This window comes from Scyliorhinus torazame, chromosome 12 (genome assembly GCF_047496885.1).
Source record: "Scyliorhinus torazame isolate Kashiwa2021f chromosome 12, sScyTor2.1, whole genome shotgun sequence".
Lineage (NCBI taxonomy): Eukaryota > Metazoa > Chordata > Chondrichthyes > Carcharhiniformes > Scyliorhinidae > Scyliorhinus > Scyliorhinus torazame.
Genome location: NC_092718.1, coordinates 91,021,435 through 91,093,318, shown reverse-complemented (window position 1 = coordinate 91,093,318; position 71,884 = coordinate 91,021,435). Strand labels below are relative to the sequence as shown.

Below are 71,884 nucleotides of genomic sequence, written 5' to 3'. Positions count from 1 at the left end.
TCTGACATGGTCAATCAGATTGCGCAGTATCGAGTCTTCTTCACAGTTGACTTGAAGTCCGCCTACCACCAGCTTCCCATCCGCCCGGAGGACCGCCAATACTCTGCGTTCGAAGCAGATGGCCGCCTCTATCACTTCCTTAGAGTTCCCTTCGGCGTCACCAATGGGGTCTTGGTCTTCCAGCAAGAGATGGACCGAATGGTTGACTGGTACGGCCTTGGGCCACTTTCCCGTACCTAGATAACGTCACCATCTGTGGCCACGATCAGCAGGACCACGACGTTAACCTCCAAAAATTCCTCCATACCGTCAAACTCCTTAATCTCACATACAATAAGGAGAAATGCGTGTTCCGCACCAACCGCTTAGCCATCCTTGGCTACGTAGTGGAAAATGGAGTCCTAGGGCCTGACCCCCACCGCATGTGCCCCCTCCTGGAACTCCCCCTCCCCCACTGCCCCAAGGACCTGAAACGATGCCTGGGGTTTTTCTCCTACTATGCCCAGTGGGTCCCTAACTATGCAGACAAGGCTCGCCCACTCATTCAGTCCACAGTTTTTCCCCTGACGGCTGAGGCTCACCAGGCCTTCAACCGCATCAAGGCAGACATCGCCAAGGCCACGATGCACGTAGTCGATGTGTCCCTCCCTTTTCAGGTGGAGAGCGATGCATCGGACGTAGCTCTGGCTGCCACCCTCAACCAGGCGGGCAGACCCGTGGCCTTCTTTTCCCGCACCCTCCATGCCACCGAAATTCGGCACTCCTCTGTCGAAAAGGAGGCCAAGCCATTGTGGAAGCTGTGCGACATTGGAGGCATTACCTGGCCGGCAGGAGATTCACTCTCCTCACTGACCAACGGTCGGTTGCCTTCATGTTTAATAATACGCAGCGGGGCAAGATCAAGAATGACAAGATCTTCAGGTGGAGGATCGAGCTCTCCACCTATAACTATGAGATCTTGTATCGCCCGGGGAAGCTCAATGAACCCCCTGATGCCCTATCCCGCGGTACATGTGCCAGCGCACAAGTGGACTGACTCCGGGCTCTCCACTATGACCTCTGATGTGTTGGGTCTTCTGGATCACATACAGGTCACCAACACTTGAAGTAGTACAACACTATTTTATTAAAAGGTTAACTATTTAAACATACTTGAACTGTGGGTAAATACGATACTAGCTTTAACTAAAGACCCTTTGCCTTGTCCTAACCACTTGATGCACTCAGCACATGGTGAATGTCTGTGTTGCAGGCTGTGGGCTCTGTGCTCCTAGCTAGCTGCTACTCGAATGAGCGGGAACTCTGATGCCCCCTGTCTTTATAGTGCGTGTGCTCTCACTGGTGATTGGCTGCCGTGTTGTGTATGTTGATTGGTCCCACTGTGTGTCCATCAGTGTGTGGCTGCACCATGATATACTGGTGTATATTATGACAACCTCTGCCACTCGGGGGTCACCCGGTTCTTCCATTTTGTCAAGGCCTGCAACCTGCCCTACTCCATTGAGGAGGTCAGGACAGTAACCAGAGACTGCCAAGTCTGCGCAGAATGCAAGCTGCACTTCTACCGGCCAGATAGAGCGCACCTGGTGAAGGCCTCCCACCCCTTTAAGCGCCTCAGCATGGACTTCAAAGGGCCCCTCCCCTCCACCGACCGCAACGTGTACTTCCTCAACGTAATTGATGAGTACTCCCGGTTCCCTTTTGCCATCCCATGTCCCAACATGACTTCTGCCACGGTCATCAAAGCCCTGCACAGCATCTTCATTCTGTTCCGTTTCCCGACCTACATCCACAGCGACCGGGGATCCTTCTTCATGAGTGATGAGCTGCGTCAGTTCCAGCTCAGCAAGGGCATCGCCTCGAGCAGGATGACCAGCTACAACCCCCGGGGAAACGGGCAGGTGGAGAGGGAGAACGGGACGGTCTGGAAGGCCGCCCTGCTGGCCCTTCGGTCTAGAAATCTCATGGTCTCCCGCTGGCAGGAGGTCCTCCCCGACGGGTTCCACTCCATCTGGTCGCTCCTGTGCACCGCTACTAATGAAACCCCTCACAAGCGTGTGTTTGCCTTCCCTAGGAAGTCCACCTCCGGGGTCTCGCTTCCAACATGGCTGACAGTTCCTGGACCTGTCCTCCTCCGGAAGCATGTGCAGAGCCATAAATCGGACCCCTTGGTTGAGAAAGTCCACCTCCTCCATGCAAACCCGCAGTACGCCTACATGGCACACCCTGACGGGCAACAGGACACAGTCTCCCTCTGGGACCTGGCACCCGCTGGGTCCCCACCCACAACCCCCGACCTGATACCGCTCCTTCCCCCCCCCCCCGGTTGCCTCATTCACCCCTGCGCCACCCACCCTCCCACCAGCGAACCTCACCGCAGCCCCCACCCCAGCAGGATCCGTCCCCTCACTGGATCCACTAAGGGGTGATGAAGAAGAGGACAACACACTCCGGGAGTCGCAGGTGACCACGCCAGTGCCCACATCACCACCAGGACTGAGGAGATCGCAGCGGATGGTCAGAGCCCCCGACAGACTCAATCTGTAATGTTTTTGTTCACCTCCGCTTGAATCTTTTTTAAACAGGGGGTGAATGTGGTAAACACCACTAGTAACACATTGCATGTATTACGGTACTGCCACTGTATTACAGGTACCACAGTAAATCCCAGCCTGCTGGCTCCTTCCAGCAGGCGGCGAATAAAAGTGTATGCTCTCCTGTGCTGCTCCCATTCTGGTTCCAGCTGCAGGAGGCACAACATTTTGTGCAATAAAGCCTCGATTGTTTCACCATTCTCGTCTCATGGTAATTGACGGTATATCACCGGCACCTGTTCGGGTGCACAACGGGAGAATTCAGAATGTCCAAATTACCTAACATCACTTCTTACGGGATTTGTGGGAGGAAACCGGAACACCCGGAGGAAACCCTCGCAGACACAGGCAGAACATGCAGAGTCCGCACAGACAGTGATCCAAGCTGGGAATCAAACCCGTGGCGCTGTGAAGCCACAGTGTGAACCACTCTGCTACTGTGCTGCCCATAAAAGAATACAGGCTGAGATTCCCCAATACAGGCCAAGTCTCCCCAGTACAGGCCCAGTTTCCCCAATACAGACCCATTTACCCAATACAGGCCCAGTTTCCTCAATACAGGCCCAGTTTCCCCAATACAGATCCATTTCCCCAATACAGGCCTAGTTTCCCCAATACAGATCCATTTCCCCTATACAGGCCCATTTCCTTAATACAGGCCCAGTTTCCCCATTACAGACCCATTTCCCCAATACAGGCCCAGTTTCCCCAATACAGACCCATTTCCCCAATACAGGCCCAGTTTCTCCAATATAGGCCCAGCTTCCCCAATACAGGCCCAGTTTTCCCAATACAGACCCATATCCCCAATACAGGCCCAGTTTTCCCCAATACAAATCCATTTCCCCTATACAGGCCCATTTCCCTAATACAGGCCCAGTTTCCCCAATACAGATCCATTTCCCCAATACAGGCCCAGTTTCCCCAATACAGACCTATTTCCCCTATACAGGCTCATTTCCCCAATACAGGCCCCTTTCCCCAATACAGGCCCATTTCACCAATACAGACCCAATTTCCAATGAAGACCATGACCTGGATTCTCCGCCTTGCAATGCCGGGATTGTGAATTGCAATTGGACTTCCGGCCGAAATCGAGGTTCGTGCAGGGGCTGAGGTAACCACTAGGCTCTGCCCTCCCGCTGGCGGCTGTATCGGGGTTTGCCCCCACGCGCCAATTTTCATTCACTTAGCGGCCGAGGACCATAATCTATAGGCCCCCATGATTCGCTGGTCATCTGGACCGAATACACGTGGATGGGGATTACTACAGATATTGCCAAACATGAACCTGGCATGGTGGACCTTGTGGTGGGCCAAGCTAGTAACTGCTGAAGGGAGTTGCCCCCAAAGTCCACCCGAAAGCTACCCTAGGGCTACCCACAATGCACAATCTCCCCACCCCTCCCCTACCAGATTCCCCCACAATGCTCTGTCCGGGACCCCCTCAAATAGGAGATCCCACCCCCCCCCTCAGTCAACCCCTAACTAGGGAAACCAACCCCAGGGATGCCCTAACTAATGGGATGCTCCCAGAGACCCCCTAACTAGAGGGTACCCCTACAGAGACCCTGCAGAAAAGAGAGCCCTGTCTGGAAGCAAGAGCGCAGGCCAGACAGGAGCTGTGACAGAAGTTACAGTTTGTAACACTCACCTGCAAGCACCTCATATTCATTCCTGGAAAGAGAACAGCTGTGTCCTGTGTTTAAACCCCTCAGACCCATTAGCTGCAAGCCATTCATTCATTTCTCCCAGTAGATTGACAGCTCCCAGAGTTAAGTGCTTCAATTTTCAGCTCAGCACTTCAAAATCACTCAAGAATGAATGGGTGTAATTGGAATGTACTTAACTCTCTTTGAAGTGGTTAATGTTTGTAAACATTGTGGTTTCAGCACTTAGACTGAATCATCCAGGAAGAAGTTAAATGAAGCAAGGCTGACAGCTGGTTTGTGGAAGTTGTCAATAACAGCCTGTTTCCCCAATATATGCCCAGTTTCCATAATACGGGCTCAGTTTCTCCAACATAGACCAGTATCCAAGTGAACGCCCTCAGTTTCCCCAATACAGGTTGTTTCCCCAGTGCAGGTCCAGTTTCCCCAACACAGGCCCATTTTCATCAATACAGACCCAGTATTCCCAGTGCATGCCCACTTTGCCCATTTTCCCCTACAGAGGCTCAGTTTCCCCAGACAGGCGTTGTTTCCTTCATGCAGGCATAGCTTCCCCAATAGAGTCCCAGTTTCACAATAATGGTCACATTTCCCCAACACAGGCCCAGTTTTCCCAATAGAGGCCCATTTCCCCCATTACAGGCCCAGTTTTCCCAACAGAGGCCCATTTCCCCCATTACTGGCCCAGTTTCCCCAACAGAGGCCCATTTCCGCCAACACAGGCCCAGTTTCCCCAATACAGGCCTTGGTTACCCAATACAGGTGAAGCTTACCCAATAGAGGCCCTGTTTTGCCATTACAGGTCCAATTTCTCCAACACAAGCTCAGTTATCACAATACAGGCCCAGATTTCCCGTGGGTAGGCTGGTTAGATGGCTTGGTTATAGAAGGTAAAGACTGGCGGTGGAAGGGTGTTTTTCAGAATGGAGATCTGAAGTTAGTGGCATTCCGCATGGGTCAGTGCTGGGACCTCTGTTGTTTGTAGTATTTATAAATGGAGAAAAGTGCGGGTGGTCTGATTAGTAAGTTTGCAGATGACGCGAAGATTGGCGGAGTTGCTGATTGTGCTGAGGATTGTCAGAGGATACAATAGGATATGGATAGATTGGAGACTTGGTCACAGAAATTGCAGATGGAGTTTAGTCTGAACAAATGTGAGGTGATGCATTTTGGAGCATCAAACCTAGGTATGAATCATACTGTAAATGGCATAACCCTTAGTAACATTAGCATCCAGAGGGATCTGGGCGTGCAGGTCCACAGTTCCCTAAAGGTGGCAACACAGGTGGCCAAGGTGATTAAGAAGTCATATGGCATGCTTGCCTTCATCAGCTGGGGAATTGAGTACAGGGGCTGGGAAATCATTTGCAGCGGTATAAAAGCTTGGTGAGGCCACATTTGGAGTATTGTGTGCAGTTCTGGTCACCACGTTATCAGAAGGATGTGGGAGCTTGGAGAGGGTGCAAAGAAGTTTCACCAGGATGTTGCCTGGTCTCGAGAAGTTGGCTATGAGGACAGGTTGAATAAACTCGGATTGTTTTCACTGGAAAGACCGAGGCGGAGGGGAGATATAGAGTTCTACAAAATTATGAGAGGCATAGACCAGGCTTTTTTGAAGGGTGGAAGTGTCAATTACAAGGGGGACACAGGTTCAAGGTGAGAGGGCGAAAGTTTGAGGGAGATGTACTGGGTAAGTTTTTCCACACAGAGTGGTGGGTGCCTGGAATGCATTGCCAGAGGGTATGGTGGAAGCTCGCACATTAGCAACATTTAAGAGGCATCTGGATGGGTACATGAATAGGAAGAAAATAGAGGGTTATGGACCGATTAAGGGCAGAAGGTTTTTTTTTAGTCAGGGCATCACGATCAGCACAAGATTGGAGGACCAAACGGCCTGTTCCTGTGCTGTACTTTTCTTTGTTCTGTTTTTAATACAGCCCCACTTTCCCCAATGCAGACACAATTTCCCCAAACAGGCCCATTTCCCCAGTTCTGCCAGTGCAGGTCCAGTTTACCCAATACAGGTCAATTTTCCCAATGCAGGCCCAGTTTATCAATTCAAGCTCATTTCCTCAATATACAGGCCCAATTTCCCCAATATAGGTTCATTTTCTCCAATACAGGCCTACTTTCCCCAACACAAGCTCAGTTTCCCAATAAAGGGTACCAGTATCCCCACTGCAGGCCCTGTTTTCCCAATAGAGGCACAGTTTCCCCAATATAGGTGCAGCTTCCTTAATAAGGGCCCAGTTCCCCAATATAGGCCTAGCTCCCCGATACAAGTCCATTTTCTCCGATACAAGCCCAGGTTTGCCAATATTTCTTTTTTATTTGTTCATGGGATGTGGGCGTCGCTGCCCGGACCAGCATTTATTGTCCATCCCTGAGGGCATTTAAGATTCAACCACATCGCTGTGGATCTGGAGTCACACGTAGGCCAGACCAGGTAAGGACGGCAGATTTCCTTCCCTACAGGACGTTAGTGAACCAGATGGGTTTTTACAACAATCGACAATGGTTTCATGGTCATCATTCGCTTTTTAAATCCAACTTTTTATTCAATTCAAAATATGGAGGTCACACAGATAGGGAGGGTTGGAAGGGCTGAAGGAGGTTCCAGAAATTAGGATGCTGATGACATTCTGAAACACGAAGTGCAGATTGGGAATTTTGGAAAGTTCAATAAAGCAGAAATTCTGAGTTACAGAAGGAAGTGGAAATTCTGGCAATGCTAAAAAGGAAGTGAATAAGTCATGAAGATTTTGAGAACCGAGGTAAAGTTTAGCTGGAAAGTGACAGGAACAGAAACAATTGTGGCTTTGTTAACTTGAATTATTCAGCTGATTGTTAACTAAAGAGGGCAGCATGGTAGCATGGTGGTTAGCACAATTGCTTCACAGCTCCAGGGTCCCAGGTTCGATTCCGGCTTGGGTCACTGTCTGTGCGGAGTCTGCACGTCCTCCCCATGTCTGCGTGGGTTTCCTCCGGGTGCTCCGGTTTCCTCCCACAGTCCAAAGATGTGCAGGTTAGGTGGATTGGCCATGATAAATTGCCCTTAGTGTCCAAAATTGCCCTTAGTGTTGGGCGGGGTTTCTGGGTTATGGGGATAGGGTGGAGGTGTTGACCTTGGGTAGGGTGCTCTTTCCAAGAGCCGGTGCAGACTCGATGGGCCTAATGGCCTCCTTCTGCACTGTAAATTCTATGAAAAAAAACACCAAAAAGAAGAAAGAATCTGAGCATTAACATTTACATTGTGAAGTAGTAATAGAACTTGAACCACTGCCGGAAATTAAGGTTATTGGTCAATTGCAATATCAATTCAGCGATTCGATGCTCTGCAGGGTTTGCCAGTTTTGAACAGACTTCAATGGAGGAAAGTTTTGCTCACCTCCATGGATAGAAAATACTGCATACTTGACCAGAGATTTGAATGCAGACTTTTGGCAACTATCTAATTGTAAATAATCAATGGTACACAAAATTAAAATCTACGCAAGTTTAGCATGAATTCCCAAACACACACACCGCACAATTTCTAAACCAAGGTAAGAAAGTCAACTGGGGCGGCATCTAAATTAATGTTGCACACTGCAGAACTTTCTGACCAATCTGAATTCTCACTGTGCAACTTACGCAAGTCAATCAGTTTGGTTAGTCACATGACCTCCTCAGTGACACACATTTTGCCTTCCCCACCACAACCCAAGAGCACCAAAAAACAAGAATGGAAATGCAAGCGTCAAATATTTCTGGAAGGACAAGATACGAACACCCAGGTGAAGTTTATGCAAATACATCCACAACGGATAATCGAGTTATAAAATAAGTTGGCTCTTTTACAGTGTGCTGGCATGCCTTTACAGCTGTTTCCATTGCAATATTCCAGTCAGTTGACAGAATTCCATTTTGCACCCAATCTGGCATGGGCACAGTGGTGTTGCTCAGCATCCCTTCACACATCTGTTAACCAGACACTGTACTGCAGAAACAAGATACATTTGAAATCAAAGTATTCCCACCTTTGATGGACTCTGAACCTAAAGAACTAAACAAAACGATCCAACTACTTTTTGAAGAAAGCTTAATTTCAATACCCGATTAACTTGATGATTATTCCATGAATTTATCTATTACTGCGCAATATAATTTCATTAATAAACCATTGCAGCTATTACTCAGGTCAAATTCTTTGAACTAAGGATGCAATTGCATAAAGTACCAACACAAAATTTTTAAAAAGACATTCGTGAAAATGCACCGTGTCTCAGACTGAACATTTGAAGCAAGATAGGAACAAAATTAAGACAATAATTTAGTGTTGGGTTGCTCCAACAAAGAGCAGACACAGACACAATGGGCTACATATCCGCTATCTGAGCATCCATAGTTCTATTCCTATATTGCCAGTTCTTACTCAGTATAAATCTGCAACATTGTTCATGGTTGGAGCTATTGTATATTCAAAAGTGCATGGAAACTTTTTACCTTATTTATGTGGAGTACAATACACCCTCCAAAGGACATAGGATCAGATGCACAAAACCTAAGAGAGTAGATTGTGTGACAAGCATGACAGCAAGCATACAACAATCTCCAGAGAGCCCACTGGGAAACTCGATAACCAGGTTCCACAACAATAAGGACTGCATAGACTTCTGGTAGTTTAGAGAGTTCAAATTTTATTCAAATTTGTCATTATTAGAATTCCATCAATGAAAGCAATCATTCAGTTAACTTGGATACAGATACACTATAAAAGTTCAAAGGAGCTGTGCTGCATTATAGAAAAATATCTGCCGAACAAACCAAAATAATTGTCGTACAATTTTTGCAGAACCAGGGAATAGATATTTGCAATGGACCATCAACAGGGACAGTTTTCAAAGTTACTTCGTTGCATATTTCCAAAACATAGCGAGGAACAAAATTACAATAGTTTGAAATTTTTCAATGTTCTTGTCACAAGCCTGACATTACCATACTGACTTGGAAATATATATCCCTTCATCTCACCTGTGTCAAAATCCCAGAACTTGCTTCCAAACAGCACCGTAGCTGTACTTACACCTCACAAACTGCAGTCTATTGTAGTTAGGGTTATGCAATAAATGTTGGCCTTGGCAGCAACACCCAAAACTCATGAACAAATAATTTTTAAAAATCACTTCACCTCCCCTGCGGCACGTTGACAATGGTTAGCACTGCTGCCTCACAGCATCATGGACCTGTGTTCAATTCCGGCCATGGGTGACTGTGTGGAGTTTGCACATTTTCCCGGGGCTGCATGGGTTTTCTCCGGCTAGTCCGGTTTCCTCCCACAGTCCAAAGATGTGCTGGTGAGGTAGATTGATTGATTTGATTTATTGTCACATGTACCGAAGTACAGTGAAAAGCTGCCAGACACGTTGGGAGCGAAACCCTGGAGGTGGACTTCCTGGGGAAGGCAAAGAGACGTTTATGGGGGGTTTTGTTAGTCGCGGTGCACAGGAGCGACTGAATGGAGTGAAGTGCGTCGTGGAGGACCTTCTGCCAGCGGGAGGCCGGGAGATTTCTGGACCTTAGGGCCAGCTGGACGGCCCTCCAGACCGTCCCATTCTCCTGCTCCACCTGCCCGTTTCCCCTGGTGTTGTAGCTGGTCGTCCTGCTCGAGGCAATGCCCCTGTTGAGCAGGTACTGGCGCAGCTCATCACTCATGAATGAGGATCCCCGGTCGCTGTGGACGTAGGCGGGGAAACCGAACAGAGCGAAGATGGTGTTGAGGGCTTTGATGATGGTGGCAGACGTCACATCGGGACATGGGACGGCAAAGGGGAATCGGGAATATTCGTCTACCACACTGAGGAAGTACGTGTTGCGGTCGGTGGAGGGGAGGGGCCCTTTGAAATCCACGCTGAGGCGTTCAAAGGGGTGGGAGGCCTTCACCAGGCGCGCACGGTCTGGCCGGTCGAATTACGGTTTGCACTCCGCGCAGACTTGGCAGTCTCTGGTGATAGCCCTGACTTCCTCGATGCAGTAGGGCAGATTGCGGGCCTTAATGAAGTGGTAAAAACGGGTGACTCCTGGGTGACAGAGATTGTCGTGCAGGGTCCGTAGTCGGTCCACTTGTGCGCTGGCACATGTGCCTCAGGATAGGGCACCGGCGGCTCGTTGAGCTTACCGGGGCGATACAAAATCTCGTAGTTGTAGGTGGAGAGCTCGATCCTCCACCTCAAGATTTTATCGTTTTTGATCTTGCCCCGCTGTGTGTTATTAAACACGAAGGCAACCGACCGTTGGTCAGTGAGGAGAGTGAATCTACTGCCGGCCAGGTAATGCCTCCAATGCCGCACATCTCCAACGATCGCTTGGGCCTCCTTTTCGACAGAGGCGTGCCGAATTTCAGAGGCGTGGAGGGTGCAGGAAAAGAATGCCACGGGTCTGCCTGCCTGGTTAAGGGTGGCGGCCAGAGCGACGTCTGATGCATCGCTCTCGACTAGGAAGGGAAGCGTCTCGTTGACCGCGTGCATCGCGGCCTTGGCGATGTCGGCCTTGATACGGTTGAAGGCCTGGTGTGCCTCGGCCATTAGTGGGAAACCAGTGGAGTGGATGAGTGGGCGGGCCTTGTCCGCATAGTTAGGGACCCACTGGGTGTAATACAAAAAGAACCCCAGGCATCGTTTGCGGGCCTTGGGGCAGTGGGGGAGGGGGAGCTCCATGACCGAGCGATCGGGTTCGGGCCCCAGAACTCCGTTCTGGACCACATAGCCGAGGTTAGCTAAGCGGTTCGTGCTGAACGCGCACTTCTCTTTGTTATACGTGAGGTTGAGGAGAGTGGCAGTGTGGAGAAATTTGGAAAGGTTAGCGTCGTGGTCCTGCTGGTCGTGGCCGCAGATGGTGATGTTATCTAGGTACGGGAAGGTGGCCCGCAGTCCGTACCGGTCAACCATTCGGTCCATCTCCCGTTGTTAGACTGAGACCCCGTTAGTGACGCCGAAGGGAACCCTAAGGAAGTGGTAAAGGCGGCCGTCTGCTTCGAACGCGGTGCATAGGCGGTCCGCCTTGCGAATGGGGAGCTGGTGGTAGGCAGATTTCAGATCCACTATCGAGAAGACCCGGTATTGTGCAATCTGATTGACCATATCAGATATGCGTGGGAGGGGGTACGCGTCGAGCTGCGTGTATCGGTTGATGGTCTGACTGTAGTCAACGGCCATCCTGTTTTTCTCCCGAGTTTTCACCACTACCACTTGGGCTCTCCAGGGGCTGTTGCTGGCCTCGATGATACCTTCCCGCAGCAGCCGCTGCACCTCAGACCTGATGAATGTCCTGTCCTGGGCGCTGTACCGTCTGCTCCTGGTGGCGACGGGTTTGCAATCCAGGGTTAGGTTTGCAAAAAGGGAAGGCGGGTCGACCTTAAGGGTGGGAGATTCTCTGGTTAGTGGGGTGTACCGCGAAGGAGCAGCGCCTTACCGTATCGGGGTGGATGAAGCTCTCAGTGCTCCCGGATTCCAGAAGGCAGGAGATCTCATGCCCGTCGACCTTCACCTTTGTCGAAGCGGTCGCGAGGTTGTGCGGTCGAGACTGGTCAATCGTGACCGAGGCTAGACGCGGCTGGTCGTCGGCGGTTGCAGGCGATGAGCGGCTTGATGAGGTGCCTGGCGGGCAGGGGTCCTGAGGCAGGTAAGATGGCGGTGCCCACGGGCCGCATGTGTCCTGGGGGAGGCAAGATGGTGGTGCCCACGGGCCGCACATGTTGTGAGTAGAGCAGGATGGCGGCGCCCACGGGCCGCACGTGGTCCTAGGAGGGGAAGATGGCAGCGCCCACTGGCCGCACGTGGGGGGTGCCAGGACAATAGCGGTGATTGAGCGGGCCTGGCACACTGCAGCGAAATGTCTCTTCTTGCCACAGATCTTGCAGAGGGCGCTCTGAGCCGGGCAGGTCGGGGTCGGGCCCTAGGACTCCGTGTTCCACAACGTAGCCGAGGATGGCTCGGCGGGTTCTGCGGAAAACGCCTTTTTCCTTATTGTAGGTGAGGTTCCGGAGTTTAGCGGTGTGGAGGAAGTGCCGGAGGTTTTCGTCATGGTCCTGCTGGTCATGGCCGCAGATGGTGACATTATCTAAGTACGGGAACGTGGTCTGCAGCCCGTATTGGTCAACCATTCGGTTCATTTCTCTTTGGAAGATCGAGACCTCATTGGTGACGCCGAAGGGGACCCTCAGGAAGTGGTAGAGGCGGCCGTCTGCCTCGAAGGCAGTGTATTGGCGGTGCTCCGGGCGGATGGGGAGCTGGTGGTTCGCGGACTTCAAGTCAACTGTGGAGAAGACTCGATACTGCGCAATCTGGTTGACCATGTCAGATATGCGGGGGAGGGGGTACGCATCGAGCTGCGTGTACCGGTTGATGGTCTGACTGTAGTCAATGACCATCCGGTGCTTCTCCCCAGTCTTGACGACCACCACTTGGGCTCTCCAGGGGCTGGTACTAGCCTCAATGGCCCCCTCTCGTAGGAGTCGCAGGACCTCCGACCTGATAAAGGCCCTGTCCCGGGCACTGTATCGTCTGCTCCAAGTAGCGACGGGCTTCCAGTCCGGGGTGAGATTTGCGAAGAGCGAGGGTGGGGCGACCTTAAGGTTTGCGAGGTTACAGACGGTGAGGGGGGGCAGGGGTCCACGGAACTTTAAAGTAAGGCTTTGGAGGTGACACTGGAAGTCGAGCCCCAGTAATAGAGCAGCACAGAGATGGGGAAGGACGTAGAGTTTGAGTTTAGCGCACTCTACGCCTTGTACAGTGAGGGTTGCGACACAATACCCCCGGATTTCTACTGCGTGGGATCCGGAAGCCAGGGAGATTTTCTGGATCGAGGGCAGGATTGGCAGGGAGCAGCGCCTTCCCGTAGCTGGGTGTATGAGGCTGTCTGTGCTCCCGGAGTTGGAAAGACAGCCCGTTGATCTGGACGTTCATCGTAGACTTCGTGAGGTGATGAGGCCGGGACCGGTCAAGCGTGATGGAGGCGAGCCTCGGAAGGCAGTTGGTAGGCCGGTCGGAGGTAGCAGCGGCCAGCGTACGGTCGGGTGAGCCGGGCTCCCAGGAGGCTGCGGAGAGATCCCAAGATGGCGGCCCCCATGGGTCGTGCGTGCGGGTGGCATCAGCGATGGCGTTCAAGATGGCGGCCCCCGTGGGTCACGCGTGGCGGGTGGAGAACAAAATTGCGTTAAAGATGGCAGCCCCCATGGGTCGAACGTGGCGGCCGAAATTGAAGATGGCGGCGATGATGGCGACGCCCAAGGGTCGCACATGGCAGCTGGGGGCGGCCCCGACAGGCAGCAGCCGCACTGCTGGGCCTAGAAGCTTTAGGGAGAGATCGGGCCTGGCAGGCTTTTGCAAAGTGGCCCTTCCTCCCACACCCGTTGCAAGTCGTGTTCCATGCAGGGCAGCATTGTCTGGGGTGATTACCTTGGCCACAAAAGTAGCACCTCGGGCTTCCGGCATTTGGCGGGCCGCTGCGCGGCACAGGCTTGCGTCGCACCCGGGTCGGATGATGACGGCACCCACGAGGTCCACGAGGGTGCCGCATGGACGGAGGTGTAGGCCCCCATGTTCTGGGAGGCCACCTCCATTGAGTTGGAGAGTTGCACTGTCTCTGGGAGGCCGAGTGTACCCCCTTCTAGCAATCGCTGGCGGATATAGTTTGATTTCATGCCTGCGACATAAGCGTCCCTGATCAGCAGCTCCGCGTGCTGGGTAGCCGATATCGCTCGGCAATCACAGTTCCGACAGAGTACACGCAAAGCACGCAGGAATTCTGCAAGTGATTCCCCAGGGCATTGTCATCTCGTGGCAAGAAGGTGCCTAGCATATACCTCGTTAACGGCTTCACATATTGTCCCTTCAGCAGCATTATCGCCTCGTATACGAGGGGGCGTCCCTGATGAGAAGAAAGACTCGTGGGCTCACCAGTGTGTGGAGGATCTGTTTCTTTAGGAGGTCTGCAAAGTCTTCGGTGAAGGATGCGAGGTACGCTTCGAAGCAGCTCAGCCAGTGCTCGAATGTTGCCGTGGCATCGGCTGCCTGTGGGTCCAGCTCCAGGCGATCTGGCTTGAGTGATGAGTTCATCTTAGCCCTTTAGTGTATTAAATTGATTTGCCATCAATAAACACAGGACGAGTGATGAACGTAACTGAGGCTTTAATACACTAAACAGCAAGCCCCCTGGCCTCTGATCCCAAACTGGATCGGAGGTGCAGACTAGCCACCTTTATACATGAGCCCGATGGGAGAAGCCACAGGCAGAGCCAGCTGGGCTAAGCCCAGGCATGTAACAACACAATACAATGCAATATAGTGGTTTACAACAGTGTGGGTGTGGGTGGGTGTGAGACTGTGTGTGTGTGTGAGTGTGTGTAAGAGAGTGTGTGTGTGTGAGACTGTGTGTGTGTGTGATTTAGAATTGATTTTTGGCTGGGTTAGGCCGTACATGTAAACCAATGTGTCCCCACTCTCCCCCATTCCCCAGCACTCCATGGTGAGAATGGTGGGATACTGTGAATTGCTCTGGTTTAGGGTCTGATTTACACCACTGGAACATTTATTTGTGTCTTTTTCATATCCAAAACATTGTGGGCAGGTTTCTACATGTTGGTCTGAGAGAATGGGGGTGCCAATGTCCCATGGCAGTGATTGTCCCCTTTATTGGCCAATGGGTGGGCAGAATCAGGCTGTCCATGTGATGAAGAGCGCTGGGTGGGTTCCTGAGGGGCTGAGAGGAGGGTCCCTCCAGCACCATAGGAGCTGCAGCCTGGCCACCCAGAGAACCCCCTCCACCCCCCCATCGATCTGTTCCTGGGAAATCGGCCCTGTTTCTGATGCTATGGTGTAGGCCTAAATCACAAAATACTTTGTTCAAAAATGCTTATGTCTGACTCTCAGTGATGTGGAGAAAATGGCTCCAAACTAACCGTTGTTCAATAGAAAATAGAATTAAACAAATTAACTTATCTTCTCACGGCATTTGATCATGGAGGATTTTCTCATGGTTGATTATGTCACCCTGAACCCTAACACAAACAGTGTCATTTGGAGGGAGTTCTCCCTCGGGTGCGATACAGAGGGAGTGCCATTCCCCACCCTCTGGATGAGATCGGTGTGGTGGGGGGGCGGGGGCTCTCGTTTCTCTGCCCAAGTGGGTGTCAAAGGTCCTGCGGTCACTATTCCGATCTGGTGCCCCGGTCTAAAGTTTACCTCAGGGTCAAAGTTGCTGGAAAATGACTGTCCACTGATTTATCATGTTGCTGTTTGGACGGAGGCTGATGTGCGCTAATTGGCCGCAACAGTATCACAGCAGCGACCGAAAGGGCTTTCCGAACCGTGCAGTGCTTACACTGGGACTTTCCTGAGCTGGTGGTGAAAGGCAAGAGAGAAATATATTTAGAGAGAGAGAGAGAGAGGACAGTACCTCAAATCAAATCAAGGCAATATCTCCCCCACCACAGTCATTTGTTTTTCTGACAGTTCATTCATCACCCACTGTGAAACTGAGCTACTGAATGAGTGCTGTTTCCTGCTCTCTCACTTAGATATTGATCGTCTGAAAAAGTAGCAGCAATTTTGAACAGGAGGAAAATATCAATAAACGACACCGATGGACACCCAAGATATTGAGTTTGAAATAGTAAGTGGCAACTTTCTTGCTTGACTCTAATTTGCGTAATTTTCGTAACACGAAGGGTTATGTTAAAAAAAATTAAATAATTTCACTTTGCGTAGCCTCTCTCAATGCCATTGGATTTTATTTGGTAACAGCTCTTCTGAATTTTGGATTTTGTTTATTGTCATGTGTACCGAGGTACAGTGAAAAGGAATTTTCTGCGAGCAGCTCAACAGATCATTAAGTACATGAAAAGAAAAGGAAATAAAAGAAAATACATAATAGGGCAACACAAGGTACACAATGTAACTAGATAACACCGGCATCGGATGAAGCATACAGGGGTGCAGTGTTCATTTTAATTGCCCAGTTTACAAATGTCCTTGTTGAATGGAAAATAAACCAAATTAAACATCTATATTACGGAGTCAAAGAGCGAAGCAGATTTTTTAAAATGAAAAGTACAAATATTCTGAAAGTATGAGTCTTTCGACAGTTTTCAATTTCTTGTTAGCTGCATTTTCGTTCAATTCATCCAGTAATATTTTATCAACACCTCCAACGAGTTTGGTCGTGTTTTTGCAGTGTTGCGATTTGATGTTCCACAGTCACATCCCTGGGCACTGGGATATATGATGATCGACCTTCAGTTTGTATTAACGGCTGTTAATCTGATGTCAGAGATTGACTGACCATTATAGGCAATCACCAAATTGAGGAACAGGAGCTGGCTGTGAGGGATTGGCAAATTGATGCGGTCAGAATTTTGTCGGGTCACGGGTTTGAAGCTTCATACCACAAGGTCTACAGTTACTCCAAGTCGACCAAGAATGTCAAAGCCTTTCTGATAGATCAGAACAATCTACCCACCTTTTCCCCATATGCCTCAATCCCCGCCTACCCACTTACTCCCCACAATGCTGAATCCCCATCTACCCACCTTCTCCTCACATCCCTCAATCCCACATTCTCCCCAAATTCCTCAATTCCATCTCTGTCCATATCTCTCAGGAGTTCCTCTGTCTCTCTTTCTTTCTCTCCGGAACCATTCCACCTGCCCCTTGTGGTAGTCACCACTGTTGTATTGTATGTACCGCATACGAGGGGTATTACGGTAAGGCCCCTGTACTACAGGTACGGGGGTAGATCCCTACCTGCTGGCTCCGCCCAGTAGGTGGAGTATAAATGTGTGGGCTCTCCGAGCTGGTGGATGTAGGCCGACCCTATGCCCGTAATGAACGCGTCTCTCATTAGCAGGTTAGAATGTTCAGCGGCCGAAATGGCCTGGCAATCACAGTCTCTCACCAGGGCGAGCAGGGCAAGCCAGAAATCTGCTACAGACTCACCGGGAAGTTGGTGCCGCATGGACAGGAGGTGCCTGGCGTAGATCTTGTTGGTCTGCTGAGTGTAGTTCTCCTTCAGTAGCACCATGGCCTCTGCGTAGGTAGGTGCGTCCTGGATGAGGGGAAAGACCTCGGAGCTCAGCCGCATGTACAGAATCTGGGGCTTCTGTGCTTCTGGGATTGGGTCTGTTGCAGATCCGATGTGCGCTTCAAAGCAAGCTAGCCAATGTGCGAAGTCCTTTTTGGCGTTGTCTGCTTGACGATGCAGCTGCAGGCGATCCGGCTTGATGCGGAGATTCATCATTGTAAAATCTCTGTGTAAATTGGCAGCAGCTGTAGGAGGCCACACATCTCTGTGTAATAAATTGATGCACTATCAATTACGACGAGACGAGTGTAGAGAGTAATCGAGGCTTTATTACACAGAGATGTGTGGCCTCCTACATCTGCTGCCGAAATGGCTGCAGTTCGGAGAGCACACACATTTATACTCTGCCGACTAGGCGGAGCCAGCAGGCAGGGATCTACTCCCGTACCTGTAGTCAGGGGCCTTACCTTAATACCCTTGTATGCAGTGCAGTATATACAATATAAAACAACAGTGGTGACTACCACAGCTGTGATGATGGTCCAAGTCTGATACATCTTCCAAGAGAGAATCCTGGCGAGATGATCAAAGTATTCAGCAAATAGGAGTGTGTGTGACTCACAGCCTCGCTGTAAACACAAACAACCTGTTTGAACACACATCAAACACAAAGGAATGAGCGGACAGGAAGTAACGGCTGACTGACTGCCTCACAGTGCAATTGGGCAATGACTCCTCAGACAGGGGACCTCACGGGTATTGGGCAGACTCTGCACTTGGTTGCTGATCTTCACTGAGAATACTTTGGAGATTTATTTTGGAGCGGGGGAGAATTGTTTGAGGAAGTGTTCTGACCTCCGGACTGAACTGAAATCTGCCCAGGTCTCAGTTCCGGTGTTGAATCTAGTCCTGGACACTGCACAGGCCGAGGCCTGGGAGAGGGTGCAGAGGAGGTTCAGAAAGAAGTTTACATTGGTACAGTGCCTTTCACAATGTCTCAAAGTGCTTTATCCCCAATGAGGTACTATTGTGTTGTCGGAAACAAACAGCGAATTGGCTCAAAGCAGCATCCCACCGATTCCCATCGCTCCACCATTGTTGTGCCTTCAGCTGCCATGGGCCCCAAGTTGTGAATTCCCTCCCTAAGCCTCCCACCTCGCTCTCTCTCTCTCTAACTATCCATCTGTCTCACTCTCTCTCATTCTCTCCCTTCCTGTCTCTCTCTTTCTTCCTGTCTCTATTACATTCCATCTCTCTTTGTTTCTCTCTCTCTCAATCGCTCTCTCCCTCTCTCTCTGTCTCCCTCTCTCTGTGTGTCTCTCTCTCATTCTGTCTCTTTGTCTCTCTCTGTCTCTCTTTTTGTCTCTCTCTGTCTCCCTCTCTCTGTCTCTCTTTTTGTCTCTCTCTGTCTCCCTCTCTCTGTCTCCCACTCTCTGTCTCTCTCTCATTCTGTTTCTCTGTGTCTCTCTCGCCGTCTCTCTTTTTTGAGCTCTCTCTCTCTTGGTCTCTGTCTCCCTCTCTTTGTCTTTCCGTCTCTCTCTCTCTTTCTCTGTCTCTCTCTTTCTGTCTCTCTCTCTCGTCTCTTTCTCTTTCTGTCTCTCTTTCTGTCTCTCTTGTCTCTTTCTGTCTCTCTTTCTGTCTCTCTCGCTCTTCTCTCTCTCTTTCTGTTTCTCTCCCTTGCCTACTTTAAGACGCTCCTTAAAACCTCCATATTTAACCAAGTTTTAGGTAATCTGTCCCCAATATGTGGCTTGGTTCTAACGCATTAAAGATGTGGATCTGTACCCCAAAGTGTTTCACAGCCGATGAAGTACTTTGTTTGAAGTAAGGTCACTGAGGTAATGTCGGAAACACTGCAACCAGTTTGTGCACAGCAAGACCCCACAAATAGCAATGTGATAACGACCCATATCATGTTTTATTTTCAGTCATGTTGGTTGAGGAATAAATATTGGCTCCAAGACACTGGGGACAACTCCACCCCTCACCCCCTCTCCCCCACCCCACCTCCCAGTCTCTCACACATCTTCCAAATCATGACCGTGGCATCTTTTACACCCACCTGAGAGGGCAGCCCGAGATTCTTGGTTGAATGCCTCACCTGAAGGTGGCATCTCTGACAGCGCAGCACTCCCTCGTTGCTTCCCTGGACTGTCAGCCTGGATTGTTGCGCTCGGTACTGGGAGAGGGACCTGACTCAGAGATGGGAGTGCAATCAACTGATGTTTGCAAGCGAGACCAGGGATGACGGACTTCAGCTAATACGGAGAGACCGGGAGAAGCTGGGATTGTTCTCCTTGGAGCAGGGAAGGTTAAGGGGGAGATTGAAGCGAGGCTTTCAGAATCATGAGGGGGGTTTGCAGAGAGTAACGAAGGAGAACGTGTTTCCAGTGGCAGGAGGGTGGGTAACCAGAGGGACTCAGATTGAAGAGAATCAGGAAAAGACCAGATGGGGGGAGATGAGGAGAATTTTTATTTACACAGCGAGTTGTCGTGATCTGGAAGGTGCTGCCTGAAAGGCCGGTGGAAGCAGATTCAACAGGAACTTTCAAAAGGGGGGACTGGATAAATACTGGAAGGGAAAGAATTGCAGAAATAGAGAGGAACAGAGCAGGTGAGCAGGAGTGGGGACCAACTGGAGTTAGTCTGGACTTTCCTGATGGGCTGAATGGCCAACTCTCTTCCACCTTCTTCCGTCAGGAAAAAGATACCAAAGTTTGAGGTCACGTACCAACCGACTCAAGAACAGTTTCTCCCCTACTGCCATCAGGCTTTTGAATGGACCTACCTCGTATTAAGTTGATCTTTTCTCTACACCTTGCTATAACGGTCACATTATATTCTTCAGTCTCTCCTTCCTTCCCTCTGTACGGTATGCATTGTTTGTACAGCATGCAAGAAACAATACTTTTCACTGTAAGCTAATATATGTGACAATAATGAATCAAACAAATCAAATCCTGTGCTGGAATATTTGTCTGATCATTTCACACCTCAACTTGGGCAGTCCCCAGTCACATTTCCAGAGCTGTGCCAGGGGCGTAGACTCTGAACAGCACAGGGCGAGGCCATTCAGCCCATTTGTGTGTGCAATGAGTGTCGGGAGAAGAGAGAGAGACGCAGGACCTTCTGTCACTGCAATGAGCGATGAAAAGGTGCCGTGGTGCTGTGTAAAAAGAAACTGCTTTTCCGGTAAATGGAGCTGTGGGTTAACTGTTATAGGAAGGTGATACGCAGCAACGAGAGGTGTGAAAACCACGGTCTTATGAAGGGGTCAGATATGAGTCTGCTCATCATTAAGAAACTGAGACTGCAACCTTCAACAGCATCAGTATAGAGGGAGCTTTACGCTGTATCTAACCCCGTGCTGTATCTGTCCTGGGAGTGTTTGATGGGGACAGTGTAGAGGGAGCTTTACTCTGTATCTAACCCTGTACCTGTCCTGGGAGTGTTTGATGGGGACAGTGTAGAGGGAGCTTTACTCTGTATCTAACCCCATGTTGTACCTGTCCTGGGAGTGTTTGATGGGGACAGTGTAGAGGGAGCTTTACTCTGTATCTAACCCTGTGCTGTACCTGTCCTGGGAGAGTTTGATGGGGACAGTGTAGAGGGAGCTTTACTCTGTATCTAACCCCATGCTGTACCTGTCCTGGGAGTGTTTCATGCGGACAGTGTTGAGGGAGCTTTACTCGGTATCTAACCCCGTGCTGTACCTGTCCTGGGAGTGTTTCATGCGGACAGTGTTGAGGGAGCTTTACTCTGTATCTAACCCCGTGCTGTACCTGTCCTGGGAGTGTTTGATGGGGACAGTGTAGAGGGAGCTTTACTCTGTATCTAACCCCATGCTGTACCTGTCCTGGGAGTGTTTCATGCGGACAGTGTTGAGGGAGCTTTACTCGGTATCGAACCCCGTGCTGTACCTGTCCTGGGAGTGTTTGATGAAATGAAATGAATGAAAATCGCTTATTGTCACAAGTAGGCTTCAAATGAAGTTACTGTGAAAAGCCCCTAGTCGCCACATTCCGGCACCTGTTCGGGGAGACTGGTACGGGAATTGAACCGTGCTGCTGGCCTGCCTTGGTCTGATTTCAAAGCCAGCAATATAGAGGGAGCTTTATTCTGTTTCTAACCCTGTGCTGTATGTGCTAATCACCACTGTTGTACATATCAGAAGATGTGTGGTACGGGGGTAGTCCCTGCCTGCTGGCTCCGCCCAGTAGGAGGAGTATACAAAGAACAAAGAAAATTACAGCACAGGAACAGGCCCTTCGGCCCTCCCAGCCTGCGCCGATCCAGATCCTTTATCTAAACCTGTCACCTATTTTCCAAGGATCTACTTCCCTCTGTTCCCCGTCCGTTCATATATCCGTCTAGATGCATCTTAAATGATGCTATTGTTCCCGCCTCTACCACCTCCGCTGGCAAAGCGTTCCAGGCACCCACCACCCTCTGCGTAAAAAACTTTCCACGCACATCTCCCTTAAACTTTCCCCCTTTCACCTTGACATCATGACCCCTTGTAATTGACACCCCCACTCTTGGAAAACACTTGTAGCTATCCATTCTGTCCATACCTCTCATAATTTTGTAGACCTCAATCAGATCCCCCCTCAACCTCCATCTATCCAATGAAAACAATCCTAATCTACTCAACCTTTCTTCATAGCTAGCACCCTCCATACCAGGCAACATCCTGGTGAACCTCCTCTGCACCCTCTCTAAAGCATCCACATCTTTCTGGTAATGTGGCGACCAGAACTGCACGCAGTATTCCAAATGTGGCCTAACCAAAGTCCTACACAACTGTAACATGACCTGCCGTCTCTCGTACTCAATACTTTATCCGATGAAGGCAAGCATGCTGTATGCCTTCTTGACCACTCTATCGACCTGCGTTGCCACCTTCAGGGTACAATGGACCTGAACTCCCAGATCTCTCTCTACATCAATTTTCCCCAGGACTCTTCCATTCACCGTATAGTCCGCTCTTGAATTAGATCTTCCAAAATGCATCACCTCGCATTTGCCTGGATTGAACTCCATCTGCCATTTCTCTGCCCAACTCTCCAATCTATTTATATTTTGCTGTATTCTCTGACAGTCCTCCTCGCTATCTGCAACTCCTGGACAGCAGCCATTTCGCCAGCTGCTGCAGGAGGCCACACATCTTAGAGTAATAAAGCCTCAGTTGTATTCAACTCTCGTCTCTGTGCAATTGATCGTGCATCAATTTATTACTGTAAGATGTTCAGAAGATGGACCTCGGCATCAAGCCGGATCGCCTGCAGCTGGAGCCGCAATCAAGCGACGCCAAAAAGGACTTTCAACACTGGCTAGCTCGTTTCGAAGCTTACATCAGATCTGCACCAGACCCAATCCCGGAAGCTCAGAAGATCCATATACTCTACTCGCGGCTGAGCTCCAATGTCTTTCCTCTTATCCAGGACACGCCGAATTACGACGAAGCCATGGCGCCACTGAAAGAGAATTACGCCCAGCAGACAAACACGCTCTTCGCCAGACACGTACTCTCTACTCGCAGTCAACTCCCTGGTGAGTCCGTAGAAGATGTCTGCCGTCCTTTAATTCCCCTGGTCAGAGACTGTGACTGTCAGGCCGTCACGGCCACGGAACAGTCGAGTCTCCTCATGCGGGACGCCTTCGTTACGGGGATAGGGTCAGACCTCATACGCCAGCGACTTTTAGAGGAGGCCATGCTCGACCTCGCAACAACAAAAAAACTGGCGCTATCGATGTTGGTCGCCTCGCGCAATATTCAGGCCTACACCCCCAGCCACGAGGCCCACCCCTCCTACGCATCGTGGATGCCGCAGATGGCCGCCCCCCCCCAGGAGCCTCATCCAGCCAATACGCCTGTGCCACGCGCCAGCGAGCCAACCCCGGGGGCCCCCGATGTTACTTCTGCGGGCAACAGAAACACCCCCGCCAACGCTGCCTGGCCCACACCGCCCTTTGCAAGGCCTGCGGCAAGAAGGGGAACTTTGCTGCGGTGTGCCAGGCCCGCTCAGTCGCCGCTATCGCCCCGACCCCCCTCACGTACGGACAATGGGCGCCGCCATCTTCGCCTCCCCGGACCACGCGCGGCCAGTGGGCGCCGCCATCTTCTCCCACTCAGACAATGCGCGGCCAGTGGGCTCAGTCATCTTCCCCTCCGCGGAACACTTGCGGCCCATGGGTGCCACTATCTTTTTAAACCCCCGCCACGTGTGGCCCGTGGACGCCACCATCTTGTCCACTCCAAGATCATCAGGCGCCGCCATCTTGTCTTCCCCACGGCACATGGGCACCACCATTGTTCCAGGACCCGTTCCCCCCGGGTACCCCATTGTTCGACACCAGCGACGACCAGTCACGACTCGCCTCAGTCACGATCGACCAATCTCGCCTGCACCGAAAGGTTCATCCATCCAGATACGGTAAGGCGCTGCTCCCTTGCGGTACACCCCGCCAACCAAAGAATCTCCCTGGCCTCCGGATCCCACTCCGTGGCGATCCGGGGGTACTGTATAGTCACACTCACGGTCCAGGGCGTAGAATTCAGCGGCTTCCGCCTCTACCCCCTCCCCAACCTCAGCACTGCCCTGCTACTCAGCCTGGACTTCCAGTGTAACCTCCAGAGCCTAACCTTGAAATCGGCACAGCACCCAGGACAGGACCTTCATCAGGTCCGAGGTCCAGCGGCTGCTTTGGGAAGGCATCATCGAGGCCAGCACCAGCCCCTGGAGAGCCCAAGTGGTAGTGATGAAAACTGGGGAGAAACACAGAATGGTCGTGGACTACAGCCAGACCATCAATCAGTACACACAGCTCGACGCATACCCCCTCCCACGCATATCTGATATGGTCAATCAGATTGCACAGTACCGGGTCTTCTCAACTGTAGACCTCAAATCCGCCTACCACCAGCTCCCCATCCGTGAGACGGACCATCCATTCACTGCCTACGAGGCAGATGGTCGCCTCTACCACTTTCTCAGGGTTCCCTTCAGCGTCACCAACGGGGTCTCGGTCTTCCAAAGGGAGATGGACCAAATGGTCGACCGGTACGGGTTGCGGGTCACCTTCCCGTACCTAGACAATGTCACCATCTGCGGCCACAATCAGCAGGATCACGATGCCAACCTTGCCAAATTTCTCCACACTGCCACTCTCCTAAACCTCACCTATAACAAGGAGAAGTGCGTATTCAGCACAAACCGCTGAGCCATCCTCGGCTACATGGTCCAGAACGGAGTTCTGCGGCCCGATCCTGACCTCATGCGCCCCCTCATGGAGCTCCCCCTTCCCCACTGCCCCAAGGCCCTCAAACGCTGCCTAGGATTCTTTTCATAATATGTCCAGTGGGTCCCAAACTATGCGGACAAGGCCCGCCCACTTATCCAGTCCACCCTTTTCCCCCTGACGGCCGAGGCTCAACATGCCTTCAACTGTATTAGAGTCGATTTCGCCAAGGCCACGATGCACGCAGTCGACGAGACGCTGCCCTTTCAAGTGGAGAGCGACGCATCAGACGTCGCCCTAGCTGCCACCCTCAACCAGGCAGACAGACCCGTGACATTCTTTTCCCGCATCCTTCATGCCTCCGAAATTCAGCACGCTTCCATCGAAAAAGAGGCCCAAGCTATCGTTGAAGCTGTGCGGCATTGGAGGCATTACCTAGCCGGCAGGAGATTCACTCTCCTCACTGACCAACGGTCGGTAGCTTTCATGTTCAATAACACACAGCAGGGTAAGATCAAAAATGATAAAATCTTGAGGTGGAGGATCGAGCTCTCCACCTACAACTATCGTCCGGGCAAGCTCAACGAGCCCCCAGATGCCCTATCCCGAGGTACATGTGCCAGCGCACAAGTAGGCCGACTCCAGACCCTGCACGACAACCTTTGTCACCCGGGAGTCACACGGTTGTACCATTTCATAAAGGCCCGCAATCTATCCTATTTCGTCAAGGAAGTCAGGGCTATCACCAGGGACTGCCAGGTCTGTGCGGAGTGAAATCCGCACTTCTACCAGCCGGACCGCGCGCGCCTGGTGAAGGCCTCCCGCCCCTTTGAACGCCTCACCGTGGATTTCAAAGGGCCCCTCCCCTCCACCGACCGTAACACGTATTTCCTCGATGAATACTCCAGATTCCCCTTCGCCATCCCATGCCCCGACATGACGCCTGCCACCGTCATCAAAGTCCTCAACACAATCTTCGCTCTGTTCAGCTTCCCCGCCTACATCCACAGTGACAGGTGTTATGGGCAAGGTGTTTTCAGAACCCCAAAATGTATCATGGAGTTCAACCAACCTCTCCCTTTAATGGACTTGTTGCTTTTCCTAGCACATGGCTTTTTCCCTAGGTGTGGGATTACAATTATGGACAAGTGGGTTTTTAAACACAAAACACTGTTTAGTCCATGAACTCAACTTAACATCTTAAATAAACATTGGATCTCTTAACACCCCTTACTTCAAAGATAACTCAGAAAATATTGCAACAGTAAATAACTCCTTAAAATGTTCCTTCAAACTTCCAAGAGACTTAACACCTTTAAACAGTATCACATCAGGTTAAAGGATATATATTTTTTCTGTAGAATGGCAGAGATATATTAGCTTGGTTGATTTCAGCTCCAGCACTTTGCTTTCTTCCTCGAAACACACAGACACATACAAACTGCTTTTTCCAACTGGCTTTCTCCCTTCAAGCAACTCACAGCAACCCAGAACTTCTCAAGCTGCTGTCTCAAATTGGCTTTCTCCTTTTAATCAGCTCACAGCAAAACAGGCAGGCACTTTGAAGCTGCTCTCAGCAAAACCAGCCAGGCACTTTTCAAACTGCAAAACCCAACTGCAAAATGGCTGACCTGAGCTCAGCCCCACCCACTCTCTGACATCACTATTTTCTTAAAGGTACATTGCTTAAACATCCATGTCTTAAAGGTACCCTCACATGACGCCTCCCCCCAAGAAAAAAAAACCCATCAACTTCAAGATGGTTTCATTTTTCACTTTTGCACCATCCACTAAGAAATGTACACAGTAAATATACCTTTACGTTTTTTAAAAAAAAACAACACATGCAAACTGGTATAATGGTATAGTCCATTTTTCTTTGTTCTTCTTCCTCCAATCGAAATCCTTCTCGATTGACAGTCTCTTTGAACAAAGTCTCTGCACGATCCATCCATTCCTCTACTTCTCGGCATTTCTCTTCAGAATCAGATACTTTAGTTCAATCTGACCACAGAGTCCCTTGCAATTCTCCAATACAGGAGCATTGGTGATCACAGCTTTCAGGCAGTCAAATGCCTGTTGAAAGTCCGCTGTCTATTGAAGTGTTTTTGGTTTCTTCAGCAAGTCCATCAGTGGAGTAATCACGCCACAAAACTTTTGCACAAAGGTTCGATCAAATCCACTCATGCTAAGAAATCGCATTATTTCCCTTCGTCTTGAGGTAATCGGAAACTCCGCAAGGAAAGTGATTCGGGCTTCTCCAAATTCACTTTCGGCTAGGTTCATCACCAAACCAGCCTCCTGAAGTCGATCGAAGAACTCCATACGATGCTTTAAATGTTCTTTCCATGTCTGGAAGTCGGAAATAAAAGCAGATTGTCCCAATTTCTCAATGCAATCCCTCAAATGTGGGATAGGGTAAGAGTCCGTTCTTGTAACAGCATTCACCTTTCTGTGGTCCACACACAACTGTTGGGTACCATCTGGTTTAGGTACCATCACTATGGGTGAGGTCCATTGGCTGCAACCCACTTCAATTATGACATTCTTCAGCATACTCTGAATCTATCTGTTAACCTGTGCCAATTTTAAAGGATGAAGTCTATATGGATGTTGTTTGAGAGGAACAGCATTTCCCACATCTACATCAGATATAGCCATTTTAGTACTTCCCAATTTACCTCTACAAACTTGCCCATGTGATATCAATAACTCTTTCAGGTCAGTTCGTTTTTCCCCTGGAAGGTAACATACGAATGGAATTCCTTTATCCCAATCCTCTGGATAATCTTGACAATACGCCCTCAACATTGTCTTTAATGTCTGATGCCACCTTTCTAACGCTCTCTGCGATTCTGGATGGTACGCAGTTGATTTAAATTGTTTTATTCCAAAGCTATCCATAACTTCTTTGAATAACTTTGAAGTAGAATTCGTTCCTTGATCCGATTGAATTTCTGTGGGTAGTCCATATCTAGTAAAGAATTTAAGTAACTCCTCCACAATCCTTTTAGCTGTAATATTACGTACTGGAATGGCCTCTGGAAACCTAGTCGACACTACCATTATAGTCAAAAGATATTGATTCCCACTTTTTGTTTTAGGAAGCGGTCCTACACAATCGATTAGGACCCTTGTAAAAGGTTCCTCAAATGCTGGAATGGGTATTAAGGGCGCTGGTTTTATCACTGCTTGAGGTTTCCCTATCACTTGACATGTGTGACATGATTGACAAAATGTAACTACATCTTTATGTAGTCCAGGCCAATAAAAATGTTTCTGGATTTTAGCTTGAGTTTTCCTTATTCCCAAATGACCTCCCACTGGTACCTCATGTCAACTCGCAACACCTCCTTTCTATACCCTACCGGCAATACTACTTGATGAACTTCTGCCCACTTTTCATCCGCCTGCATATTTACAGGTCTCCATTTTCTCATCAAGACATCATTTTTACGGTAATAACACTCTGGCATACTCTCAGATTCCTCTTCCGTATATGCTTTCTGATATATCCATTTTATTTCTACATCTTTCTGTTGTAACTCCGCCAATTTTCCTGAACTAAAAATATCCTCCTCATCCCCCACCTGTTCTTGTTCTTTTTCAACCATCTGATCAAAAATCGTTTCTGATAATTGCACTTCAACTTCATCTTCACTCTTTGATTTCTCCTCTTGTCTTAACCTGTGACTTTGCGACCTTGTTACTACACAATCCGGAAAAATCCCAGGATATTTGTCCTTCAACACTTCAGTTGACTGATTTTCCACTGGCTTATCAACCACAGTAGGCATCACTCCCACCTGCGATCCAGCTATATCATTGCCCAAGGTAAACTGGACAAGATAGTTTATCTATTACTCCTACGACCACTTCACCACTCTTCACTGGACTTTCCAACCTTACCTTATATAATGGAATGCTACTCCTCTCACCCTGAATTCCACATATCACCACCTTTTCTGGCAACATTCTTCCTAAACTACATAATTCCTCATCTCTTACCATTAAAGATTGACTAGCCCGTGTATCTCTTAAAATTGTAACTTCTTTACCTGCTCCTCCTGATACACATGAGTAAACTTTACCCACACAAGTAAATTCTTAAAAGACATCTGGCATCTTCTGAACAATTACGTATTGAACAGGCTGTACAATCGTTTGCACCTCCTTCACTTCCCTTGGGCTTTTCTTTACCACTCTAACAAACCCCACTGTCTTATCCTGTTTTACCACATCAGCCTTCCCAGTGCTTTTCTTCAACCACCAACACTGTAACTTTACATGGCCTAGTTTATTACAGTGAAAACATTTGAAACTTTTCATTTCTTTTCCACCCTCCTGGATTTCTTTTTTAATCTGAGGTACACTCTCTTTATTGTCTCCCATCAGATCACCTTTACCTTTACCACTTGAGTATTTCTCATGTCCCCGGTTTCTGTCCCTCACCGGCTGAAACTGATGTCAGAAACCAATCTTTGATATATGAACTAATTCAGAATCATCTGCCATTTCCGCTGCTAATCTCGCAGTTTTAACCCTCTGCTCTTCCACATGAGTTCTCACTACATCAGGAATTGAATTTTTAAACTCCTCCAAAAGTATAATTTCTCTGTGAGCTTCATACGTTTGGTCTATTTTCAAAGCCCTTATCCACCTATCAAAATTCCTCTGTTTGAGCCTTTCAAACTCCATGTATGTTTGACCAAATTCTTTCCTTAAATTTCTGAACCTTTGTCTGTAAGCTTCAGGCACTAGCTCATATGCACTTAAGATGGATTTCTTCACCTCCTCATACGTTCCAGATACTTCCTCCGGTAGTGATGCAAACACTTCACTAGCTCTACCTACCAGCTTTGTTTGAATCAGTAACACCCACATGTCCTGTGGCCATTTCATTTGTTTAGTTACCTTCTCAAATGAAATAAAAAAGGCTTCCACTTCCTCCTCGTCAAACCTTGGCAATGCTTGGACATATTTAAATAGATTCCCACCAAGCCTTCGACTATGACACTCTTTCTCACTATCCTCATCACTGTCATCCAACTGTACGTTTCCCTTTACGTCTGCCAATTTTAACTGATTGTCATGTTTCATGGCCATTTTCTGAAGTTCAAACTCCCTCTCTTTATCTTTTTCCCTGATCTGTATCCCCCTTTCTTTTTCTTTTTGTTCTGCTAGGGCTATTCTTTCTTTTCTCCGTTCTTCTCTCTCCTTTTCTTGTTCCTCTCTCTCTCTTTCTCTTTCTTTTTCCTCTCTCTCTCTTTCTCTTTCCTCTCTCTCACTCTCGTATGCAAGCCGCTTTAATTCTTTCTCATGTTCCATTTGTTTAATTTGCAACTGAATTTTTGCCATTTCCAATGAGTCAAACTCTATCTCAGGCAACTTTAAATGCTTAACCACTGCCATAATTACCTCATCTTTTTGCATTTTGTCAGGTAATGTTAACTGCAATGTTCTTGCCAAATCTAACAGTCTGCTTTTTGTTTCTGTCCGTAAAGTACTACGTGTTACATTCTCCACCCCCAAATACTTCTGAGCCTCTGAAAAAGCCATTGACCACAACACTCTCCCCACTTAAAGTAAAATACCACACCGGAAAAGCACCAATCCTTCACTGTCTTTAAGTTCACAAAAGCCAATCCAATAGATAGACCTTTATCCCCCTCGAGCCCCCAATTGTTATGGAGGCTGTGTTTTCAGAACCCCAAAATGTATCATAGGGTTCAACCAACCTCTCCCTTTAATGGATTTGCTACACCCCCCCTTCCCCTGGCGCACCCAGCAGCAACCCCCCCAGGACCATCCGTCCTCCCCATGCCCACGCCCAAGGATGAAGAGGATTTTGGCATGCTCCCAGAGTCACCAAGGACCAGACCAACATCGGAATCGCCGCCACCATTGCGTCGCTCCCAACGCCACATCAAGGCCCTGGACCGGCTAAATCTATAATTGGTTCAGGACTATCAAACCACCTTCAAAAATATTTTTTTTTCTTCTCGCTTCTGTATATTAAACTCGCTCTGTATATAGTTCTCCACCACCCCTGCCGGACTCAATTTTATCAGAGGGTGAATGTGGTAATCACCACTGTTGTACATATTGGAAGATGTGTAGTAAGGCCCTGCACTACAGGTACAGGGGTAGTCCCTGCCTGCTGGCTCCGCCCAGTAGGCAGAGTATAAATATGTGTGCTCCCTGTACAGCAGCCATTTCGCCAGCTGCTGTAGGAGGCCACACATCTTAGAGTAATAAAGCCGCAGTTGTATTCAACTCTCGTCTCTGTGCAATTGATCGTGCATCACTGTACCTGTCCTGGGACTGTTTAATGGGGACAGTGTGGACTGAGATTTATTCCGTACCTAATATCATAATGTGCCTGTCCTAGGCAGAGCTGGATTTACAGCTCGTGGGACCCTGTGCTCAGCTCCATTTTTGTGGCCCCACCCCGGGATCTGAAGGCTAAAGCGCAGCCCTTTGTTTTCCTCTCCTCCCCTTCCATTAATACTGTTACTCCCACCCCTCGCAGATCATAGAATTTACATTGCAGAAGGAGGCCATTCGGCCCATCGGGTCTGCACTGGCCCTTGGCAAGAGCATCCCACTTAAGCCCACACCTCCACCCTATCCACATAACCCAGTAACCCCACCAAACCTTTTTGGACACTAAGGGCAATTGATCATGGCCAATCCACCTAACCTGCACATCTTTGGACTGTGGGAGGAAACCGGAGCAGCCAGAGGAAACCCACGCAGACACGGGGAGAAAGTGCAAACTTCACACAGACAGTGACCCAAGCCGGGAATCGAACCTGGGACCCTGGAGCTGTGAAGCAACTGTGCTGACCACTATGCTACCCTGCTGCCCCACAGATGCTCTCTGTACCCCACCCCTTGCACATTCACATCCTCCCATACCTCTAACACACTCACTCTTCCCCTCCATCCTGCCACTCACCACTTCCACCAATGCTGGAGAGGGAAATTCTGAAGTTCAGGAGCTTAAAGCAGATGTGTTGACCATATCATTTCTCAATATTCTATTACATTATTTTCCTATATATTAATCATTTGAGTCCCCAAACGTCAGTTAAACTTTGATTTTTATGGGAAACTAATTTGTGCCAGTTGGCATTTTATTTCAAACCATGAATCACTGAATCATCAATCTTTAACATAGCCATAAATTCATTATGCAGCAGTTTAATGATGCAATTCAAGCCTGTTGAAAACACGACTAACAGAAAACATTACTTGCAGAATATGGAGCAAAACTTGGTAAACAAATTTAAGGTACAGCTGGAATGGCAGGACAAGCTCCAGCGGCTGAATGGCCTTTTTTCTTTCCTATGTTCCTGTCTAAATATTGATGAATGGGGCTTGACACATGTGTGCAAACACATACACCAAGTTCTTTCTTCAGATAATTCAAACTAGTCCATGATGCACTATCAATTATGACGAGACGAGAGTAGAGTGTAATCGAGGCTTTATTACGCAGAGATGTGTAGCCTCCCGCAGCTGCTGCCAAAATTGCTGCAGCTCGGGGAGCACACACATTTATACTCCGCCCAGCAGGCAGGGATCTATCCCCGTACCTGTAGTACAGGAGCCTTCCCGTAATACCTCATATGTGATATATATACAACAGTGCTGACTACCACATTCGCCCCCTGTTAAAAAAGAGTCCAGTAGGGGTGGTGGAAGACTATTTACATGCATATGTAAACAGTTTAAGGAAAAGTCTACAAATTCAGACGATCGGGCGCCTTGAACAGCCGTTGCGAGCGCCGCAGTCCCGGTAGCGATGCAGGCTTTGGCTCGGTCGCCGGTGACTCCGGGAGCGTGTCGACCACATCTTCATCCCCGGGTGGGACCAAGGGGAGGACGGATCGTCCTGGAGCGGGGGCTGTAGTGGGGTGCGCTGGGGGGAGGAAGGGTGGCGTCGGGGCAGAGGAGGAGGGTGTGGGAACCCAGCTGGTGCCAGGTCCCTGAGGGAGACGGTGTCTTGGAAGACGTTGGGGTATGCTACGTAGGCGTACTGTGGGTTTGCATGGAGTAGCTGTTCCCTCTCGACAAACGGGTCCACCTTGTGGAGCCGCACGTGTTTGCGGAGGAGAACGGGTCCTGGAGCTGCCAGCCATGTTGGGAGCGAAACCCCGGAGGTGGACTTCCTGGGGAAGGCAAGGAGACATTTATGGGGGGTTTCGTTAGTCGTAGTGCAAAGGAGCGACCGAATGGAGTGAAGGGTGTCGGGGAGTACCTCCTGCCAGCAGGAGGCCGGAGATTTCTGGACCCTAGGGCCAGCTAGACGGCCTTCCAGACCGTTCCATTCTCCCGCTCCACCTGCCCGTTTCCCTGGGGGTTGTAGCTGGTCGTCCTGCTCGAGGCGATGCCCTTGCTGAGCAGGTACTGGCGCAGCTCATCGCTCATAAATGAGGATCCCCGGTCGCTGGGGACGTAGGCGGGGAAACTGAACAGAGCGAAGATTGTGTTGAGGGCTTGGATGACAGTGGCAGACCTGATATCGGGGCATGGAACGACGAAGGGGAATCGGGAGTATTCGTCGACCACGTTAAGAAAGTACGTGTTTCGGTCAGTGGAGGGGAGGGGCCCTTTGAAATCCACGCTGAGGCGTTAAAAGGGGCGGGAGGCCTTCACCAGGTGCGCTCGGTCTGGCCGGTAGAAGTGCAGTTTGCACTCCGCGCAGACCTGGCAGTCTCTGGTGATAGCCCTGACCTCCTCGATGGAGTAGGGCAGATTGCAGGCATTTATGAAGTGAAAAAACTGTGTGACCCCTGGGTGACAGAGGTTGTCGTGCAGGGTCCGGAGTCAGTCCACTTGTGCGCTGGCACATGTACCTCGGGGTAGGGCATCGGGGGTGCTCGTTGAGTTTACCGGGGCGATACATAATCTCTTAATTGTAGGTGGAGAGCTCGATCCTCCACCTCAAGATCTTATTGTTTTTGATCTTGCCCCGCTGTGTGTTGTTGAACACGAAGGCAACCGACTGTTGGTCAGTCAGGAGAGTGAATCTCCTGCCGGCCAGGTAATGCCTCCAATGTCGCGAAGCTTCTACTATGGCTTGGGCCTCCTTCTCGACGGAGGAGTGCCGAATTTCAGAGGCGTGGAGGGTACGGGAAAAGAATGCCACGGGTCTGCCTGTCTGGTTGAGGGTGGCGACCAGAGCGACGTCCGATGCATCACTCTCAACTTGAAAGGGGAGGGTCTTGTCGACCGCGTGCATCGCGGCCTTGGCGATGTCCGCCTTGATACGGTTGAAGGCCTGGTGAGCCTCGGCTATCAGGGGGAAAACTGTGGATTGAATGAGTGGGCGGGCCTTGTCCGCGTAGTTAGCGACCCACTGGGCGTAGTATGAGAAGAACCCCAGGCATCATTTGAGGGCCTTGGTGCAGTGGGGAAGGAGGAGTTCCATGAGGGGGCGCATGCAATCGGGGTCAGGCCCAGAACTCCATTTTGAACCACATAGCCGAGGATGGCGAAGCGGTTGGCGCGGAACACGCACTTCTCCTTGTTGTAGGCTAGGTTGAGGAGTTTGGCGGTGTGGAGGAATTTGGAAAGGTTAGCGTTGTGGTCCTGCTGGTCGTGGCCGCAGATGGTGGCGTTATCCAGGTACGGGAAAGTGGCCCGCAGTCCGTACTGGTCAACCATTCGGTCCATCTCCCGTTGGAAGACCGAGACCCCGTTAGTGATGCCGAAGGGAACCCTAAGGAATTGATAAAGGCGGCCGTCTGCTTCAAACACGGTGTACGGGTGGTCCGCCTTGAGAATGGGGAGCTGGTGGTAAGCAGATTTCAGGTCCACTGTCGAGAAGAGCCGGTACTGTGCAATCTGATTGACCATATCAGATATGCGAGGGAGTGGGTACGCGTCGAGCTGCATGTACCGATTGATGGTCTGACTGTAGTCAACGACCATCCTGTTTTTCTACCCAGATTTCACAACTACCACTTGGGCTCTCCAGGGACTGTTGCTGGCCTCGATAATACCTTCCCGTAGCAGCCGCTGGACCTCAAACCTGATGAAGGTCCTGTCCAGTGTGCTGTACCATCTGCCCCTGTGGCGAAGGGTTTGCAATCCGGGGTGAGGTTTGCAAACAGAGAAGGTGGATTGACCTTAAGGGTCGTGAGACCACATACAGTAACGGGTGGTAGGGGCCTGCCAAATTTCAGGGTTAGGCTCTGGACGTTGCACTGGAAGTCCAGGCCGAGTAGCAAGGAAGTGCAGAGGTTGGGGAGGACGTAGAGCCGGAAGCCGCTGAACTCTATGGCCTGGATGGTGAGGGTGGTGGTGCAGTACCCCCGGATCTCCACGGAGTGGGATCCGGAGGTCAGGGAGATTTTTTGATTAATGGGGAGTACCGTGAGGGAGCAGCGCCTTACTGTATCAGGGTGGATGAAGCTCTCAGTGCTCCCAGAGTCCAGATGGCAGAATGTCTTGTGCCCATCGACCTTCACTGTCGTTGACGCGGTCGCGAGGTTGTGCGGTCGGGAATGGTCGATCGTGATGGAGGCGAGACGCGGCTGGTGTTGGAAGGCCCCTGGCTGGTCGGCGGCGGTTGCAGGCGTTGAGCGGCCCGATGAGGTGCCCGACAAGCAGGGGTCCTGGGGCGGGGAATATGGCGGCGCCCACGGGGCGCACGTGGCGGGCGGCGATAAAGATGGCGGTGCCCATGGGCCACACGTGTCCTGAGGCAAGCACAATGGCGGTGCCCACGGGCCGCACGTGTTCTGAGGCGAGCAAGATGGCGGCGCCCACGGGCCACACGTGGTCTGAGGCGAGGAAGATGGCGGCACCCACGGGCCACACGAGGTCTGAGGCGAGGAAGATGGCGGCGCCCACGGGCCACACGAGGTCTGAGGCGAGGAAGATGGCGGCGCCCACGGGCCGCACGTGGTCTGAGGCGAGGAAGATGGCGGCGCCCACGGGCCACACGAGGTCTGAGGCGAGGAAGATGGCGGCGCCCACGGGCCACACGAGGTCTGAGGCGAGGAAGATGGCGGCGCCCACGGGCCACACGAGGTCTGAGGCGAGGAAGATGGTGGCATCCAGGGGCCGCACGTGGGGGGTGTAGGGACAATAGCGGCGATCGAGCGGGCCTGGCACACAGCAGTGAAATGTCCTTTCTTCCCACAGGCCTTGCAGAGCACGCTCCGTGCTGGGCAGTGCTGCCAGGGGTGTTTTGTCAGTCCGCAGAAGTAGCACTTGGGTCCCCCGGGGTTGTTTGGCTGCCGCGCAGTGCAGGCTTGGGGTTGGCTGGGGGGCGGTCGCTGGTGGGGTCCACGATGGTGTGCTCACTGGCGGGGTCCATGATGTCCAGGAGGGGGGGGCGTGCGGTTGGGGGTGTACGCCTGGACATTGCGGGAAGCGACTGTGAGAGAGATCGCGTGTTTCTTGGTCGCCGCGAGATCGAGGGTAGTCCCTTCTAAGAGGCGCTGGCGGATGTACGCCGACCCTATTCCCGTAACGAAAGCATCCCTTTCAGAGTGTTCAACGGCCGAAACGGCCTGGAAATCGCAGTCCCTCACCAGGGCGTGCAGGGCGCACCAGAAATCTTCCACAGACTCACCGCGGAGTTGGTGCCGCGTGGACAGGAGGTGCCTGGCGTAGATTGTGTTGGTCTGCTGAGTGTAGTTCTCCTTCAGTAGCGCCATGGCCTCAGTGTAGGTAGGCGCGTCCCGGATGAGGGGAAAGATAACGGAGCTCAGCTGCATGTACAGGATCTGGAGCTTCTGTGCCTCTGGGGGTGGCTCTGTCGCAGATCCGATGTATGCTTCAAAACAAGCTAGCCAATGTGCGAAGGCTGACTTGCCGTTGTCTGCTTGAGGGAGCAGCTGCAGGCGATCCGGCTTGATGCGGAGATTCATCATTGTAAATCTCCGCGTAATAAATTGATGCACTATCAATTACGATGAGACGAGAGTAGAGAGTAATCGAGGCTTTATTACGCAGAGATGTGTGGCCTCCTACAGCTGCTGCCGAAATGGCTGCAGCTCGGAGAGCACGCACATTTATACTCCACCTACTGGGCGGAGCCAGCAGGCAGGGATCTACCCCCGTACCTGTAGTACAGGAACCTTACCGTAATACCTCATATGCGATATATATACAACAGTGGTGACTACCACAGTCCACATCTCAAACGATTTGTCCTCTGAATTCATGGGTTCACACAATACCTCTAATTTTCTTCAGCATTTGAGGTTAAAAGTTATCAGGTCCAGCCCTGCTCGATTCTGAGTGCCTCAAACAAAGCTCAGGCCATTTAGGCATTTACATTCAATGAGTCACTATCTAAAGCATTGGTACCAACCTCTGTGTAATCTTCTGTCTTGAAAATGAGTGCAAAACAGATATATTTACATTTCAGCGATATCCTACTCCTCAATCCTAACCACCATGCTAACTCTTTGAAAGGACCAACATGGTTTTTCTGGTCACGAACAGAATTTATAAAACCTTCCTATCGGAATACCCCCTAATCAGTTGTTTCATTTTCCAGTATGTTTTTGACATTCAATCGTGACTTTAGTTAACTTCAGCAGTATCTGATACATATAGCTGCAATCTTGTCAATGTTTTATACTTTGTGGAATGTTTATTTTTGAGCATACTTTCTGACCACTTCAGAAAATGCCTTTATTTTTCTTCTCTATAAGTCACTTCCATCAACCCCATCCTTGATTTCTGAAACCTTTCTTCCGACCTGAAAATTTAACCCATTCTTACAGCAGGTACCAGCTCATCTGCAGCAAGGACTTTCTCAACCAAATGAATTACGACGATCCAACGACTGTTGATATGAATTGAGGGATTGTTAGGACATAGGTTCATTAGTTCATAAGCTATAGGAGCAGAATTAGGTCATTTGGTCCATCGAGTCACACAACCATTCTATCATGGCTGATATCTTCCTCATCTGCCATCTACAATGCTACAGACCAAGAGCATCTCCTCCCTAGAACACATGACCTCGGAGCAGGAGTCGGCAATTCAGCCTCCCGAGCCTAAACTCCCTCAACGTGATCATGAATCCCATCCTGACCTCGACTGCACCGTCCTGCCCGTTTTCCATAACCCTTCAATCCATTACCAATTAAAAATCTGTCTAATTCCTCCTTAAATTTACTCACTGTCCCAGCATCCACAGCACTCTGGGGTAGTGACTTCCACAGATAACATGGAATTTTCCCACCACAAACTGTGGCAGGAATAAACTCTAACGTTTACGGTAGCACAGTGGTTAGCACTGCTGTTTCACAGCACCAGGAACCCAGGTTCGATTCCCGGCTTGGGTCACTGTCTGTGTGGAGTCTGCACGTTGTCCTCGTGTCTGCGTGGGTTTCCTCCGGGTGCTCCGGTTTCCTCCCACAAGTCCCGAAAGACGTGCTGTTAGGTGAATTGGACATTCTGAATTTTCCCTCTGTGTACCCGAACAGGCACCGAATGTGGCGACTAGGGGATTTTCACAGGAACTTCATTGCAGTGTTAATGTAAGCCTACTTGTGACAATAATAAAGATTATTATTGTTATTATCATATCTGAAATTGTTTAGAGAAAGAGTGAATAGTTCTTTCAGGGAGCTGCGCCATGACGATGACGGGCCAAATAGTTTCCATCTGTACTGTGAAATTCCCACATGGAAATGGGATATAATTTCAGGAGTACCACTACTGATTCAATCCACTACTTCCCAGCATGATGAATAAGGAAGGAAATTCTTATCTGCAACCTCAATTATCTATTTCCTATCGTACTATGTATTGAATATGCTAACGCACCTCGATATCCGACCAATTATCATTGCTTCCTAATATACCTCACTGATGTTTGGGATTGTGGTTATGTTCCAAATAAGATAAATTAAATCATTGACAAAACATCCAGGGCCTAAATAAACCTGTATATTCTCAGAGAATAGGGCTTCATATAAGCTAAGGTTTGATCCTCATAAAATATTTATTAGGGTCTGAAGCCTAAAGAGGTCACACTCCTGGTGCTGAGATTATACAATCGAGGCCATTGCCATGATTCACTCCTGCTTCTGAAAACACAAAGGAAGCAAGGACATTAATTGTGAAGCAGGATACATTGTTCTTTCTGAGGGAATGCAAGTTTAAAGTGGATTGACCTGGTCTCACCTCAGGACCAAGGGGAGAGGTTTAGCTGCAGAATGTGCTTCTCCTTCCTGGAGAGCTGGCAGTACCCTCCTGTAAAACACAGACTAGCTTTGCACACTTACAATAGCCAACTGCCTCACAATGCCAGAGGGCACCTCCCCGGGTGAAAGCTGCTGTTAGAATTGGCTCACTCCTGAAGGAGTCGGGATACAGATGGGTCGCCCACACACACCTTCTCACTTCCGCACAATCAACGATTTCCACCTGGGGGGTGGGGGTGGGGGGGGCGGGGGGGGGGGGGGGGCGGCGGTGAAGGGGGGGCGGGAATAGAGAGTGGGGGAGTGGAGATGAAGGAGGGGGATGGTGTGAAGGAGGGGGGATGATGGGATGAGAGATAGGGGTGGAGGGAGGGGGAAGAGGTATGGGATGAGGGATGGAAGTGAGTGAGGGAGATGTGGGGCGAGGGAAGGAGGATAGGGTGATCGAGGTGTGGGAAGGAGATAGAATCCATACACAGAATCCCTACAGTGCAGAAGGAGCCATTCAGCCCATCAAACCTGCACCAACCCACTGAAAGAGTATCTTGCCTAGGCCCACAGCCCCGCCATACCTCATAACCGCACCTAACCTTTTGTTAATAAGGGGCAATTTATCATGGCCCATCAACCTAACCTACACATCTTTGGACTGTGGGGGGAAGCCAGAGCACCCGGAGGAAACCCTCACAGACAGGGAAAATGGGCAAACTCCACACAGGCAGTCACCCAAGGCCAGAATTCAATCCGGTTCCCTGGCACTTTGAGGCAGCAGTGCTAACTATTGTGCCACCGTATCACCCATTGGTATGGGGGTGAGGGATGGGGGACAAGGGCTTTAGGAAGGGGGATGGTGGTGAGGGAGGGTTAATGGAGTGAAGAAGGGTGATGAGGGTGAAGGAGGGGAATGGGGGGTCGGGGAGGGGATGGGGTGAGAGAGGGTGATAGGTGTGAGGGAGGGGGTGGGGGTGAGGGGGTGGTATGGGAGGTGATGGGGGGTTGAGAAAGGGGGATGGGTGTGAGGGAGGGGGGATAAGATTGAGAGAGAGGGATGAATAAGGGAGAGAGGTGGGGTTGAGAGAGGGTGGATGTGGGTGGGGGAGGAGGATAGGTATGAGGGAGGGGGATGGGGTGAGGGAAGGTGAAGGGCATGAAGGAGGGTGGATGTGGGTGAGGGAAGGCTGGGGTGAGAGAGATCGATGGGCATGAGGGTGTGTAATGAGGGAAGGGGATGGGGTGAGGGAGGGGTATGTGAGGTGATGGAGGAAGGTTGGGGTGAGCGAGGGGAATGAAGTGAGGGAGCAGTATGGGGCAAGGGAGAGGGTTGGGCGAGGGAGTGGGATGGGCAAGGGAGGAGATGGGAGTGAGGCAGTGGGTGATGGAGAGGGATGGGGAGAGGGAGGGCTTGATGGTGAGGGAGGGGGATAGGCGTGAGGGAGGGTGATGATGGTGGGAGATGGGTGTGAGGGAGAGGGGTGAGGTGAGGGAGGGAGATGAGGGGAGATGGGGTGAGTGAGAGGGATGGGGAGAGGGACGGGGAATGGGTGCTGGAGGAGGGTGGGGTGAGGAGGGAATGGGGGAGGGAGGATGATGGGAGGCGAGGGTGGGGTGTTGAGGATGGGATGAAGGAGTCAGATGGGGTGAGGCTGGGGATGGGGCTGAGGGAGGGGGTTTGGGCCATGGGAGGGGGCTGGGAGTAAGGGAGGGTGTTGGGGGTAATGGGGGACAGTTGAGAGGTGAGTGAGAGGGATGAGAGGGGATGAGGTGTGAAGGAGGGGTCTGGGATTGAGGGAGGGTTGCAAAATAGGGGGACGGAGTAGAGAGTGTTCAACAGTTGCCTGGTTCCCGCTCCCGGGTATTTACAGGAGCACAGCTCCAAATTCAGACCCACCCACATGAAACCTGCTCGGGCCCAGGCTTCCTCACATTCACACTCCTGAGCGTCCAGCAGGACTGTCATCAGCTTACAGGGTCTGGGTCTCCTCTGACTGGACACTGCTGCACAGACACACAGAACCACAAACCCCATGGGACACGTCATTCCAACCAGGACAGAGCCACACCCTGCTCTGTGATTGGCTCAGCAAAGTGATTGATAAGTAAACTACTCTGTATCTAACCCCGTGCTGTACCTGTCCTAGGAGTGTTTGATGGGGACAGTGTAAAGGGAGCTTTACTCTGTATCCAGCCCCGTGCTGTACTTGTGCTGGGAGTGTTTGATGGGGACAGTGTGGAGGGAGCTTTACTCTGTATCTAACCCCGTGCTGTACCTGCCCTGGGAGTGTTTGATGGGGACAGTGTGGAGGGAGCTTTACTCTGTATCTAACCCCGTGCTGTGCCTGTCCTGGGGGTGTTTGATGGCGACAGTGTAGAGGAAGCTTCACTTTGTATCCAACCCCGTGCTGTACCTGTGCTGGGAGTATTTGATGGGGACAGTGTACATACATAGAACATAGAACAGACAGTGCAGAAGAAGGCCATTCGGCCCATCGAGTCTGCACCGACTCACTTAAGCCCTCATTTCCACCCTATCCCCGTAACCCAGTAACCCCTCCTAACCTTTTTGGTCACTAAGGGCAATTTATCATGGACAATCCACCTAACCTGCATGTCTTTGGACTGTGGGAGGAAACCGGATCACCCGGTGGAAACCCACGCACACACGGGGAGAAGGTGCACACTGCGCACAGACGGTTACTCAGCGGGGAGTCGAACCTGGAACCTTGGCTTTGTGAAGCCACAGTGCTAGCCACTTGTGCTACCCTGCTGCCCTGTAACGGAGCTTTACTCTGTATCTAACCCTGTGCTGTATCTGTCCTGGGAGTGTTTGATGGGGACAGTGTAGAGGGAGCTTTACTCTGTATCTAACCCTGTGCTGTGCCTGTCCTGGAAGTGTTTGATGGGAACAGTGTAGAGGGAGCTTTACTCTGTATCTAACCCCGTGCTGTACCTGTCCTGGGAGTGTTTGATGGGGACAGTGTAGAGGGAGCTTTACTCTGTATCTAACCCCGTGCTGTGCCTGTCCTGGAAGTGCTTGATGGGACAGTGTAGAGGGAGCTTTACTCTGTATCTAACCCTGTGCTGTACCTATCCTGGGAGTGTTTGATTGGGACATGTAGAGGGTGCTTTACTCTATATCTAACCTCGTGCTGTATCTGTCCTGTGAGTGTTTGATGGGGACAGTGTAGAGGGAGCTTTACTCTATATCTAACCCCGTGCTGTATCTGTCCTGTGAGTGTTTATGGGGACAGTGTAGAGGAAGCTTTACTCTGTATCTAACCCTGTGCTCTACCTGTCCTGGGAGTGTTTGATCGGGACAGAGTAGAGGGAGCTTTACTCTGTACCTAACCCCATGCTGTACATGTGCTGGGAGTGTTTGATACGGACAGTGTAGAGGGAGCTTTACTCTGTACCTAACCCCATGCTGTACATGTGCTGGGAGTGTTTGATAGGGACGGTGTCGAGGGAGCTTTACTCTGTATCTAACCCCGTGCTGTACCTGTCCTTGGAGTGTTTGATAGGGACGGTGTCGAGGGAGCTTTACTCTGTATCTAACCCCATGCTGTACCTGTCCTGGGAGCGTTTAATGGGGACAGTGTAGAGGGAGCTTTACTCTGTATCCAACCCTGTGCTGTGCGTCTCCTGGGAGAGATTGATGGGGACAGTTAGAGGGAGCTTTACTCTGTATCTAACACCGTGCTGTACCTGTCCTGGGAGTGTTTAATGGGGACAGTGTAGAGGGAGCTTTACTCTGTATCCAGCCCCGTGCTGTGCGCCTCCTGGGAGTGTTTGATGGGGACAGTGTAGAGGGAGCTTTACTCTGTATCTAACCCCGTGCTGTACCTGTCCTGGGAGTGTTTGATGGGGACAGTTAGAGGGAGCTTTACTCTGTATCTAACACCGTGCTGTGCGTCTCCTGGGAGTGTTTGATGGGGACAGCTAGAGGGAGCTTTACTTTGTATCTAACACCGTGCTGTACCTGTCCTGGGAAATGTATACTGTATACTGAGGAAATTAGAGGGATCTTCTTCAATGTAAAGTTAGGAGAGCAGACAATGATCTTCGTTGGAGAATGATAGGATTTAGAGATCTTGTGCAATAATTCCGCGTTACTTGCATATTCTTTATCAATGGTATCAAACCACTCAGTGTGATTAGGTTAACTCTTAGCTTAAAATATCAGTCAGACAATTCAAACAAAAATACACATATCATTCTCTGACCAATCCTCCAGCAAGTAATTTCTAACTGAAATCTAATATCCTGCAGCTGTTGACGTGGTTTTGCCACTTTGATTTTGATAGGAAATTTGCTTTATTTAAAACTCTGTTTCCTCTTTCACTCTCCGTTCGTATTATTCAAGACTGCTCCACTCCGAATGGTTCAAAACGAGTCCATGGCTCAGTGATATAACCATCTCTGTAAACTCCCCAAATCCCTACAACCCTCCCGATCTCTGTAAACTCCCCAGATCCCTACAACCCTCCCGATCTCTGTAAACTCCCCAAATCCCTACAACCCTCCCTATCCCCAAATCCCTACAACCCTCCCTATCTCTGTAATCTCCTCCATACCCTCCAACCCTCTCTATCTCTGTAACCTCCTCCAGTCCCCACAATCCTCTCTATCCCTGTAACCTCCTCCAGTCCCTACATCCCTCTCTGTCCCTGTAACCTCCTCCAGTCACTACAACTCTCCCTATCTCTGTAACCTTGCTCCACCCCTCCCTATCTCTGTAACCTTGCTCCACCCTAAAACCCTCCCTATCTTTGATTTTCCCTCCAGCCCAGAGAACCCTCCCTATCTCTGTAACCTCCTCCAGTCCCTACAATCCTCTCTATCCCTGTAACCTCCTCTAGTCCCTCCAACTCTCTCTATCCCTGTAACCTCCTACAGTCCCGACAACTCTCTCTATCTCTGTAACCTCCTCCAGTCCCTACAATCCTCCTTATCTCTGTAACCTCCTCCAGTCCCTACAATCCTCTCTATCCCTGTAACCTTCTCCAGTCCCTACAACTCTCTCTATCCCTGTAACCTCCTCCAGTCCCTACAATCCTCCTTATCTCTGTAACCTCCTCCAGTCCCTACAATCCTCCCTATCCCTGTAACCTCCTCCAGTCCCTACAACTCTCTCTATCCCTGTAACCTCCTCCAGTCCCTACAACTCTCTCTATCCATGTAACCTCCTTCTGCCCCTACAACCCTCTCTATCCCTGTAACCTTGCTCCACCCCTACAACCCTCCCTTTCTCTGTAACCTTGCTCCACCCCTACAATCCTCCCTATCTCTCTGAACTCCTCCAACCCCTTCAATTCTCCCTACCTTTGAAACGTCCTTCGCCCCGATAACCCTATAATCTATGTAATCACCTCAAGCCCCGAGAATACTCCGCATCTCTGATACGTCCTGCAGCCCCTACAAGTCTCCAAGAGTTCCGAAAAATTGAAATGTCCGTCATTCAATAGAAGAATTCTGGATGATTAAATACAAGGGGCTGGATTCTCCGTCGGCCAACACTGAAATCGGGAAATGCGACTGTGCGGACAATCGGTTCTGACGCCGAAATTGTGGCAGGCGCCAGTTTCACGCCAAATCGCAATTCTCCGTCGCCCCATCTCCCCAGTCACGTAACCCAGCAGCCACTCCCTGCACATCACTCTCCGCCATACCACGCCCCCACCCAACCAGCCGTTACCTGCTGACGGGGCATCATGCAGCCCACTCAAGGGCAATGGTCACAGTAGCCCCTACGGGGGTGCCAGGTGGGGGCCGCGGAGCGTACCGCTGGCAAGGGCAGCACCAGCCGATGGTACCCCTGGCAGCAGGGCTGGCCTTTCACCCCCTACAGATACTAGATATTGGAATACAACCAGCAATGGTGGTGTTTCTGCTAGTCACCGTAGCCCTGAGGGTGCTCTGAGGCTGTACGAGCTGAAGCTGCTTGAGGTGGAGGAAGCTGCAGTAGAAGAGAATGCAGCAGCAGAGCGGGCAGCGCCTGTCCTTTGAGGACCTGCCGGACTGGGCATGCCTTCGAAGACGCCGGCTGAGCAGAGAGACAATGCGACATACCTGCCAGGTGATGGCACACCTGGCACCGAGGGGCAATGGGGGAGGACGCCTGCTCCCGGTGGCCATCAAGGTGATGGTCACCCTGAACCTTTCTGTGAAGTGGTCCTGCCAGGCACCAAGTGGGGACGTGTCAGGGATCTCACAGATCTCGGTGCACAGCATCCGTGCCATCATGGAGGCCCGATATGCTCAGGTGGCTCAATACATCCACTCCAATGTGGACCGAGCCCACCAGGATGCCCGGGCAGCGGGGTTCGCCACCATCGCCGACATGCCCCGGGTCCAGGAGGTGATTGACAGGCTGCATGCACCCCTATGAATGCCTGCAGATGACAGGCCGCTCTACACAAACCGAAAAGGGTTCCACTCGATGAACGAGCAGCTGATGTGTGACCATCAGCTGAGCATCATACACGTCAGCGTCCAATACCTGGGCAATGTGCACGACGCCTTCACCCTGGCATACTCAGCGATTCCTGTCATGTTTCAGATGCCCCTGGGTGATAGGGGTTATCCACTACAGTCATGGCTGATGAAGCCTATCCGGAGGCTGCAGCCCGACGCAGTGACCCGCTATAACGACGCCCAAGCAGCGACCAGGAGTGTGATTGAGCTTCGGCCTCCTGAAGATGCGATTCAGCTGCCTGGACCGCTCTGGAGGGGCGCTCCAGCACGGTACTGAGAGGGTGGCCCGCATCACGGCTGTGTCCTCCACAACATCGCACAGCGGAGGGGCAGCGGATGCACTTGTCTAACAAGGAGGATGTGGGGGGCGAGGATGGACAGGTCGTGGGGCCCAGGAAGGCAAGGGAGGCCGCATCAGCTGAGCATCAATGCCTCCATGTTCACTGACTGGTGGGGGGGTGGGGGGGGCACCACGCCCCCCCCCCCCCCCCCGACTACCCCCGTGCCTGCAAATCCCTCCATGATACATACCTGCCGCACGACAGGGTGATGGGCCCTGGATTGCCAGTAACAGCGGATATGGTCAATAGAGTGGAGGATGACGACAACCCGCTCTGCGATGAGCTCTGGTGTCCCATATTGTGTGACAATGTCTGACTCCAGATCACAGTTGCACTTTCCACCGTCCACCTGGATGACCCCTGCATGCGGAATGGTCATTCCATCACCCGGTGCCATCGAATCCCTGGGGTGGCGATGATGGGGACAGTAGGGGGGAGAGGGTGGGGAGACAATCCCACCCACAATGTCTGCCCGTTTCCCCCCCAACCCCGGCTCTGGCCAGCCCAGATCAGCCCACCCATCTGACAGAGCACCGAGGCAGGTTGTTACAGTGTTAACAGGTGTTTAATGTCAACAAATGTTTACAGATTTGTGCCCTGGCCCGTATAACTAAACTCTGCCCTGTTCCCATGCCAACTTAACTGGTGTCTAACTTTCTGGCCTTACAGGCCCTAACTCCACCTCTAGGTAGATCCCCAGACGGTGCAGCTGGAGTGCAGGCAGCCTGCTGCCATTCCCGTTCTGTGACCTGGGATTCCGTTGGCAGGTGTCCTCTGGAGCGATCGGGTCTGGATGGGCCCTCCTGCTGCTCGGGCGTCCCGGGTGGCGTGGTGCCACCCTGTTCTGCCTGCTGTCCACCAGATATGCCAGGGACAGGAGGGGAGGGGCAGGGGAGTCCGAGGTGCTGCGGTGTTCCTGCACCTCCCCATTGGGAGTCACTGGCATGGGCCCCATCACCTCCTCATCCCCAGGGGTGCCCGATGGCTACTCCAGGGGACGGGTGTGTGAGCGAGCTATCCCCTGAGGCTCCCCCGTGTCCTGGGCGCCCGCTCTGGCCTCCACCCAGGTGTGCATGCTTGCGGTCATGGAGGTCCATCGCCCTCTGGGATGGCGCCACATCACCCACTGACTGTGCCACCACCTTCTGGGTCCGCGTCACATCAGCCAGTGACTGCGCCATCTCTCTCTGGGACTGGGCCACCTCCCTCTGTGTCTGTGCCATGTCGGGCAGCGCCTGAGCAATGCAACGACATTCCCAGCCATGGCCTGCTGTGACTGGGCCACACTCAGGAGCGCCGCTGCGATTTCCAGGTGGTTCTGGCCCATGGCTGTCTCTGATGCGACAACTCTGTCCTGGGCTCCTGTCCACTCCTGCACAGAATGCTCCAGGCCTTGGATAGTAGGTGCAGGATGCTCGCCGACAACCCCTCATGTAGCCCCTGGCTCTGTGACTGCATTTCCGCAATGGACGGGACTGTCCGTTCCAGAAGCCCGAAACCCGTCTCGATGGCAGCTAGTCCCTGGGGTCGGCCTGCCCTCGCACCATCCGCCCCCTCAAGTGTTCCTCCCTCTACCTGATGCACCAGAACAGCTGTGTGGTGAGCACCAGGTAATGTCCCAGGAGCCTCTTCACTAAAGTGCCCAACCGAGGTGAGTGTCTCTGGGGTGGGGAAGGGTGTTGGAGACAGTAGTGACGGAAAGTCAGTATCATCCCCAGACTCGAGCCCCACGGTGTCTTTGTTCTCTTGTCGAGGGCTGCAATCCGAGCTGCTCGGCCCACGGAAGGGCGGGGGAGGGAGGGGGGGGGTTGCGCTGCGGCACTGGCTGGGGTGGGGGACACCAAAAGGAACCGCCCAATCACCAGCAGGCCCAGATTAGACAGCGGGCCGGGGGGGAGTGGAGGTGGTGGGGGTGATGGTGGGGGTAAGGGTGAGAATGAGGGTGTTGAGGATGGAGGTGAAAGTCAGGCTGATTTTGGGGTGAGTGTGGTGTGGCAGTAAGGATGGGGGTGAGGGTGAGGGTGGTGTGGGGGTGAGGGCGGTGTGGGAGTGAGGGTGAGGGTGGTGTGGGGGTGAGGGCGGTGTGGGGGTGAGGGCGGTGTGGAAGTGAGGGTGGTGTGGGGGGTGAGAATGAGGGTGGTGGGTAAGGGTGAGTGTGGTGTGTGGATGGGGGTGCGGGTAATGTGGGAGTGAGGGTGGTGTGGGGGTAAGTGTGGTGGTTATGGTGAGGGTGGTGTGGGGTGTGTGATGTTGGGTGCTCTGAGGTACAGACGAACCAACACGGTTGCGATTGGTACAATGCAGTTTTATTCCAACTAGTTATTTACACATCTGACTTGGTACTCAGCACGTGGCGACTTGTGAGTGTCTTGTTAATGAGGTCCTGGCCTTGTCCTGTCTCCAGATGGACTGGCCAGCAGGTGTTGTGTTTCTTGTCTTATACTGTGTCTGCCCTTGTCTGTGATTGGCTGTCGTGTTATGTGTGCTAATTGGTCTGTTGGTCTGTCTATCATGATGTGTGTGTTGTGATGTGTGTTTGAATATCATGACATCCCCCCCTTTTTTACAAGGTTATGTGCCTACGTGGTTATAAATAGGAATGTGTCCTGAGTGCAGCTAAAGGTGTGTGTGCGTGATATTTACAGCATGTACATGTGGCGTAACTATATACAAGGGGCGATGTCAGGTGTGACATGCTAACGAGGTTGTACCATAACAAAAGAAGAAGAACGTTGAAATGTGGTCCGATCAAACGAGACCTGGAACGATAAAACAGTGACATGTTACAATACAGTAGTTGCTAAAACTTGACGTGTGAACAGTCTCATAAGTCCAGTCTAGTAGGTGGGCGACAAATTCGGGTTGACCGCCTCAAGGGTGGGTTGAGAACCACCGGCTGAGGTGCGAGCCTGGCCACGGGCGGCGACAGAAGGGACATGGTATATGGCAGCTCCACAAAGTCGCTATCAGGAACCAGTGGAGGACACGGCGTCTGTGTATGGTTCCGTTGCGAGCGTGGAAGTAGGCGAAGGGCTCGCCGATTGCGCCTACGCACGGATCCATCCGGCATGCGTACCAGGAACGAGCGGGGAGCCACGCGTCGGAGAACTTCGGCAGGTGCTGACCAGCCACCGCCTGGTAGATGAATGCGGACGTTGTCTCCAGGGGCCAGGGAGGGAAGATCAGTTGCCCTTGTGTCGTACGATCTCTTCTGGCGATCGCGCTGCAGTTGCATCCTACGCAGTACCGGAGCATGGTCTATTGTTGGTGCCAGGATGGAAGGCACAGTGGTTCTGAGGGCGCGACCCATCAGCAGCTGTGCTGGCGAGAGACCCGTGGCTAGTGGGGCCGAGCGATAGGCCAGCAGGGCGAGGTGAAAGTCTGATCCGGCAGCAGCAGCCTTGCAGAGGAGCCGCTTGGCAATGTGAACGCCCTTCTCCGCCTTTCCATTGGACTGGGGATGCAGAGGGCTGGACATCACGTGTGTGAAGCCATACGAGGCTGCAAAGGACGACCATTCATGGCTGGCAAAACAGGGCCCATTGTCCGACATGACAGTCATCGGAATGCCGTGGCGAGCAAAGGTGTCTTTGCAGGCCCTGATGACAGCAGACGACGTCAGATCGTGCAGGCGTATGACTTCTGGGTAATTGGAGAAGTAGTCCATGCCAAGCGCGTGAAATAGGTCGATGCCCACCTTCGCCCAGGGGGACGTCACCAGCTCATGGGGCAGAAGCGTCTCAGGAGGTTGCGCCGGCTGAAACCTTTGGCAGGTTGTACAGTTGATGACCATGTTGGCAATATCATCACTGATGCCCGGCCAGTATACCGCCTCTCGGGCCCTCTGTCTGCACTTCTCGACCCCCAAGTGGCCTTCGTGCATTTGATTGAGAACCAGCTGGCGCATACTGTGCGGAATGACAATCCTGTCCAGCTTCAGAAGGATCCCATCAATGATGGCTAGGTCGTCTCGTACATTGTAGAACTGCGGGCACTGCCCTTTGAGCCATCCTCCCGTCATGTGGCGCATCACTCGCTGTAAAAGGGGGTCGGCTGCTGTCTCTCGGCGTATGCGGACCAGACTGGAGTCGTCAGCCGGCGGATTTTCCGCTGTCAAGGCCACCTGTGCCTCGACCTGACATACGAACCCCTCCGCATCTGGCAGCGTGCTCACTGCTCTGGATAGGGCATCCGCCACGATGAGGTCCTTCCCTGGGGTGTAGACCAGTTGGAAGTCGTACCTCCTGAGTTTAAGTAGGATGCGCTGGAGGCGAGGGGTCATCTCGTTCAGGTCCTTGTTTATTATGCTGACCAGGGGGCGGTGGTCAGTTTCGACCGTGAACCGTGGAAGACCATAGACATAATCGTAGAACTTGTCTAAACCGGTTAGCAAGCCCAGGCATTCTTTTTCGATTTGCGCGTAGCGCTGCTCTGTGGGGGTCATAGCCCGCGATGCATAGGCAACCGGGGCCCATGACGACGTGTCATCCCTCTGCAGGAGCACTGCTCCAATGCCGGATTGGCTGGCATCAGTTGAGATTTTGGTGGGACGAGACGTGTCGAAGAACGCCAACACTGGTGCCGTGGTGAGTTTGCGTTTGAGCTCCTCCCATTCCAGCTGGTGTGTGTGTTGCCACTGGAACTCTGTAGATTTTTTGACAAGGTGGCGCAGAGTCGTTGTGTGGGAGGCAAGGTCGGGAATGAATTTCCCTAGCAAGTTGACCATGCCAAGGAATCGTAGGACAGCCTTCTTGTCGGCCGGCTGCGGCATGGCTGTGATGGCGCTCACCTTGTCTGCATCCGGACGGATCCCTGACCGGGAGATGTGGTCCCCCAGGAACTTCAATTCGGTCTGGCCAAAGGCGCACTTGGCTCGGTTGAGGCGCAGGCCGTTTTCCCATATGCGGGCAAAAACGCGTTGGAGACAATGTATGTGCTCCTACGGTGTGGTGGACCAGATGATGACATTGTCCACATTTTCGCGCACCCCTTCGATGCCTTTCATCATCTGCTCCATGATTCTGTGGAAGACCTCGGATGCCGAGATGATGCCAAATGGCATCCGGTTGTAGCAGAATCTGCCGAAAGGGGTGTTGAAGGTACATAGCTTTCGGCTGGACGGGTCCAGTTGGATCTGCCAAAATCCTTTAGAAGCATCCAGTTTCGTGAATATCTTCGCTTGGGCCATTTCACTGGTGATCTCCTCCTGTTTGGGTATGGGATAATGTTCCCGCATAATGTTATTATTGAGGTCTTTGGGGTCTATACAGATGCGGAGCTCGCCAGAGGGCTTCTTGACACACACCATGGAGCTGACCCATGGCGTGGGCTCCGTGACCCTGGATAGGACCCCTTGGTCCTGGAGATCCTGCAGCTGCAGCTTGAGGCGGTCTTTAAGTGGCGCAGGAACCCTGCGAGGTGCGTGAACGACCGGGATGGAGTCCGGTTTGAGGCAAATTCGGTAGGTGTATGGTAGTGTTCCCACGCCTTCGAATGCCTCCTGGTTGTGGGCGAGGAGCGATTGGAACTGTGCGTTGAACTCAGCATTCGGGAAGTCAGACGTGCCGTCTGGAGAGAGAGAAAGAATTCGTTGCACAAGGTGGAGAGCCTTACATGCCTGTGCGTCCAGCAGGGAGTCCTTCGATGAGCCAACTATCTCGAACTAGAGTGTGGCCGTGTGTGTTTTGTGTGTCACCTGGAGCTGGCAGGATCCCATGGCCGGGATAACGTTCCCGTTGTAGTCGACCATCTTGTACCGGGATGGCTGGATTGGTGGTCTGACCTTCATGGCATAGAATGCTGACCATGCTATGTGGTTGGCGGATGCGCCAGTGTCCAGGCGGAAAGTGATCGGCGATCGGTTGACCGTCAGGGTGGCACTCCATTCATCGGCCGGATTGATGGCGTTGACCCGGTTCACATCAATGACCGCAACCCGGAAGGCGTCTTGGTCATCTGTGTCATCGGTTTGGATGTCCTGATGTGGAGGCTGGATGGTCCGCACGTGTCTGCGAGGTTGTCGGAGATGTGGAAGATCCACAGGTTGAGCCGCTCGACAGTAGGCAGCGTAGTGGCCCATCTTGCCACAGCGTAGACATTGTCGGGTTTTTGCAGGACATTGCCCTTTAAAATGTGCAGCTCCACAGTTTTCGCACGTCATGACGTCATGGCGTTTGTTACGCCACTGCGCATGCGCAGTTCGGTCTTGCGTCAGGCGCGCCTGCGCAGTGCGTCCCTCAATGTTGCCGTTGGTTTTGGCAACACAAGCGCGGGAGGCCTCAAAAAGCGCACGAAACGGCCGTCCTCCTCCGGGCCGCGGGCTGGGAGAAATTCGATTGCCTGGATGCGTTCGGTGTCGTGGGCGGCCTGGCTTGCCGACTCGATCGATTGGGACCCCCTCCATGCCGATTCGGTCGCCTGAAATTGGGCATAGCGGCTGGTCGAATTTTCATGCAGGACACAGGCTTCCACTGCAGATGCTCAGGTCAGGCCTTTTATTTTTAGAAGCTGCTGGCGTAAATTTCCCAATATTGTCCTCAATCCACCATCTTGTTGTCCACTCACTTATCCTGCCGCTATCTCTTTGCAGGCTCTCTGTGTCCTGCCCACAGCTTACCCTCCCACCTTGCTTTGTATCATCAACTAACTGTTAATACATTACTCTCTGGGCACAATCTTCCGTCCTCATTGCGCTTTGCGCAAGCGAAACGAGGCCAGTGAATAGCAGGAGAGGCCACAAACATGAACCATGCCAGGCGCCAAACAGCTTGCGACGCAACCGACAAGCTCCCTCAGGCGAAATCGGGATCTCACCGTAGCGAGGTGAGAAACCAATTATCACCAGTTAAGCCCAATTTCCATACAATTAATGGGAACCACCCCATATCTAACGGCCGGCCGTGATTCAGCCGCCTACCCAGCAAGTGGTCACGCTGGCACCGATTAGTACTCCTTTTTAAAAACGTGAACCTGGCGGAAGGGCTTCTGTGGGGAGTCGAAGAGGCAAGTAGCCATCTTTGCTCACAGGTAAAGAGCCCGGGGATACTGGGCTTACCACCCCAGTGCTCGGTGCAGGGTGAGGGACCCTCGGCTGGGGGTGGGAGACCCTCCTCAGGGGTGGGCCGCTATCGGAGGGTGGGGGGGGGGGTACGCGCTGGGGGTTACCGGGGGCAACTGCTCGTCGCACCACCATGCCAACCCATTTATTATTTGCCCGTTCTGGGGGCAGCCCTTGTCTCTGCCCAAAGAAGAAAATGCTGGAAAATCTCAGCAGGTCTGGCAGCGTCTGCAGGGAGAATGAAAGATGAGTCATAGCCACAGAAACCCAGGGAGACTGGGTGCTAATGGCCACAGTAACTTGTTTTTATCCCTTGTCTCTGCTCGTTTGCCTCAGCAACCACCCATAACCCGCATTGACTGCTGAGGCCTCTGGCCATGTGGCTGACAGCTATTGGCAATAGGGAATTGGCAATCGTGGTTCAGTGAGCACTTCACACAACCCAAGTGGATTCCCGTGGGTGGGCGGGCCATGTAGCATGTGGGAGTCATTGCCTAGCATCCCAATCACACCTTGATGCATGGACACTGTGCTTGAACAATGCGGGAGGCAACATCACACACACAGCAGCCATCATCCAAATACCCAGAGGATGGGACACAGCTGCGGGGACATGCCCATGACTGGAGGGTGGGTGGGTGCCACAGGGGTGAGGGGGGAAATGCTTAGAGAGATGGGCCAAGGGTTCGGAGGTCAGCCCGCATTGCAGAAGAAAGTGACAGAGGCACCATAATGGTTGTGCATAAAGGTGGTTAATGTGTTTTTACAATACCCCATTCTCCTGATAGTGCCATCTCCCCGCCCTTTACCTACCCCCACCCCCCATCCCACCTCCTCCCCCGTCTCCCGGTGCTCTCAGTGAGCCTTGGCCCTCCCAGCTCTACCACTACCTCTAGATGTTTCCCCAGGAAGCACATCTGAGAGGGAGGCAGCCAGCTGCTTACCTCGTCCCGTGGCCTTCGCTGCCCCGGGCGGGCGTCCTCTGGGGGCTCTGGGGCCAGAGGCCCCAGCTCGCTTGTTGACGGCACATGCACAGCTGTGAAGCCCTGTCCCATGTGCTGACTTCGAGATGTGGCCTCAACAGATGGCGCCCAATCTCGGAGTCCAGCTGCTGAAAGAAACTCTAAGGGCTGGACTCTCCCGCCCCACCCGCTGCAAGGCAGCCGCAGGCAAGCCGTGTACAATGGAGAACGCCATTGGCGGCGGGCAGGATTCTCCGGTCGCCGGGCGGACGGAGTAGGAGAAACTCGCCCGATGTGTAGCCCAAACCAGTGAGAACCTCCCCAGGGGGCCGGAGAAAATGACTAAATGTCATTGAATAGCGGTGAGGAAACCCACTACAAATGAACTGAGAAATGTTTCCGCAGAATCGCGCCCTAGTCTCCCGCCTCACATCGCATGCTCAACCTGATATTGGCTAGTGCACCCTCTATCCCGCAGCGTAAATAGCAAGGGGATTAGTGAGGGCAGGGGCATTTAATTTTGGAGTCCTTCCTGAACCTGTGGCACTGGGTCAATCATGAGGCCCCATTCGCCCGCCCTCAATAACTCCCCTGACTATCACGCTGAGTGAGACCAGGCCTTCCTTTCTTCATTCTCGGCCTTTACACAGTAAACGAGCTTTAATTTAAAATGGTGTCAGCAACGGGTCGCGAAACAGGAAGCGGAGTCTGACCGAAACCAAGGTCGTCTGTTCCATCACAACGTGTGAACTCCACAGATGCTGACTGCTCCAACCTGACTGACTTTCTGAAATAAATTAGACACAGGGGCAATTTCCAATTCGAGAACTCACCACTGACCAAACCCTACACCAGGTTTCAGAAGAAATGGACAGGATGTCCCCCTCAGCAAATCACAATGAAGCACTGTCATTGTTAAAGACTACGCACTATCTTCATGTGGGAAACATGGCAGCCACTGCGCAGTTTGCACAAAAGAGTGTTCCCACCGGCCCTCAGTCAGCCCCGCCCTCAGTCTCCCCTGCCCTCAGCCAGTCCCTCCCTCACTCTCCCCTCCCTCACTCTCCCCTCCCTCAGTCAGCCCCTCCCTCACTCTCCCCTGCCCTCAGCCAGCCCCTCCCTCAGTCTCCCCTGCCCTCAGTCAGCCCCTCCCTCACTCTCCCCTGCCCTCAGTCTCGCCTCCCTCAGTCTCCCCTGCCCTCAGTCAGCCCCTCCCTCACTCTCCCCTGCCCTCAGTCTCGCCTCCCTCACTGTCCCCTGCCCTCAGTCAGCCCCTCCCTCACTCTCCCCTGCCCTCAGTCTCGCCTCCCTCACTCTCCCCTGCCCTCAGTCAGCCCCTCCCTCAGTCTCCCCTGCCCTCAGTCAGCCCCTCCCTCACTGTCCCCTGCCCTCAGTCAGTTCCCCCCTCAGTCTCCCCTGCCCTCAGTCAGCCCCTCCCCCAGTCTCCCCTGCCCTCAGTCTCCCCTGCCCTCAGCCAGCCCCTCCCTCAGTCTCCCCTGCCCTCAGTCAGCCCCTCCCTCAGTCACCCCCTCCCTCAGTCTCCCCAGCCCTCAGTCTCACCTGCCCTCAGCCAGCCCCTCCCTCAGACTCCCCTGCCCTCAGTCAGCCCCTCCCTCAGTCTCCCCTGCCCTCAGTCAGCCCCTCCCTCAGTCTCCCCTGCCCTCAGCCAGCCCCTCCCTCAGTCTCCCCTGCCCTCAGCCAGCCCCTCCCTCAAACTCCCCTGCCCTCAGTCAGCCCCTCCCTCAGTCTCCCCTGCCCTCAGCCAGCCCCTCCCTCACTCTCCCCTGCCCTCAGTCAGCCCCTCCCTCACTCTCCCCTGCCCTCAGTCTCACCTCCCTCAGTCTCCCCTGCCCTCAGTCAGCCCCTCCCTCACTCTCCCCTGCCCTCAGCCAGCCCCTCCCTCAGTCTCCCCTGCCCTCAGCCAGCCCCTCCCTCACTCTCCCCTGCCCTCAGTCAGCCCCTCCCTCACTCTCCCCTGCCCTCAGCCAGCCCCTCCCTCAGTCTCCCCTGCCCTCAGTCAGCCCCTCCCTCAGTCTCCCCTGCCCTCAGTCAGCTCCACCCTCACTCCCCCCTGCCCTCAGTCAGCCCATCCCTCAGTCAGACCCTCTCTCAGTCTCCCCTGCCCTCAGTCAGACCCTCCCTCACTCTCCCCTGGCCTCAGTCAGCCCCTCCCTCAGTCAGCCCCTCCCTCAGTCTCCCCTGCCCTCAGTCAGCTCCTCCCTCAGTCTCCCCTGCCCTCAGTCAGCCCCTCCCTCAGTCACCCCTGCCCTCAGTCAGCCCCTCCCTCAGTCAGCCCCTCTCTGTCTACCCTGCCTACAGCCAGCCCCTCCCTCACTCACCCCTTCCTCAGTCAGCTCCTCCCTCAGTCAGCCCCTACCCTCAATCAGCCCCTCCCTCAGTCTCCCCTGCCCTCAGTCAGATCCACCCTCACTCCCCCCTGCCCTCAGTCAGCCCATCCCTCAGTCTCCCCTGCCCTCAGTCAGCCCCTCCCTCACTCTCCCCTGCCCTCAGTCAGCCCCTCCCTCACTCTCCCCTGCCCTCAGTCAGCCCCTCCCTCAGTCACCCTGCCCTCAGTCAGCCCCTCCCTCACTCTCCCCTGCCCTCAGTCAGTCCCCCCCTCAGTCTCCCCCTCCCTCAGGCAGCCCCTCCCTCACTCTCCCCTCCCTCAATTTCCCCTGCCCTCAGTCAGCCCCTCCCCCACTCTCCCCTGCTCTCAGTCAGCCCCTCCCTCAGTCTCCCCTGCCCTCTGTCAGCCCCTCCCCCACTCTCCCCTGGCCTCTGTCAGCCCCTCCCCCACTCTCCCCTGGCCTCAGTCAGCCCCTCCCTCAGTTTCCCCCTGCCCTCAGTCAGCCCCTCCCCCACTCTCCCCTGCCCTCAGTCAGCCCCTCCCCCACTCTCCCCTGCCCTCAGTCAGCCCCTCCCTCAGTCAGCGCCTCCCTCAGTCTCCCCTGCCCTCAGTCAGCTCCTCCGAGTCTCCCCCTGCCCTCAGTCAGCTCCTCCCTCAGTCTCCCCTGCCCTCAGTCAGCCCCTCCCTCAGTCTCCCCTGCCCTCAGTCAGCCCCTCCCTCAGTCTCCCCCTGCCTTCAGTCAGCCCCTCCCTCACTCTCCCCTGCCCTCAGTCAGCCCCTCCCTCACTCTCCCCTGCTCTCAGCCAGCCCCTCCCTCAGTCTCCCCCTGCCCTCAGTTAGCCCCTCCCCGACTCTCCCCTGCCCTCAGTCAGCCCCTCCCCTCTCTACCCTGCCCTCAGTCAGCCCCTCCCTCAGTCTCCCCCTGCCCTCAGTCAGCCCCTCCCCCACTCTCCCCTGCCCTCAGTCAGCGCCTCCCTCAGTCTCCCCCTGCCCTCAGTCAGCCCCTCCCCCACTCTCCCCTGTCCTCAGTCAGCCCCTCCCCCACTCTCCCCTGCCCTCAGTCAGCCCCTCCCTCAGTCTCCTCTGCCCACAGTCAGCCCCTCCCTCAATTAGCCCCTCCCTCAGTCTCCCCCTGCCCTCAGTCAGCCCCCCCCACTCTCCCCTGCCCTCAGTCAGCTCCTCCCTCAGTCTCCCCCTGCCCTCAGTCAGCCCCTCCCTCAATCAGCCCCTCCCTCAGTCTCCCCTGCCCTTAGTCAGCCCCTCCCTCAGTCTCCCCTGCCCTCAGTCAGCCCCTCCCTCACTCTCCCCTGCCCTCAGTCAGCCCCTCCCTCACTCTCCCCTGCCCTCAGTCGCCCCTCGCCCTCAGTCTCCCTTCCCTTCAGCCAGTTCCTCCCTCAGTCACACCCCCTCCTTCAGTCTCCCCCTTGGTCTCCCCCCTCCTTCAGTCTCCCCCTCCCTTAATTGCCTTCCACCCTCAGTCTCTCCCCGCCCTCAGTCAGTCCCTCCCTCTGACCCCCTCCCTCAATCGCCCCCCCAGCAGTCACCAACCTCAGTCTCCCCCACCCTCAGTCACCCTCCTCCCTCTGTCTGCCCCCTCCTTCCACCTCCCTCCCTCAGTTTACCCATCCCTGAATCTCCCCCTCCCTCAGACTCCCCTTCCGCGTCACTGAAGCTAAACAATGGCTGAGCCACCAGCTTGAGAAGGGACCGACTTCACCGGAGCGAATTGGAATTAATCGTGGCGTCGGCTGGAGAAAAACAGATTTCTGGTTGACCTTTTCACAATCTCCAAAAGCGTTTCACAGCTCAAGAAGTATTTTTCTGAAAGTGTGACCTCTGTGGTAATGTAGGAAATGCTGCAGCCAATTAGAACACAGCGAGATCCCACATACAGCAAACGTGATCATTACCCAGACCATTCTTCAGTGATTTTCGAGGGATAAATATTGGCCCCAGGACATTGGGGTAAACTGCCCCCCTGCCCCCCTTGCCCCCACCTCTCCCATCCCAGCCACTCCCTCCGCCCATCTCACCAACCTCCAGCTCTTCCTCAAACAGTGGCCGTGGGATCTTTAACACCCACTCACCATTGTCCGTCAACTCATGTTACGTCTGAGGAGCAGTGACTCCAATAGCATGCACTACTTCAGTACTGGACTGTGGGTGTAGGCCGAAAGCCTTATGCTAAAGTGTATGGAAAAGAACAAGAACAACATTGGTACTTTTAGCAAAGAGTGTGCAGAAGTCACAGTTGGCACGAGGCAATCAATTACATACTTCTCAGTATGTCATTTCTGAGACCTGTTCATTTCTGAGCTTTCCAAATGTGGTAATCACCACTGTTGTACATATTAGGAGATGTGTGGTAAGGCCCCTGTACTACAGGTACGGGGGTAGTCCCTGCCTGCGGGCTCCGCCCAGTAGGCGGAGTATAAATATGTGTGCTCCCAGTACAGCAGCCATTTCGCCAGCTGCTGTAGGAGGCCACATATCTTAGAGTAATAAAGCCTCAGTTGTATTCAACTCTCGTCTCTATGCAATTGATCGTGCAACAAGTTATTACTCTAAGATGTTCAGAAGATGGACCCCCGCATCAAGCCGGATCGCCTGCAGCTGGATCCGGAAGCTCAGAAGATCCAGATCCTCTACTCGCGGCTGAGCTCCAATGTTTTTCCGCTTATCCAGAACGTGCCGACCTATGATGAAGCCATGGCGCTACTGAAAGAGAATTACGCCCAGCAGACGAACACGCTCTTCACCAGACACGTACTCTCTACTCGCAGTCAACTCCCTGGTGAGTCCGTAGAAGATTTCTGGCGTGTCTGAATTCCCCTAGTCAGAGACTGTGACAGTCAGGCCGTTACGGCCACGGAACATTCAAACCTCCTCATGCGGGACGCCTTCGTTACGGGGATAGGGTCAGACCTCATACGCCAGCGACTTTTAGAGGGGGCCACGCTGGACCTCGCAGCAACAAAAAAACTGGCGCTATTGCTGACGGTCGCCTTGCGCAATATTCAGGCCTACACCCCCAGCCGCGTGGCCCACCCCTCCTACGCATTGTGCACTCCACTGACGGCCGCCCCACCAGGGGCCTCACCCAGCCTATCCTACACCTGTGCCACGCACCAGCCAGCCAACCCCGGGGGCCCCCGATGTTACTTCTGCGGCAACAGAAACACCCCTGCCAACGCTGCCCGACCCGAAGCGCCCTTTGCAAGGCCTGTGGCAAGAAGGGGCACTTTGCTGCATTGTGCCAGGCCCGCTCAGTCGCCACTATCGCTCCGACCCCCCTCACGTACGGACAGTGGGCGCTGCCATCTTCCCCTCCTCGGACCACGTGCATACATCTTGTCCACCCCAAGAACATCAGGCACCGCCATCTTGTCTCCCCCACGGCACATGGGCACCACCATCGTTCCAGGACCCGTGCCCCCCGGGCACTCCATCGTTCAACACCAGCGACGACCAGCCACGACTCGCCTTGGTCACGATCGACCAGTCTCGCCCGCACAATCTAGCCACCGCCTCGACAAGCGTGAAGATCGATGGGCACGAGACCTCTTACCTGCTGGACTCCGGGAGCACCGAAAGCTTCATCCATCCCGATACGGTAAGGCGCTGCTCCCTCGCGGTACACCCCACCAATCAGAGAATCTCCCTGGCCTCCGGCTCCCACCTCGTGGCGATCGGGGGGTACTGTACAGCCACGCTCACCGTCCAGGGCGTAGAATTCAGCGGCTTCCGCCTCTACGTCCTCCCCAACCTCTGCGCTGCCCTGCTACTCGGCCTGGACTTCCAGTGTAACCTCCAGAGCCTAACACTGAAATTCGGCGGGCCCCTACCACCCCTTACTGTGTGCGGCCTCACGACCCTAAAGGTCGAACCACCTTCCCTATTCGCAAACCTAACCCCGGATTGCAAACCCGTCGCCACCAGGAGCAGACGGCACAGCACCCAGGACAGGACCTTCATCAGGTCAGAGGTCCAGCGGCTGCTTCGGGAAGGCATCATCGAGGCGAGCAACAGCCCCTGGTGAGCTCAAGTGGTAGTGGTGAAAACTGGGGAGAAACACAGAATGGTCGTGGACTACAGCCAGACCATCAATCGGTACACACAGCTCGACGCGTACCCCCTCCCACACATATCTGATATGGTCAATCAGATTACACAATACCGGATCTTCTCAACTGTTGACCTCAAATCCGCCTACCACCAGCTCCCCATCCGTAAGGCGGACCGCCCATAGAATCATAGAATTTACAGTGCAGAAGGAGGCCATTCGGCCCATCGAGTCTGCACCGGCTCTTGGAAAGAGCACCCTACCCAAGGTCCTACACCTTACCCATCTCATCACCCTACTCATACACTGCCTTCGAGGCAGATGGCCGTCTCTACCAGTTTCTCAGGGTTCCCTTCAGCGTCACCAACGGGGTCTCGGTCTTCCAAAGGGAGATGAACCGAATGGTCGACCAGTACGGGTTGCGGGCCACTTTCCCGTACCTAGACAATGTCACCATCTGCGGCCACGATCAGCAGGACCACGATGCCAACCTTGCCAAATTTTTCCACACCGCCACGACCACGATTTCTAAACCTCAACTATAACAAGGAGAAGTGCGTATTCAGCACAAACCGCTTAGCCATCCTCGGCTATGTGGTCCAGAACGGAGTTCTGGGGCTCGACCCCGACCTCATGCGCCCCCTCATGGAGCTCCCCCTCCCCGCTGCCCCAAGGCCCTCAAATGCTGCCTGGGGTTCTTTTCTTACTCCGCCCAGTGGGTCCCAAACTATGCGGACAAGGCCCGCCCATTCATCCAGTCCACCCGTTTTCCCCTGACGGCCGAGGCTCAACATGTCTTCAACCGTATTAGAGCTGATATCGCCAAGGCCGCGATGCACGCAGTGGACGAGACGTTGCTCTTTCAAGTGGAGAGCGCCGTCTGCCGCCACACTCAACCAGGCAGGCAGGCCCGTGGCATTCTTTTCCCACACCCTTCATGCCTCCGAAATTCGGCACTCCTCCGTCGAAAAAGAGGCCCAAGCCATCGTTGAAGCTGTGCAGCATTGGAGGCATTACCTGGCCGGCAGGAGATTCACTCTCCTCACTGACCAACGGTCGGTAGCTTTCATGTTCAATAACACACAGCGGGGCAAGATCAAAAATGATAAAATCTTGATGTGGAGAATCGAGCTCTCCAGCTACAACTACGAGATTTTGTATCGCCCCGGTAAACTCAACGAGCCCCCAGATGCCCTATCCCGAGGTACATGTGCCAGCGAACAAGTAGACCGACTCCGGACCCTGCACGATAACCTTTGTCACCCGGGAGTCACACGGTTGTACCACTTCATAAAGGCCCGCAATCTGCACTACTCCCGTATCAGCCTCCCCGAACAGGCGCCGGAATGTGGCGACTAGGGACTTTTCACAGTAACTTCATTTGAAGCCTACTTGTGACAATAAGCGATTTTCATTTCATTTCATTTCATACTCCGTTGAGGAAGTCAGGGCAATCACCAGCGACTGACTGGTCTGTGCGGAGTGCAAACTGCACTTCTACCAGCCGGACCGCGCATGCCTGGTGAAGGCCTCCCGCCCCTTTGAACGCCTCAGCATGGATTTCAAAGGGCCCCTCCCGTCCACCGACCATAACACGTATTTCCTCAGTGTGGTTGATGAGTACTCCAGATTCCCCTTCGCCATCCCATGCCCCGACATGACATCTGCCACCGTCATCAAAGCCCTCAACACCATCTTCTCGCTGTTCGGCTTCCGCGCCTACATCCACAGCGACAGGGGATCCTCATTCATGAGCGATGAGGTGCATCAGTTCCTGCTGAGCAGGGGTATCTGAGTAAAATAAGGTATTCGAGGCAAGGTACTAACATGGATTGACAATTGGCTGTCAGGCAGAAGGCAGAGAGTTGGGATGGCAACCGATGACGAGTGGTGTCCCGCAGGGTTCAGTGTTGGGGCCACAGCTGTTCTCTTTATATATTAACGATCTAGATGACGGGACTGGGGGCATTCTGGCTAAGTTTGCCGATGATACAAAGATAGGCGGAGGGGCAGGTAGTATGGAGGAGGTGGGGAGTCTGCAGAAAGATTTAGACAGTTTAGGAGAATGGTCTAAGAAATGGCTGATGAAATTCAACGTGGGCAAGTGCGAGGTCTTGCACTTTGGAAAAAAGAATAGATGCATGGACTATTTTCTAAACGGTGACAAAATTCATAATGCTGAAGTGCAAAGGGACTTGGGGGTCCTAGTCCAGGATTCTCTAAGGTAAACTTGCAGGTTGAGTCCGTAATTAAGAAAGCAAATGCAATGTTGTCATTTATCTCAAGAGGCTTGGAATATAAAAGCAGGGCTGTACTTCTGAAGCTTTATAAAGCATTAGTTAGGCCCCATTTAGAATACTGTGAGCAATTTTGGGCCCCACACCTCAGGAAGGATATACTGGCACTGGAGCGGGTCCAGCGGAGATTCACACAGATGATCCAGGAATGGTAGGCCTAACATACGATGAACGTCTGAGGATCCTGGGATTATATTCATTGGAGTTTAGGAGGTTGAGGGGAGATCTAACAGAAACTTACAAGATAATGGATGGCTTAGGGAAGTTGTTTCCATTATCAGGGGAGACGAGGACTCGGGGGCACAGCCTTAGAATAAAAGGGAGTCACTTTAGAACAGAGATGAGGAGAAATTTCTTCAGCCAGAGAGTGGTGGGTCTGTGGAATTCATTGCCACAGAGGGCGGTGGAGGCCGGGACGTTGAGTGTCTTTAAGACAGAAGTTGATAAATTCTTGATTTCTCGAGGAATTAAGGGCTATGGAGAGCGGGTAAATGGAGTTGAAATCAGCCATGATTGAATGGTGGAGTGGACTCGATGGGCCGAATGGCCTTACTTCTGCTCCTATGTCTTATGGCCTTATGGGTATCGCCTCCAGCAGGACGACCAGCTATAACCCCCGGGGAAACAGGCAGGTGGAGAGGGAGAAAGGGACAGTCTGTAGGGCAGTCCAACTGGCCCTACGGTCCAGAAATCTCCCGGTCTCCCACTGGCAGGAGGTCCTCCCCGACACACTGCACTCCATTCGGTCGCTCCTATGCACTGCGACTAATGACACACACCATGAACGTCTCTTTGCCTTCCCCAGGAAGTCCACATCCGGGGTGTCGCTCCCGACTTGGCTCGCAGCTCCAGGACCCGTACTCCTCCGTAAGCACGTCCGACTCCACAAGGCAGACCCGTTGGTTGAGACGGTGCAGTTACTCCACGCTAACCCCCAGTCTGCCTACATAGTGTACCCCGACGGCCGCCAGGATACTGTCTCCCTCAGGGACTTGGCACCAGCAGGTTCCACACACACACCCCTCCGGCCCGGCTCCACCCCCCTCCCCCGGCGCACCCAGCAGCAACTCCCTCAGGACCATCCGTCCTCCCCCTGCCCACGCCCGAGGATGAAGATGATTTCGGCACGCTCCGGGACTCACCGAGGACCAGACCAACACCGGAATCGCCGCCACCACTGCGTCGCTCCCAACGCCACATCAAGGCCCCGGACCGGCTAAATCTATAATTGATTCAGGACTATCAAACCACCTTGTATTGGACTTCAAAAATTTTTTTTGCCTCTGTATATTAAACTTGTTCTGTATATAGTTCTCCGCCACCCCCGCCGGACTCAATTTTAACAGGGGGTGAATGTGGTAATCACCACTGTTGTATATATTAGGAGATTTGTGGTCAGACCCTGTACTACAGATACGGGGGTAGTCCCTGCCTGCTGGCTCCGCCCAGTAGGCGGAGTATAAATATGCGTGCTCCCAGTACAGCAGCCATTTCGCCAGCTGCTGTAGGAGGCCACACATCTTAGAGTAATAAAGCCTCAGTTGTATTCAACTCTCGTCTCTGTGCAATTGATCGTGCATCACCAATCAAGCCCAAGCACATACACACGCACACATACACATGCACGCACACACACATACATGTATACATATGCACACACACACATATATACACACAGATACACACAGGCACATGCACACACACATATGCACACACAAACACACACACACCTATGCACGCACACACATGTATACACACACAAACACACACAGACACCCACACACACACACATGCACACACATACATACACACACACACACACATACACAGCTCCTACATAAAGTCATAGAAATGAACAAGCATTGAGCAGGCTGTATATTGCTGACTATTTCTGTGCTTCCTCTTGCTGTGTGGTTAGCGTGACAGAGCCGTTCTGCGGAGCCTCTGTTGGTCACCTGAGACCCAGGCAGCAGACAATCCAATCCACACATGGGTCAGCATGAAGGCAAGTTCTAAACGTTGCTGAAATAATTATTCGGCAGCGCCATGCACACCCGAGGCACAGCCCAAAGCGTTTCCAGACAACGATGACCGGTCCAAAGTGTGGTCATTCGTTGAATGTAGGAATTTGCGCACATCAAGGTCCCTCAGACAGGTACATGATGCAGAGCACGCAGCCTCCCATCGGGCAGCAGTCTCGTCTCCGGATCGCAAGGTTCCGGGTTTCTGTCCCATTCCAGGGTTTGAGAGTGTGGTAAACCACGGTATTGCATTGTATCGCATTGTGTTGTGTTGTGCATGCCTGGGCTTGTCCAGGCTGTCTCTGCCTGTGCTCCTCCCCTCAGGCTTATGTATAAAGGTGGCAAGTCTCCGCCTCCGACCCAGTTCGGGTCCAGAGGCAGGAGGCTTGCTGTTTAGTGTATTAAAGCCTCAGATACATTCATCACTCATCATGTGCTTATTGAAGGTGCATCAGGGAGCAGCAAATTGGGATGACCTGGAAGTAGAGTATTGAGTAAGTGCCGCAATGTCAGAGGGTCAGTACTAAGCGAGTGCCGCACTCTCAGAGGATCAGCACTGAGGGAGTGCCACACTGTCAGAGGATCAGCATTGAGGGAGTGCCACACTGTCAGAGGATCAGCATTGAGGGAGTGCCGCTCTGTCAGAGGATCAGCATTGAGGGAGTGCCACACTGTCAGAGGATCAGCATTGAGGGAGTGCCGCACTGTCAGAGGATCAGCATTGAGGGAGTGCCGCACTGTCAGAGGGTCAGTAATGAGGGGGAACAGAACTGTCAGAGGGTCAGTACTGAGGGAGTGCTACACTGTCAGAGAGTCAGTACTGTGGGAACGCTGAACTCTCAGAGGGACAATACTGAGGGAATGCTGCACTTCCAGAGGTCAATACGAAGGGAGATAATAATGATAATGGTAATTTTTATTGTTGTCACAAGTAGGCTTACATTAACATTGCAAGGAAATTACTGTGAAAAGCCCCTGGTCGCCACACTCCGGCACCTGCTCAGGTGCACTGAGGGAGAATTCAGAATGTCCAATTCTCCTAACAAACCCATCTTTCGGAACTTGTGTGAGGAAACCGGAACACCCGAAAGAAACCCACGCAGACACAGGGAGAACGTGAAGATACTGCACAGCCGGTGACCCAAACGGGGATTCGAACCCAGTCGCCTGGCGCTGTGAAGCAACAGTGCTAACCACTGTGCTACCATGCCGTCCATAGAGCTGCACTGTCAGAGGGTCATGACTGAGAGAGTCCTACATAGTCAGAAAGTCAGTACTGAGGGAGTGCTGCATTGTCGGAGGGTCAGCACTGAAGGAGAGCTGCACTGTCAGAGGGTCAGTACAGAGGGAGTGCTGCACTGTCAGAGGGTCAGTACTGAGGGAGTGCTGCACTGTCAGAGGGTCAGTACTGAGGGAGTGCTGCACTGTCAGGGTCAGTACTGAGGGAGTGCTGCACTGTCAGAGGGTCAGTACTGAGGGAGTGCTGCACTGTCAGAGGGTCAGTACTGAGGGAGTGCTGCATTGTCAGAGGGTCAGTACTGAGGGAGTGCTGCACTGTCAGAGGGTCAGTCCTGAGGGAGTGCTGCATTGTCGGAGGGTCAGTACTGAGGGAGTGCTGCACTGTCAGAGGGTCAGTCCTGAGGGAGTGCTGCACTGTCGGAGGGTCAGTACTGAGGGAGTGCTGCACTGTCAGAGGGTCAGTACTGAGGGAGTGCTGCATTGTCAGAGGGTCAGTGCTGAGGAAGTGCTGCACTGTCAGAGGGTCAGTACTGAGGGAGTGCTGCACTGTCAGAGTGTCAGTACTGAGGGAGTGCTGCACTGTCAGAGGGTCAGTACTGAGGGAGTGCTGCACTGTCAGAGGGTTAGTACTGAGGGAGTCGCTGCACTGTCAGAGGGTCAGTACTGAGGGAGTGCTGCAGTGTCAGAGGGTCAGTACTGAGGGAGCGCTGCACTGTCAGAGGTTCAGTCCTGAGGGAGTGCTGCACTGTCAGAGGGTCAGTACTGAGGGAGTGCTGCATTGTCAGAGGGTCAGTGCTGAGGGAGTGCTGCACTGTCAGAGAGTCAGTACTGTGGGAGTGCTGCACTGTCAGAGGGTCAGTACTGAGGGAGTGCTGCACTGTCAGAGGGTCAGTCCTGAAGGAGTGCTGCACTGTCAGAGGGTCAGTACTGAGGGAGTGCTGCATTGTCAGAGGGTCAGTGCTGAGGGAGTGCTGCACTGTCAGAGAGTCAGTACTGAGGGAGTGCTGCACTGTCAGAGGGACAGTACTGAGGGAGTGCTGCACTGTCAGAGGGTAAGTACTGAGGGAGTGCTGCACTGTCAGAGGGTTAGTACTGAGGGAGTCGCTGCACTGTCAGAGGGTCAGTACTGAGGGAGTGCTGCAGTGTCAGAGGGTCAGTACTGAGGGAGCGCTGCACTGTCAGAGGGTCAGTCCTGAGGGAGTGCTGCACTGTCAGAGGGTCAGTACTGAGGGAGTGCTGCATTGTCAGAGGGTCAGTGCTGAGGGAGTGCTGCACTGTCAGAGAGTCAGTACTGTGGGAGTGCTGCACTGTCAGAGGGTCAGTACTGAGGGAGTGCTGCACTGTCAGAGGGTCAGTCCTGAAGGAGTGCTGCACTGTCAGAGGGTCAGTACCGAGGGAGTGCTGCATTGTCAGAGGGTCAGTGCTGAGGGAGTGCTGCACTGTCAGAGAGTCAGTACTGTGGGAGTGCTGCACTGTCAGAGGGTCAGTACTGAGGGAGTGCTGCACTGTCAGAGGGTCAGTCCTGAAGGAGTGCTGCACTGTCAGAGGGTCAGTACTGAGGGAGTGCTGCATTGTCAGAGGGTCAGTGCTGAGGGAGTGCTGCACTGTCAGAGGGTCAGTACTGAGGGAGAGCTGCACTGTCAGAGGGTCAGTATTGAGGGAATGCTGCACTGTCAGAGAGTCAGTACTGAGGGAGTGCTGCACTGTCAGAGGGACAGTACTGAGGGAGTGCTGCACTGTCAGAGGGACAGTACTGAGGGAGTGCTGCATTGTCGGAAGGCTATTGCCTTTCCGATGCAAGCTTTAGCAGCTGTCCCAGGTGCCTCTTAGGGTTGACAAAAAATATGTGCATTTTTCCTGCCGCAAAGAAAAAGAAAAATGTGTTGCAAAATCCGCTGAGGTTCTCATGGGGTCTGTGGGGGATAACGGAAAGCTCACCTTTCCAGTCAATGCCCCCTTCATCAGATCAGAGATGCCCCCATGACCTGAGCTCAATATCTCTGAACCAACATCACAATAAAAAACCCTGCTGGATGTCACTGTGGTGGTGCTGCTTGTGGGATCTTACTGTGCACACCAGCTGCTGCCTTTCCCACAGTACCCCAACTGGACATTGAAGCACTTTGCCATGTCCGCTCGTTTGGTGTGAGGTGTTACGTCAGCCCAAATGTCAGTTCTCGCTTTTTGTGACCCGGCTTAGCTGTTTTTTTAAAATCTTGCCCATCGAGGGATTAATTTAATATTTGGCGAAACACCTTGCGTTGCTCAATCTGCTGTGTAAAGGCTCGTGTCGGTGATTGTCAGGGTTGTCACAGGACGCGGTTTGAGATTCCAGATGGCCCACAACATGTTTATTTGCATTTTATTTAATGTTTTTGATCTCTTGCAGGATTTTCTTGACCTCCCTGGATTTTTCGATGGGAACTCCAGCTATGACTTTTCGTGGAATGACAGCTATGATCCGTGTGACAACGATGCTGTCTGTTCAGTCGAGCCCTGCGATGCTATTGACAGCCAAATATTTCGCCGTATCTTCATCCCCATCTTCTACTCGGCTATTTTCCTCGTTGGGTTGGTCGGCAACGGGATGGTGGTGTTGGTCCTCACCAGGCACATGCGAAGCCTGGCTGTCACCGAGACCTACATTCTTCACTTGGCCTTGGCTGACCTTCTGCTGGTTGTGGGCATGCCCTTCTGGGCAGCCGAGGCCGTCTGGGGCTGGACCTTCTGGACAGCGACATGCAAGATTGTGGGCGCCCTGTACAACGTCAGCTTCTACGGCAGCATCTACCTGCTGGTCTGCATCAGCTTTGACCGCTACCTGTCCATTGTGCACGCGGTCCAGATGTACAAGAGGCGCCGGCCGTGGCAGATCTCCCTCAGCTGCCTCACCGTGTGGGTCATCTGTCTCCTGCTGGCCATTCCCGACGTCATCTACCTGAGGCCGATCGGGACCAACGGCTCCTTCAAATGTGCTCATGGCTACGAGGCAGACCAGACCAAAGCTTGGATTGTGACCCTGCGCTTTTTCTACCACATCACCGGCTTCCTCGCCCCACTGCTCGTCATGGCCTACTGCTACCTCAACATCGTTGTCACCCTCAAGCAGTCCCAAAACCTTCAGCGGCGGAAGGAATGCCGGGCCATCAAGGTCATCATGGTGGTGGTGCTCGCCTTCCTGGTGTGCTGGACCCCGTACAACGTGACCATGTTTGTGGAGACCCTGCACCGGCTGGGGGCCATCGGGCGGGACTGCCAGATGGAGGGCCGCCTCGACACTGGCTACTCCCTCACAGGCTGCCTGGGCAACGTGCACTGCTGCCTCAACCCCTTCCTGTACGCCTTCGTCGGAGTCAAATTCCGCAGGCAGCTGCTGGAGACCCTCCGCGAGGGGGGCTGCGTCAGCCACAGCTTTGTGAAGAGATGGAGCCAACCGGGCCGGCGCCACTCGGTCATGACCTTTTCGGAATCCGGGGAAACGTCCTACTCTGGATTCTGAGCACCCGCTTCGAATCCCCCGCCCATCACAGCCCACCTCCCCTGGGTGATGTTGAGGGAGGGAAGGGGATGGGGGAAGGAAGCTGAGGCGTGGGAGGGGGCTGGTTAGGAGGCGGTGATGCCGTTGAGTGGAGAGAGACTGATTCATCAATGGGGCAGCAGCAATGAGCGACTTCACTGAATGCGGGTCGAATGGGAAGACTGTATCATACCAGTACTGTACTCCAGTGTTACACAGGGACAGACCTGTCCCCACCAGTACTGTACTCCAGTGTTACACAGGGACAGACCTGTCCCCACCAGTACTGTACTCCAGTGTTACACAGGGACAGACCTGTCCCCACCAGTACTGTACCCCAGTGTTACACAGTGACAGACCTGTCCCCACCAGTACTGTACCCCAGTGTTATACAGTGACAGACCTGTCCCCACCAGTACTGTACCCCAGTGTTATACAGTGACAGACCTGTCCCCACCAGTACTGTACTCCAGTGTTATACAGTGACAGACCTGTCCCCACCAGTACTGTACTCCAGTGTTACACAGGGACAGACCTGTCCCCACCAGTACTGTACTCCAGTGTTACACAGGGACAGACCTGTCCCCACCAGTACTGTACCCCAGTGTTACACAGGGAGAGACCTGTCCCCACCAGTACTGTACCCCAGTGTTACACAGGGAGAGACCTGTCCCCACCAGTACTGTACACCAGTGTTACACAGGGACAGACCTGTCCCCACCAGTACTGTACTCGTGTTACACAGGGACAGACCTGTCCCCACCAGTACTGTACTCCAGTGTTACACAGGGACAGACCTGTCCCCACCAGTACTGTACCCCAGTGTTACACAGGGAGAGACATGTCCCCACCAGTACTGTACCCCAGTGTTACACAGGGAGAGACCTGTCCCCACCAGTACTGTACCCCAGTGTTACACAGGGACAGACCTGTCCCCACCAGTACTGTACTCCAGTGTTACACAGGGACAGACCTGTCCCCACCAGTACAGTACCCCAGTGTTATACAGTGACAGACCTGTCCCCACCAGTACTGTACCCCAGTGTTACACAGGGACAGACCTGTCCCCACCAGTACTGTACCCCAGTGTTACACAGGGACAGACCTGTCCCCACCAGTACTGTACCCCAGTGTTACACAGGGAGAGACCTGTCCCCACCAGTACTGTACTCCAGTGTTACACAGGGACATACCTGTCCCCACCAGTACTGTACTCCAGTGTTACACAGGGACAGACCTGTCCCCACCAGTACTGTACCCCAGTGTTACACAGGGACAGACCTGTCCCCACAAGTACTGTACCCCAGTGTTACACAGGGAGAGACCTGTCCCCACCAGTACTGTACTCCAGTGTTACACAGGGACAGACCTGTCCCCACCAGTACTGTACCCCAGTGTTACACAGGGACAGACCTGTCCCTACAAGTACTGTACCCCAGTATTACACAGGGAGAGACCTGTCCCCACCAGTACTGTACCCCAGTGTTACACAGGGACAGACCTGTCCCCACCAGTACTGTACCCCAGTGTTACACAGGGAGAGACCTGTCCCCACCAGTACTGTACCCCAGTGTTACACAGGGACAGACCTGTCCCCACCAGTACGGTACCCCAGTGTTACACAGGGAGAGACCTGTCCCCACCAGTACTGTACCCCAGTTTTACACAGGGAGAGACCTGTCCCCACCAGTACTGTACTCCAGTGTTATACAGGGACAGACCTGTCCCCACCAGTACTGTACTCCAGTGTTATACAGGGACAGACCTGTCCCCACCGGTACTGTATCCCAGTGTTGCACAGTGACAGACCTGTCCCCACCAGTACTGTACCCCAGTGTTACACAGGGAGAGACCTGTCCCCACCAGTACCGTAACCCAATGTTATACAGGGACATACCTGTACCCACCGGTTCTGTACTCCAGTGTTACACAGGGACAGACCTGTCCCCATCAGTACTGTAACCCAATGTTATACAGGGAGAGACCTGTCCCCACCAGTACTGTACTCCAGTGTTATACAGGGACAGACCTGTTCCCACCAGTACACTACCCCAGTGTTATACAGTGACAGACCTGTATCCACCAAACTGTACCCCAGTGTTATACAGGGACAGACCTGTTCCCACCAGTACACTACCCCAGTGTTATACAGTGACAGACCTGTATCCACCAAACTGTACCCCAGTGTTATACAGGGACAGACCTGTTCCCACCAGTACTGTACCCCAGTGTTATACAGAGACAGACCTGTTCCCACCAGTACTGTACCCCAGTGTTATACAGAGACAGACCTGTTCCCACCAGTACTGTACCCCAGTGTTATACAGGGAGAGACCTGTCCCCACCAGTACTGTAACCCAATGTTATACAGGGACAGACCTGTCCCCACCAGTACTGTATCCCAGTGTTATACAGGGACAGACCTGTCCCCATCAGTGCTGTACCCCAGTGTTATACAGAGACAGACATGTCCCCAACAGTACGGTACCCCACTTTCATACAGTGACAGACCTGTACCCACCGAAATTGTACCCAGTGTTATACAGTGACAGACGTACAGACCTGTCCCGACCAGTACTGTACCCCAGTATTGTACAATGACAGTCCTGTCCTCACCAATATTGTACCCCAGTGTTATACAGAGACAGACCTGTTCCCACCAGTACTGTACCCCAGTGTTATACAGAGACAGACCTGTTCCCACCAGTACTGTACCCCAGTGTTATACAGGGAGAGACCTGTCCCCACCAGTACTGTAACCCAATGTTATACAGGGACAGACCTGTCCCCACCAGTACTGTATCCCAGTGTTATACAGGGACAG

General features: G+C 52.8%; 1 protein-coding gene across 1 annotated transcript; it reads left to right on the top strand.

The window, feature by feature from the left end:
• The first annotated feature begins 15,838 nt into the window (after positions 1 to 15,838).
• LOC140386546 (C-X-C chemokine receptor type 3-like) lies at positions 15,839 to 69,473 on the top strand. The gene is made up of 2 exons (XM_072468967.1): positions 15,839 to 15,913; positions 67,933 to 69,473. Exons 1-2 carry the CDS (start codon positions 15,884 to 15,886, stop codon positions 69,040 to 69,042), a joined length of 1,140 nt encoding a protein of 379 aa, XP_072325068.1. The 5' UTR covers positions 15,839 to 15,883; the 3' UTR covers positions 69,043 to 69,473.
• Positions 69,474 to 71,884: the final 2,411 nt, after the last annotated feature.

Excerpts from the sequence above, each read along its gene's own strand:
- LOC140386546 (XM_072468967.1), top strand. The coding sequence starts at position 15,884 with ATGGACACCCAAGATATTGAGTTTGAAATA. Across the intron at positions 15,914-67,932 it reads AAGATATTGAGTTTGAAATA|GATTTTCTTGACCTCCCTGG; the intron begins GTAAGTGGCAAC and ends GATCTCTTGCAG.